At 41.0% G+C, this 56783-nt stretch overlaps 5 protein-coding genes across 5 annotated transcripts; 2 read left to right on the plus strand and 3 right to left on the minus strand.

The window, feature by feature from the left end:
- Window positions 1-129: 129 nt before the first annotated feature.
- On the minus strand, window positions 130-1707 carry LOC139475114 (uncharacterized). Its single transcript, XM_071258364.1, has one exon. It carries the CDS (start codon window positions 1575-1577, stop codon window positions 1122-1124), a length of 456 nt encoding a protein of 151 aa, XP_071114465.1. The 5' UTR covers window positions 1578-1707; the 3' UTR covers window positions 130-1121.
- Window positions 1708-3333: 1626 nt separating this feature from the next.
- LOC139474155 (PRELI domain-containing protein 2-like) lies at window positions 3334-9620 on the plus strand. Its single transcript, XM_071257041.1, has 6 exons — window positions 3334-3498; window positions 3954-4011; window positions 4636-4709; window positions 5354-5514; window positions 7625-7730; window positions 8795-9620. Exons 1-6 carry the CDS (start codon window positions 3424-3426, stop codon window positions 8873-8875), a joined length of 555 nt encoding a protein of 184 aa, XP_071113142.1. The 5' UTR covers window positions 3334-3423; the 3' UTR covers window positions 8876-9620.
- A 3724-nt stretch (window positions 9621-13344) lies between these two features.
- Window positions 13345-19492, plus strand: LOC139475110 (PRELI domain-containing protein 2-like). Its single transcript, XM_071258361.1, has 6 exons — window positions 13345-13461; window positions 14668-14725; window positions 17418-17491; window positions 18334-18494; window positions 18807-18912; window positions 19250-19492. The coding sequence occupies exons 1-6, from the start codon at window positions 13387-13389 to the stop codon at window positions 19304-19306; spliced, it is 531 nt and encodes a 176-aa protein (XP_071114462.1). The 5' UTR covers window positions 13345-13386; the 3' UTR covers window positions 19307-19492.
- Window positions 19493-24777: 5285 nt separating this feature from the next.
- Window positions 24778-26223, minus strand: LOC139474158 (alpha-1A adrenergic receptor-like). The gene has a single exon (XM_071257045.1). The coding sequence runs from the start codon at window positions 26221-26223 to the stop codon at window positions 24778-24780; it is 1446 nt and encodes a 481-aa protein (XP_071113146.1).
- Window positions 26224-33533: 7310 nt separating this feature from the next.
- LOC139473921 (melatonin receptor type 1A-like) lies at window positions 33534-34484 on the minus strand. Its single transcript, XM_071256731.1, has one exon. It carries the CDS (start codon window positions 34482-34484, stop codon window positions 33534-33536), a length of 951 nt encoding a protein of 316 aa, XP_071112832.1.
- Window positions 34485-56783: the final 22299 nt, after the last annotated feature.

The raw sequence follows: 56783 nt of genomic DNA on the forward strand, positions 1-56783 counted from the left end.
CGTATGTGAAATAATATTAATATACATTTAAACAAAATAGGAAAATGAGAACAGTTCCAATGTGCAATTCACTGAGAAAAAACCCAACTCAAACCCACCTAGATATGTACAAGCATTATGTGTGGCAAACTATCAACAACACGTGTAAATCTGTACACAACAGCGATAGACATCGTCGTAACGTTATGACATCGGGAACATCTCTGGAAAACATTCCGAGAAGTAATACTGAGTTCGGTATTATCAGTTGTATATAACATCATAAGATATTATGGATTTGATTGCAAACAAAACTAAGCTGGCGGACAAAAGAAAGTATACACTTGGAAAATGGATTTAGTTAATAAATTAAAACGTTATCAAAACATTACTCGGCTGAAAACAGCCGCCGAAACACTACGACATAAGGTCCAAACATACATATGATACCCTACATCACCATCGAAAAACTATTTCTTATTTGTTTCATCTTTAGCCACAATCAAACATGGGTGTATACTTTCTTTTGTCCGTCAGTATAGTTAACAAACCGTGAAGATGCTATGTATAGAGAAACACAGCTTGAGCAACGCGTTTCAGAATAATCATTCTCAAAATAATACTTCGTTTTCAAATAGTTCTTATATATAAAACAATATGAAAATCTCATATACACATTTACAAACGCATCATTTAGTTAACATACAGTTGAGGTAAGACTCAACACAATTATCAAATATTATGGTATGGGATTTCATGGCAGAGCCATGCTATTACATGGAGCCGTTATTGTCTCAATAGTATTGTTGTTTGTGTGTATCCGGGAAACCGCCATACAACGTGGGATAAAAACAGTTTATATTAGTAAATCCAAAGTATCTAAAAACATTTATCGATACAAACCAACTGGATAGGTTAGATGACGTAGTTCCAATACTATCTAGCATTGTTTATAGAAACAGGAGCACATTGTTGACCAGACAGACACAGTAGAGAGACAGTATGGTTCGTGGTTTTTCTCGGGGATGTGGTGTATCCTATGAAGATGCGCTGACAACAGACCAGGGATCAATCAGGGATCAGTTTACACTAAATATTTTAGTCCTCAAAACACTGACCATGTCCATCTGCATGACTGACCATTAGTGCATCACGAAAGATCGCCACTGGACCAGATCACTGGGCGGGATACCGATGTCCCTCTTTTTGTTGTCCGTGAATCGACTGAAGAAAAACCCGCACGTTGGTTTGCCAAGGGTGTAGAATGGTGCAAGAGAATTTGGCGTCTTGGCGGTTCCCTTGGCACCAAGTTTGGTTGTCTTCTTGTGTCCGTTGAAGATCGGCTGGGTTGAGGCGCGTAGGGTCTGCTCGAACGTTGGGGTAACTGGTGGCCGAAAGTGACTCTTCGTCACATTGCTTTGGGTGTACGTGTTACAATGCCGAGAAAAGCGGTTAGGAATACCCAAAGATTTTAGTCGAAGCGTTTCCAAGCGTTCCCACGTCAGGGTGTGAAGATTGGGATTAAATCCAACTGTCTGAGTTCCGGCCAATTCCGTGTTGATGGGGGCCTGGTGTCTTACTTCAATCTGTGCCATCATGTTGTGTTTGTAATAAACCTGCGGTTCGTCTTCTCTCACCTTGCTAACCACGGTGTTTCTTGAGAAGGTTCTTGTGTGATCGTTCTTGGCGACCGCGCTCTCCTGTTTGGTACGGATCAATATCAGACTTATCTGCGCGCTCCTCGTCTTACACCCGTGTGCTCACCGACTGCGCTATCGCTATTGTCTACACGTCACGACGCCCCAAACATGGATACCGAACCTGTCGTCGTCATGACATAACGCTAAGTTGTCTTGTGCTCGGTCGGGGTCTTATTCTTATCTGTGACGTAACGTCACTAAGAGTTTGTTTTTTTCTTTTCTCCGTACGAATGTTTGCCCTTTCCGTTTGATTATTGAGTAGATTGTAGTTTATGGCAAGGCGTACATAGAATAAATATATATAGACATGAACAACATATCATTGCTTTTAAAAATACGTGTTGAAGTTGAGAGTGAAATTCTTGTATTCAATTAAATCATGTATTCGTGGTACGTTTATACCACAATGGAATGACAGTCATTCACTAGCAATTGTATTTCGACTTATACACTACAACGCTGATAATACTTGTTCACAAGGATCACATCTGACAGATATAGTATATTTCACCTCACATGTGTGGAGTCAGTCAGATTGTTTCTTTTCTTGATAATGCGTTTGCATGCACGACGATAATTATCTTATTGAAAACGGTCCACTCCCACTGTGACTATCCCCATGCATGATGACCACAAAATAACGAAAGAGTAACATGAACCTACCTATAGAATAATGGACTACCCCAGTCGTCATTTGTCGTCATGCATGAACAAAGTCTAATATCAATGAGAGATGTTATTTTCGATGATATTTGTTCTTATGTTCTTTATTTGCACAACAGTCACAAAGAATTAGGATAATCTCTGTGAGTAAAGAGCTATGGTCTGATTGTTTCACAGCATTAATATACCGGGAATATCCTTACTGAAACTTTTGAAGGTAAACCTATTACTATTTCATACCTTGCTTCACACCTGTGATTTTACTTTTAAACCATTTACGTTCAGTAAAAGAAACCGACCTCGTACAATTTCCTGGTTTATATTGTAATAGCCCCCTCCCCCCTTTTTATTTCGAAAAAAAATCTTTATTTCTGTATAAATTACCACCAAAGACAATAAATAAATCTTAATAAAAAGCTGTATTATAATATTTATTGGTTGTACATTGATTTCGCTCCCAGGAACAGGTGGTCTTAACCCTCACCTGAAGGCCAGGGAAATGTATGTAGATGTAGGAAATAGGGAGTTAGATAAACATACATGCGCAACGTGACTATTGAATATTCTCTAAAGCACGCATACTGTTATGGCGACTATTGTTTATTTCTGTACACTTTCAAAAGAGATAATAAAGCGATGTTTACAAAAGGGCCCACAGAGTCTTAGCTGAACAGCTTTAACGATTTTACAAACGTACACCCTATGCCATGTTGGTATTATCTTAACATTGAAACATGACAATCTTCTGAAACTGATAAGATAGATTGATGTAAGGGAGGCTACTCTCAAACTGTCGATCCAGTAATATGATGTCGACAATTTCACTGTAGCACTTGTTATTAAACATAAACATCGGCCATGTGTCTGGACAATTTTTTAAAAAATAATTACGTTAAGGTTTAGATTTGTATTGTAGTTTTACTTTGAAGCGGCGTATAATATCTAAGAACTCTCTAGTTCCGGTGCACGGAAAATGCGGGGATAATCCGGCGTGTGTGTATCGCTGTATGTGTAAACAAACCCTATGTCAGAATTTTGAGCCGGTGGTATATCGTCTTGGTGAGAAGTATTGGTGACAAACATGGTGGTGTCAGTGACTATACAACATTTATTCAAGTATCCTCTAGAGTTCGTCGCAAAAACTCACTTTCAGAAGGTACTGTATGGAGCTCCAGGACACGCGTAGCACGGGTGTTCCAATTAAACTGACAGTGGGAGTGGCACAAAGTATCTACATATAGATGTATGACGCGTAAACACACCGTGCAGAATTGAAGAAACTCAACCGTTACATGTATGAAGCGACTAGGCCTAATGGATGGAGTGGTCGCTCAGACTCCTGCCTTCCTTCCGTGCCATGTCACCCGAAGGATGTTGCTCCGAACAAAGACGTATCTCTATACGTTTTTGTTTCGAACATTAATCACTCAGATGAAATATTGCTGAGTGAGGGATTTAACGACAATTAAATAATGGCGTTTGTATTTATTAAACATGTTCAACTTTAAGGTCATATTGTTAGTAACTGAAATATTTAAACAATAACGAATAAAACAAATATAAAGTTTAAATGTATTTGGCGACCTTGACCTTGTTTGACTGATGTTTCAGTATCCAAGTAAAGGGGAGAAGTTTGTTGTGAGGGTCGACACCGTGGAACACAGAAGAGGTATGTTGACCTAATAAGTGACACACCAGTATCTCAGTGTCAGACATACCATTTGAATGATGGGTCAATCTAAAAAATCAGATCTTAGTTCTCGCTATCACTAAACAAAGATCTTTGTTTAGCGGCAACCAGAACTTAGATCTGATTTTAATGAGATTGTCTCTGTTTGTATTTCTCACATCAGCAACTTGGCTGTGGAATTTGTTTGGACGGCTATTAGTATATGTTTCGATCAGGACCGAGAACATCCGGGGTAGAATAGGTCTTCAGCAACCCATGCTTGCTGTAAAAGGCGACTATGCTTGTCGTAAGAGGCGACAAACGTTATCGGGTGGGCAGGCTCGCTGACTTGGTTGGTGCATGTCAGTGAATCCCAATTGCGTGGATTGATGCTTATGATATGAATCACTGGATTGTCTGGTCCAGACTCGATTATTTACAGACCGCCGTCATATAGCTGCAATATTGCTGAGTGCGGCATCAAACAACAAACAAACAAATCGATCAGGACTCTGAATAAATCTTTGCTGGTGATTTGGTCAGTGCTATATATCCTAAAAGAATGTAGATATTATTCCTTGGATAATCATGGCAGTCAAGGATGGTGTTAAAACCCTGTTTCAGATGTCGTCCATGGTGTAAACTACTGGAAAAGGATTGCAGTGTGTGCCAATGTCATCCCTGGTATCCTGAGAACTGTAAGTCAATGAATCTCTGCCTGTTATCATGGGATCTTTCACTATTGCAATGGTATTGTGATGGTTAATACAGTATTGCCATATTTACTGCAACATAGTTTCAACAATTGCAGTGTTGGTACAACGATTGCATTGTACATGATGTAGGTTCAACTGTTTCCATAGTAATGGGATTTGTTTTTTATAAGTACCTCTACTGGATTATTTTACACGTTAAAAAAAGGGCCTTGCATGTCGGCCAAGTCCTAATGCTACACATTGCTTAACACATTGTTGGGGATATGAGGGAGGGGCGTCCGGCCTTCTAGAAACTGTCACATCACAATGACGTTTCCAATGACCAAGCTTGCTATGCTTGTTTATATCAACAAGGGGAGGTAAGTTGACTCCCACTTCCTGTTTAAATCTACAACACTCAACATTCAAGCATCTAGTAGAAGATAGATATCTATCAGATGTGCAAATGAAAATGGTAGCAGTGTGCTCAAGTGTTGTACCAATGATTGATTTTGAACATAGAATGTCAACTTATATTTGTGTCACTGTGTTTAATTGTAATGGAGGTATGTACTTTTCTGTAATGAGAGTTTTATTCTGCAAGATTGACAGTCTAACCTTGACCTGGAACATATTTCATCCCTTAGATAAATGTGCTGAACGAGCAGAATTTCCTACTGGAAGAAGAGGCGTGGCTGGATTTTCGCAAGCCTGAGTTTCGACTGCAGAGCTGCAATATCACATGGTCCAAGTACGCCCATATATGGGAGGAATCTACATTCAAGCCAAGTCAAGACAATCCAAAATGGTTTGTATCTCATGGCATGACAACATCCGTAAACCTTGCGTTAGTCTGAGTTAGAGAAGTTCCCAGCAACCCATGCTGGTCGTAGGAGGTAACCAAAGGATCTGGTGGTCAGACAGCATGTCCATGTACCTTGTGTTAGTCTGTGTTAGAATAGTTCCCAGCAACCCATGCTGGTCGTAGGAGGTAACCAAAGGATCTGGTGGTCAGACAGCATGTCCATGTACCTTGTGTTAGTCTGTGTTAGAATAGTTCCCAGCAACCCATGCTGGTCGTAGGAGGTAACCAAAGGATCTGGTGGTCAGACAGCATGTCCATGTACCTTGTGTTAGTCTGTGTTAGAATAGTTCCCAGCAACCCATGCTGGTCGTATGAGGTCGCCAAAAGATCAGGTGGTCAGACAGCGTGTCCTTGTACCACGTGTGGATTGTTGCTCACATTATCAATCATTGGATTGTCTGCTCTACACACGATTATTTGCATGCTGCAGAGAGATAGCTGGAATATTGCTGAGAGTGGCATTAAACAACAAACGAACCAGGGCTTATTTGATGCATACGTTCTTCCTGACAATGATAGTTGTCTGTCAGTACTAGGACTCGGAGTCCAAATTTACTACCTGGGGATCCCCTTCCCTATTATTTAAATACACATATAAACTGATCTGGTCATGCATACACTGAGGTTAACTGAAGTTATATAATTATGCAAACGTATAAAGTCAGAAGGAATGTGTGTTTAGTCAGAAAGAAATGTGAACATTTGTCACTTACAGGGTAACCATAGAGTTCCAGATAATTTTTGCCATTAAACAATATAATCACGTGACTAACCACAGGTCCGGGTAGTCCTGTGGGTACCCGGATTCTACTTAGTACCCACCCGACCTGAGTACCTGGGTTACCTGTCCCAGCTCTAGTCAGTACCCATGCATGTTGGACTGCTAACTTACACGTAAAGCCGTTTGGGTTTTCTCTCTCAAACACTGTTCAAAGTGGCATAAAGCATGACACACTAACACACATTCATAATGGTGTTAATCTGCTTCAGATCGTCACATTGTTGAATGTAGAATGACATTCTCCCCCTGCCATGTGAGGCAGGTTGTACAGCCATCTGTTGTGTTTACGAGATTCCAGTGTAAAACATCGTATCACCGTGGCCAGGGATTGTGTGTTGTGTCAGACAAGGCTTCAGTGACCTTACTTAATTAATGTTATAGTTACACAATGTTTACTCACCATGATGCTAAGGTATACAGTGTTAGAAAATGGCACTTGTCCTGTTGTCCCTGCCAAACTGCCCAATAGTTAATGTATCATAAGGACTTGTGAGTGCACAGGCGACTATGCTTGTCGTAAGAGGCCTCTAATGGGATCGTGTGGTCAGGCTCGCTAACTTGGGTGTTGCATGTCATCGATCCCAATTGCGTGGATCAATGCTCAAGATATCAATCACTGGATTGTCTGGTCCAGCCTCGATTATTTACAGACCGCCGTCATATGGCTGGAATATTGCTGAGTGCGGCGTTAAACAACAAAGAAACAAAATGAAAAAATAGGGAACACCCACACCTACTCACTTCCTTTTGTCATCAATTTGACACAAGAATGGGCAGCACATCTATACAGCACCCAGGGGATGGGATCTACCGTGTCTTCACCAGTACTACAAACCAGAAGGACAAGTCATCCCTCTCTTATTGAGGATCAGGAGTTGGTGAATACAGACACTTTGATTCGGCATACACTTCCAAGATTATCTACATTCCTTCAAGGCCTAGTTTCTGGTCACACTGCCGCACTTCCGCATTGTCTCAACCACTATATTGTTTGATTATTCAACTGGAAAATTATTCATTCAACCTTGTTCTACAAGATTCAGCTTCTCCATGTACGTCTCACTCCCTATTGCCCTACCCTGGGATAAATGCATAGTGTTAGATGGGACAATTTAAAAAAAATTTTTTTTTAGAATTAGTTGAATGATGCTCATGATATTAATCACTGGTTTGTCAGACACACATCTTCCACGAGTAGCTGCCCTAAACAACAAACAAGAAAAAAACCGTTAACCATATCGTATGTTGTTTTCACTTCGATGTTTGTTTCAGGACAGTCCTCGAGCAGCATGGGGTGGTTGAGGTGAAGGCGTTTGGGCCGTTTGGGCGTGTCTTAGAGATGTTCGCTCAGAGATTTTTGCAGTCTGGAGTGAAGAGAGTGAGCTATGCTTAAATCAAGTCAATTTTGAAAACGTTATTATTCCTTCAGCTGACAAAAATATTGAAAACAGAATCAGGTGGACTACTGCTGGTCCTCGTGATTCACGGGTTGAAGTAGGTTACTCAAGTAAAAATACAACACAGTTAGGTTTTATGTGAAATTCACAAAAAAAATATCCATTAGACAAGAAACTCGATATTCGATTCCGGCTTAGAGTTGGTCCCCTGTAGCCTACGCTGGTCGTAAGAGGGACTGAATAGATCAGGAGGTGAGGCTGGGTGACTTGCTTGATTGAACGTCTTCATACCTCGGCAACGTGGATCGTTGTTCATGGTATCCATCACTGGATTGTCGGGTCCAGATTGGATTATTTAGTCAGTCATCATATGGCTTGAGTATTGCTAAGTGAGGCATCTACAGTTAACAAACAGCATGTGAATGATATGAGGGGAAGGTTGTTTTTCAGAGCATTGTCATTTACAGAAGCCAGAGACCTGCTATTAACTGCCCGACGAAGGACGACAGTTGAACTGACGAAGCTTCAGCAAATGATAATGCCCTAAGTTATAACGTTACCCTTATAACAGCTAATAGGAAAAGAATTTGTAGCTATTCCAAATTGAACACAACAAACAGCAGCATCAGTTTATTAAAACCTCAACGGAGGTCATTCATTTACCAATACAGTAAACTATGTCCATAAGAATGCAGTCATACCGAACTGACGGATATAACGAATTGGTTTTGGGTCCCGTCAATTTGCAGTCTATGTGCCTATAACGAACTACGGTTATAGTAGTGGTCTCTTTTAGTTTGTTCTAACTGTAGTTTACTGTACATTGTCATAGAACATAATATAGGATGATGTCACAACAAGAAATATAATGCCAAGGACGTCCCATAACAATAGAATAGATAGTGGCCTGGTGTTAGGGAAATGTGAGCTGCTATCAAGTTACAGTTCTGATAACAAACGGGCATTTTTATGACAATTCTATCCATTTTAGCTACAACACAGTTTGACGTTTACACTAGCACCGCTCTTGGTTCTCCTGTTGCAGGGGTTGAGAATAATGGAGGAACTCTTGCAGGAGAGGGCAAGCAAAGCTTACATCATCCAGGACAACCCAAGTGTGTCGTGACCTGCCTGCCAATGTCACCCAGGTGGACGTCGATGCCGGCGTGTTGCTCCATGACCATGACTTTCGTAATAACATTGCTGCAGACTGACAATCGAGATATTAGTTGTTAAAATGTTGAGTGATGTGTTAATGCTATGTATTTTATGAGTTTGTTAATGATATTTTCTTACCTGTTGATTACAGGTATCTTGATACCAGTTCCAAAATTGATAATGAATACTTTTATTTAACTCACATAATCAGTACTCATAACTTTAGTGAAACGTTTCCAGGAATTAAACCAAATTAAGAGTGAGTGAGTTGGGTTTTACATCATTTTGAACAGTATTCCAGTTGTATCACAGTGTGTCAGCTTGATGTGGGAAGAAAAGTGAAGCAGGTTTGATGAAACTCATGGACATGGTATGGTGCTGACAAAACTACATAACCAGGGAATTCGAACCCACAATCAAAGGTTTGTGGCCTGCCCAAGGGATGCAACTCTGCACAGCGAATTGTGATGCCATAGACGACGTCCGAGACCTGCATCACGCTGTGACATAACTGGAATACTTTTCAAAGCGGCGTTAAACCCAACTCACTCACTATAAAGACACCAAAGCCTTCTCAGAAAACACCCTATGGGTGCATGGGGGGCTCAGTCTAAGGTGCCGCGATTCGCTGTCCAGTCATCTAAGGTGCCGCGATTCGCTGTCCAGTCATCTAAGGTGCCGCGATTCGCTGTCCAGTCATCTAAGGTGCCGCGATTCGCTGTCCAGTCATCTAAGGTGCCGCGATTCGCTGTCCAGTCATCTAAGGTGCCGCGATTCGCTGTCCAGTCATCTAAGGTGCCGTGATTCGCTGTGTGGAGTTGCGTCCCTTGGGCGCGCCAGAAACCTATGATTGTGGATTTGAATCCGGGTTTGCCCCGATTATGTTTCTAGGTTTGTCAGCACCATACTCAAGCTCGTGGGTTTCACCAAAGAGGTAAACGTCTGAGACCTGCATCACTTCAGGCTTTCCTCCAACATTAAACTGACACACCGTGATATAACTGGAATACTGTTAAAAGCGGCGTTAAACCCAATTCACTCACTCACTCTCTAAACGGTAGACAGAATTAGACTTTTTCGCACTAAACCATTCAACCCAATGAATAAAAAAATTAAATATTGAGCTGGTTAAATCTATTTAATGTTATTTTGACTGACCAAGCTACCTGGTTTGATAAATATCTATAAGGTACAACATGAAAAAAGGGTGGCCTGATACACATACATTTACTAACATATCCATGTACTGACACAGACAGGAAGCTGTTTTGGTCCAGCAAGTATGAATGCAGTATGGCAGCTTTAACAGCATTATTTGAATGAAAATATTTGACCTTTTAATCCATTATGATTGTTTTATCATATGATATATACATTTTATTGATCTTACAGATCTATAATCAGGAGATGACATTGCCATTAACATATTAGGTATTGATAGTGCTAAGGGAAACATTATCTCACTTACCGTATTCGGTGTATAAAGCTCCCGGCTCCAAAAATCTACCATGGCCAAGTTCCAGACCAATCTGTATGTAATATTTACAAGCATCCCCTGGTAATTAAGTTGACAGTCTGTATTGTCTTGTGTATATTACAGATTTGTTTCACTGAAAACAGCAGCGTACAATGGGTATTTAGTTGCCTAGCAACCTTATTAAAAAGGTTTTTGTTTTCATTTACGTTTCAACTCGGCTTGAATAGAAAACAAATATAACTCATTGTTATGGTTTTAAAAACTGCCCCATTTGTCCATTCCTAAGTGCCCATAGTGTGATTTTTGTTTATGTACATTTCATTGAATACCAGCGACATATCAGGTCCATGGCTGCTGAAACACTAGTCCTTTACAACTCACAATGTCTTGTGTGCCATACTCAGCTCAAAGAGGAATGCTACTGACTTTTAAACCTTTTTCAAACTACAACTGAAGGACTTTAAGGCTGTAGTGAGGGTGAGGAGGAGATGATGGGTTGTTGTTTTACATGATAGGCATTTATGGGGCTGATACTCTGACATCATCCTTATGTTGCTATGGTGATGCTTACTGCTAGTCAAGAGATGCATGACATGTGTTATGTTGCGTATTTCTTTTAATAAAACTGATTCTTACCTTGTACTTTCTTTATGTTTTGAAATATTTCATTTACTGTGTGTCAGGTATTGCACATGATTTGCCTGTTGAAATGGAAGTATATCTTGGTGCACTGCAGTGGTGGATCCAAAATACATCTTGGTGTACTGCAGAGAGAGGATCGGAAATACATCTTGATGTACTGCAGTGGGAGGATCTGAAATATATCTTAGTGTACTGCAGAGATGGTTCCAAAATACATCTAGGTGTACTGCAGAGAGAGGATCGGAAATATATCTTGGTGTACTGCAGAGATGGTTTCAAAATACATCCATGTGTACTGCAGGGAGAGGATCGGAAATATATCTTGGTGTACTGCAGAGAGAGGATCTGAAATATATCTTCGTGTACTGCAGGGAGAGGATCCGAAATATATCTTGGTGTACTGCAGAGAGAGGATCTGAAATATATCTTGGTGTACTGCAGAGAGAGGATCTGAAATATATCTTGGTGTTCTGCAGAGAGAGGATCTGAAATATATCTTGGTGTACTGCAGGGAGAGGATCCGAAATATATCTTGGTGTACTGCAGAGAGAGGATCTGAAATATATCTTGGTGTACTGCAGGGAGAGGATCCGAAATATATCTTGGTGTACTGCAGAGAGAGGATCCGAAATATATCTTGGTTTACTGCAGAGAGAGGATCTGAAATATATCTTGGTTTACTGCAGAGATAGGATCCGAAATATATCTTGGTGTTCTGCAGAGAGAGGATCCGAAATATATCTTGGTTTACTGCAGAAAGAGGATCCGAAATATATCTTGGTTTACTGCAGAGATAGGATCCGAAATATATCTTGGTGTTCTGCAGAGAGAGGATCTGAAATATATCTTGGTGTACTGCAGAGAGAAGATCTGAAATATATCTTGGTGTACTGCAGAGAGATGATCTGAAATATATCTTGGTGTACTGCAGGGAGAGGATCCAAAATATATCTTGGTGTACTGCAGGGAGAGGATCCGAAATATATCTTGGTGTACTGCAGAGAGAGGATCTGAAATATATCTTGGTTTACTGCAGAGAGAGGATCTGAAATATATCTTGGTGTACTGCAGAGAGAGGATCTGAAATATATCTTGGTGTACTGCAGAGAGAGGATCTGAAATATATCTTGGTGTACTGCAGAGAGAGGATCCAAAATACATCTTGTTGTACTGCAGGGAGAGGATCTGAAATATTTCAATAAAGGGATGGATTGTCAAGGACATATACACAATGTGATGATAAAAAGCTCAAACCATTTTCACTGTGCGTTTACTTGCAAAGCAACACCCAAACCTCGCATTTGTTTGAAATAATAACAGGTTTAGTTATTCACACTAAATACACACACCCAAATAGTTTATATTTTAGACACATTATTCGCAACCAGAACTTTCTTCAACTCCTTTGAAGTTTTCACAAGACTTCTTTAAATAATAAAGTGACTATTCGGGATTAATTGATGAGGCGAAAGGGAGACAACTGTGACGACACTTGTGACCATACCTTATATGTATATTTAAAAACAGGAATTTGGTTCAATTCGCACTCATGAGTACCACTTGATCAAAATGGCCAGGAGAAAACTGTGTAACCTTGGATTATACCCGATAAATTGTATGTCAGATTTGTTTTAATAAGGTGCACGATTCAGCTCATTAGTAATTTGACAATCTATTGAAGCAACATAAAATACCTAAAGTACTCACGGAAATGAAAAAAAATATTTTTTTTCGACCTCAGATCTTAAATAAATGCATTTAATATACAAAATATGTAAATATTCAAACAACTTAATTAGTACTAATTGGGCCGTGGCACAAATACAGTGTATCAAGTGTTCTTATGCCTTTTTACACGTAAAAGTGTGTAAAAATGTGAAAAAAACCAGACTAATGTGAAACACGGCATAACCAGGTATAAGTTGATCAAGGTGACCTATGACACCTTGACGTCAGGTGAGAACAGGTGCATAATACCTATAGTCTGTTTCTGCTATGTCAATTTGGTCTTTGTTTTATTTTTGAATGTTGAAAGTGCCGACAAATTACCTCCTGTAAAGTACATTTTGTATTGTTTACTGAGATCAAACTAGCAAACCCAGACTAGTACTTTTCCAGTTGTTTTGTTATTTCGTATTTACAGCTACGTAACACTTTGTGTCGATTTTTAAATTGAGAAAAACAGTTTTTGCTCATTTCCGTGAGTACTTTAGGAACTCTTGCGTCTCTGAGGGGAATAAAACAAATTGTAACTGGTTCCTTCTTTAGTATGCGCGAGTATACATAATACATGTTCCACTAGACGGGGTGCCAGTCAAATGACTTTTCTCTGATGTTTACAAACGTGCACAGGAGACAACATGGTTATATCTGTGGATATTCAACATATATTTAAACACCCGCTGGAATTCGTTGTCCAAACACATTTTACTAAGGCAAGTATCTTATTTTTTGGTGTGTGAACTTCAGACGATGAAGGATACGGAGAAAGTTGATTCTTACGTAAGCACGAAATGCACGTGCTGACTATGGCTCTATACTGTATGGTATAAGTGATGTATGGCGTATGTATTGGATATCAAAGCCATTGATAACCGACCTTCCCTAAACACATTCACATAGTTATAACTTAGAAATATCATGAAATATGAATTAACAGGTTTTGCAAAAGCATGTGCTAGAATTCGACCTTACGAAAACAGTGGGGTGCAAATAAATGCAAATACGGTGTTCCATCAGTGAGAACTCATGTGGGAAATAGCTATGGTATAAGAGGAATTAACGTTATATCTAGACGTAGATCTAGAGAAATTTTGTCACGGATGGTTATTAAATAAATAAAAAAATAACAAATACATCCATCCATCCATCCATCCATCCATCCATGTTATTATCAAGGTTAAACTGTGTTACTTGACTCAATAGTGTGTTTGTGTCTTAACCACCTAAAACAGCTAAAAAAAATTTGTTAATGAATTTTTGAATTTGCTTTGACAGACATTTTTGTGTCTAAGGTATTTGCATTTATTTAATTAATTCATTGGCCTTCAAAGATGAAAAAGAAATAATAATGATGTCTTTAATGATTGAGTTAAGATCTGAGTTTATGGGTTGGAAGTGGTCTCACTGTATATAAATCCAACTACAGCGGTATCATAGATTTTCATAGGGAGAGTATTTGAAGTAGGTATTTACAGTTGGCTTGTGAATGAACTATGTAATGGGCATGGTTGAAATGTTGGTTGGCTATGATTTTACAGTTCAACTTGTACTGCTGTCTCAAAATATTTTGGAAATTACATCAAAGACTCAAAGTGCGGCAGATATGTTCCAGTTGTAGTTGTGGGGTAGCCTAGTGTTTAAAGCGTTTGTCCGTCACGCCAAAGACATGAGTTTGATTCCCAACATGGGTACAATGTGTGAAGCCCATTGTTCGTGTCCCTTGTCGTGATAGTGCTGGAATATTGCTTAAGATGCGTAAAACCATACTGCATCCATCCCTCCCTCCCTCACCACTCCCTCCTTAGCGTGTCGTCCAGCCTCACTCCTCCACCCACAGCCTGTGTGTTTCTAATGGACACACACCCACATCCTCTATTCCCTCGTTCAAACGTTGCTGACTGTCCAGTCTTGTGTTTCAGTACCCCTGCAAGCAGGAGAAGTATGTGGAGAGAGTGGACACTGTGGAACACAAGATTGGTACGTATAATAATAATGATAATGATAATAATAATAATCAATCATTCTCACTCCCTGGGGAGTATACATTCTCACTCAACAATCATTCTCAGCTCCCTGGGGAGTATACAACCCAAGCTGCCTGTTAGGCGCTAGAAGGTTAGCAGCCACTTTGTCATCTCATCCTACCACGTACCCATTCACTGCTAGGTGAACAGAAGCACATTTCAAATAAAATCACTTGCCCAAGGAGACGCCACATGTGTTACATGTGCTTCAGTGTGGGGCAGGATTTCAAACTAAATCTACGCTAAATGGCTTCCATTTGTCCATTGCTAATCGCCAATCAGCACTAATTAACTTTTGACTTCCCTTGTTAATGTTTCCACCTTATTACTTTTGTTCTCACATGAACAAATATATGCTCTCTGCATCCTAGCAGTCGGTCTCCTGATGAAGGAGCAAGCACATTTTCTGTAATGTTGTGTTCCTCAAAATAAAGAAGTTGACATCAATAAATTCTCTCTCTGAAGAGTAAAGTGGCTCTACCAACCCTAACCAGGTGCATGTTGACATGAAAACCAAGATAGAAAGCATGATAGATGACACATAACACAGGGATTAGTGATGTAGTTCTGGTAAATAAACTATAGAGGTACTGACTAAAGATCCATTTTTTTCAATCACATTAAAATCAGACCTTAGTTCTCGCTATCGCTAAACAATGATCTGAAGACATCCCATTAGGGGTCACGTCAGAACGACCTTTCATCCGACCAATATGAGCGTCGCTTATCAGATTATGAAAGTGACAGTCGGAATGTAATTTCTAATCATGCAATTTCGATAACTTTAACTAGGGGTATTCCGAAAGATAGTTACGGGTTTAACGACTGAATTCATACTATATAGACCATCTCTTAGCCATTCCAGAATGTTCTTTTGTTTAGGTTTCAAATTTGTAATCGAGAATTTGTCAAAATATGTTTCGAAGCGTAGTCGCCAATTTGAAATTAGTGCCGTAAAGCACGAGAAAGCTTCCTTCTGATTGGTCATTCCATTGATCGGTCAAAGTTCGCGCAAGGTTGATCTGACGTGATCCGTAATGGGATGTCCACAAATCTTTGTTTAGCGGTAGCGAGAACTAAGATCTGATTTTAATGAGATTGGATTTTTTTGGACAGGTAGGGGTTACTTAGACATACATTTTAGGTTGAATTTTTCAATAATATTTTTTATGTTGGTAATATGGACCTGCCCCAAGTTGAGGGCACACCAGCATTGTTTGCAGGTGGTATTTGCAGGTGGACTTTGAAAGTCCAAAGTGATGCAGGTGTGATACGTTTACCCCTTAAGTGAAACTCACGAGCACGGGTATGGTGCTGACAAACCTAGAAACATAATCAGGTGTAGTAGGATTCAAACCCACGCTTATAAGTCTCAGGCTTGCCCAAGAGATGTGCCTTCAGATGACTGGACCCCCTGTACACTACTCAGTGACTGAACACCCCCTGGAGCACACCTAAACATATGTACCAAAACCAGCAAGACTTGACGGTAGAGTAGAGTGACATGACTGAGTGATAGTATGCCATGAAATCTGAGTCGATTGTTGCTCATGATATCAATCACAGGTTTCTTAACCACTTCAGTGCATGTCACTGAAAGGAAAAAGACAGAAATATGAAATATATATCTATATGTAACCTTAAAGTCAAAATTATATTTGCCGATTCCATTAGCCAAATAAGGTCCTTTTCATATTTCATCCGTTCTGTCACTCAATCTCATTAAAATCAAATCTTTGTACTCGCTACCGCTAAACAAAGATCTGAGGACATCCCATTAGGGGTCATGTCAGAATGACCTTTCATCCGACCAATCAGAGCGTCGCCTACCAGATCATGAAAGTGACAGTCAGAACGTGTTTTCTAATCATACAACCACGAAATATTTGACAAAGGGTATTTCGAATGACAGTTACGGGTTTTATGATTATATCCATACAATCTTGGCCATCTATAAGCCATTCCAGAGTGTTCTTCTTATCAGTTTTAATTTTTTTTAATCGAGAATACGTCAAAATATGTTTCGAAGCATAGTCGCCAGTTTGAAACTAGTGTCGTAAAGCTCGAGAAAGCCGCCTTCTGATTGGCTAATGTCGATTTCTTGTCAGTCATTTCATTGGTCGGTCAAAATTCGAGAAGGGTCTTTCTGACGTTACCCGTAATGGGATGTCCTCAGATCTTTGTTTAGCGGTAGCGAGTACTAAGATCTGATTTTAATGAGATTGTTCTGTCACTTACCCACTCAGTCACTTACTGTTGAAGAGACTAAGTTATAGGGCTGTCGGGTAGCCTAGTAGACCTGCTATTTCCTCATCCCACTGAAGACCCGTTTGACTCATCACATGCGTACAAGGTGTGAAATCCCTTCTCAGTGTACTCTGCCCTGTTATGGCAAGAAACCCATCTCCCTCACTCACTGACTGTCAGTCACCACCACCTCCATGTGGCCTACTATGGCGTTGGGTAGCCTAGTGGTTAAAGTGTTCACTTGTCACTCCGAAGACCTGGGTTCAATTCCCTAAATGGCTACAATATGTGGAGCCCATTTCTAGTGTCCCCTGCGGTGATATTGCTGGAATATCGCTAAAAGCGGCGTAAAACCATACTTGCTCACTGTTGATTGTGCTGCACTGTGTTGTTTCCAGATGCTGCCAAGGGAACAGACTACAGGAAAAGGATAGCGGTGTGCACGAATGTGATACCCAGCATACTCCGGTCTGTAAGTATTCATATCACACTTTCTTATCTTCAGTTGGATTTGTCTCAAGCTGCCAAAATCACAATTTTTCAGGTAACTAAGTAGTGTGGCGAGGCAGGATAGATTCATTCACTAGGCCATAGAGTTATTCTGAGATGTTTATTTGTTTCTCAGCCTGATGAATAAATGTTAAACCTCATACTTCTTCACTATACTATTGCCATCTTCCCGAGTCAAGGGTGTTAACTGACTATACAAATCCAGTTTCCACCCTTGCTGAACTAGGCTGGAATTTCTAGGCTTGATTGTTGTGCCACTCAATGGTGACGACCAGTCAAGACGATCTGATCGATGATCAAGTTAGGATTGTAATAAAACCTGAGCATCTTGATAAAAACATTTGGAAAATATCAGTCGACGCCCAGTTGATGGCACACATGATTTGCAAAGCCTGCAATCGACCGAAATCTGCATATCATTTTACGAACCTGATGTCAATTAAGTTACGTGATTTTTATTGGACTGTACTTAGACTCGTTAGTCTCGCCAAGAAGTAACTCTGTAATTCCAGCCTAGTTCGTCAAGGGTGGAAACTGGATTTTTTTAGTCAGTTAGCTCCCTTGCCTCGGGAAGATGGAGGCCCACATCGGACTTTTCTACTCATTAAGCTGACACTCCATGATACAACTTGAATACTGTTCAAAGTGGTATAAATCCCCACTCACTCACTCACTCACTCACCATTGTGTGATTAAAACAAAGATGTATGTTATTACAGATCTGTGTATACAACTAAAACCTTCTAATTTCTATATTCAGATCGTATTAACAATTGCAAACTTCAGCTTTGTTTATATATTCAGATCAATGTGCTGAATGAACAAAACATGTTGTTGAAAGAAGAGGCATGGCTAGATATCCGGAAACCTGAGTTTCGACTGCGGAGCTGCAATATCACGTGGTCCAAGTATGCTCACATGTGGGAGGAGTCGACCTTTAAACCCTGTCAGGAGAATCCCAAATGGTTGGTGTCTCACTTAATGGGAATTAATTCTAATTAATCACTACTCAGACTTGCCACGTTCTTACAGACTTCACCATGAACTATTTATCACTGTCTGAAAAAAAAGCTAAACAAATCGCTTTGTTAGTCAATCAGATGCCATGGAAGTATTTGCAATCTATTTATATATCATGAACAGTTTTCTATTACTGTTATTGAGGTAGCATGGTGGTTACAGTGTTGGGTAGAATTTGAGAGCTGGTGTCTGGTATTAGTTTTAGATGATTGGATTTGATTACTTACAATAAATATTTGATCCATCGCTGATTGTAGGACAGTCCTGGAACAGCATGGGGTGATTGATGTGAAGGCGTTTGGACCCTTTGGGAGAGTGCTGGAAATGTTTGCAGAGAGATTTTTACATTCAGGAGTGAAAAGGGTGGGTGATGTTTGCAAAACTTGAAATGACATTCTTTGTGGGCTTATGCAGTTTAATGATTATTTTAATACGTTAGAATAGAAACTATTGTGTTACTGATTGACAAAAAGGAAGAAAATAGGGAAAAGTGTTTGTTAATGACAGATTGTGTACTTCCTGTCCCACATTGACCAATTTTGATTTAATTTATATTGATGTAATTGCAGTAAAACACAGAGAAGAAAATGCTGTTCTGAAAATATATTCCATGTTGTGGTCAGCAAATCCATAAACTTTGTGCTTAGATATACTATGCCTGGTTGATTTCAGTGATACACAATTATATGTCTTTCTACAGGGCCTGAGGATTATGGATGATCTACTACAAGAGCGATCTGGGAACTCTCCAAGATGATGCATGGTTACAGTAGTCAGCAGCTGTAACACCCCCACCCCTCACCCTCGCCCTTCACCTCCACTCCTCACCCTCACCCCCACTCCTCCCCCTCACCTCCCACTCCTCTACCCTCAGCCCCCACTCCTCTACCCTCAGCCCCCACCCCTCACCCCCCACTACTCTACCCTCAGCCCCCACTCCTCACCCCCACTCCCCACTCCTCACCCACACCCCCACTCCTCACCCCTCACCCCCCACCCCCACTCCTCACCCCCCCCACCCCCACTCCTCACCCCCCCCCCCCCCACTCCTCACCCCCCACTCCTCAATGCTAAAATACCTCGGAACTTAATGAAATATGAAAAATTTAATTTTTTGTCATAACGACATATGAGCGAGCACTATGTTGAAGGTCCCAGACCAGTCCCTGATTGTCCTGTGTTGGGTTGAGTCAGCCAGTGAACAGCTGTAGGTAGAAGGCGCCACACAGTCACAAGTGTTTGTTTATAAGTGGACTGACCAGGACTAGTCACATGGTCACGGGATATATTGCATTCTGGGTAGTGTTAGTAACCTTGCCTGTCCTGTATCTATGATTGTCAGGACAGTGTCACAGCTAGTCATGTGGATCTAGTTTCGGCGTATTGATCTGCCGCTGTGTGCAATAGTACTGATGCAATAACTATTAGGACTTAGTCATGTTTGAAGAAGATCACAGTTGAGGACATTGTTTCATTTTATTAAGCAGACTGACATCCAAAGCTTTGAGGAGAGTTGTACGATTCTTGCAAGGTAGTTTTGTACACGTTTTCCTTGCTGCTTCCAAACCCTAGATCTGACCGCTGGTGACCCCTGGCATGTGATCATCACCAAAACTACAAAATAACAACTGTAAGTCACTCAACACACTCACTCATCGGTGGATCGCCGTTGTTTACTTCTCGATACAAGTATCGATCACAATCTCAAAGTAAAAAGTATCGATTCTAACCTTATCTGTATTCTTTAATAAATGTTACACCAAACAGTTATTACTAGTGAAATTGGGTAGTGTAAACGTAAATATTTTCATCCATTGTGCCATACTTGACACTGCCAACTTTAAATCGATAGTGTGCCAGGTATTTGGCCATCCTGTCTATGAAAAACATGGCTTACACACCACAGAAAAAAACACATGCAAGTATCTTGATACATATCGTATCGTGAGTAAGGTAACATGATACGTATCGGGTCGCACAGTTGTTGTGTCGTCCCCGCCCCATTGAGTGTCATGTGACATGTCTCTGTTCAGTTAACATCCTTGATACTTTGAACCGCATCCTCAGACTCCTGGGCCCACTTGCACAAAGCATTCTTAGCGCAAAGATGATCGTAACGCCCATACTTTAACATAGGCTTACAATAGTCTTATCGCTAAGATCGCTTTGTGCAAGTGGGCCCTGGACCCATGAAAAGCTGGGGTAGAATAGCTCTTCAGCAACCCATGCTTGCTGTAAAAGGCAAGTATGTTTGTGGTAAGAGGGGACTAAAGGGACCGGGTGGTCAGGCTTGCTGACTTGGTTGATGCATGACACCGATCTCAATTGCGTGGATCGATGCTCATGATATCAATGACGGGATTGTCTGGTCCACACTCAATTGCTTACAGACCGCTGTCATATAGCTGGAATATTGCTGAGTGCTGCGTTAAACAACAAAACAAAAAACAAAATCCTTTCGTAATGGAGGATTAGGTGTGGAAAAATCTGTTTTAAAGTTGCTGAGGCAGCAAGTTTCTGTAGCTTCTCTACTTCAGTATTGTTGACCACAACTTCAATATTTGTTTACAAGTACTTCCTTTGTTTGTTAGTTTGTTTGTTTGTAGTTTAACGCCGCTCTCAGCAATATTCCAGCTAAATGATGTCTAAATAATTGAGTCAGGACGAGGCAATCTAGTGATTGACATCATGAGCATCGAACCACGCAATTTGTATACAATGACCTGCATCAACCAATTCAGCACTGACCACCTGATCCAGTTAGTCGCATCTTGAGACGAGCACAGTTGTCTTTTATGACAAGCATGGGTTGCTGAAGACCGATTCTACATTTATTCACAGACTTGTCAAGATGGGTCCCTGCAGTCGGAGAAATGAGAATCTCAGTCTCATTGGAATCAGATCTTTTTCATCAGCTCTTAACACATTAACTGTCATCTTTCATACAATATCAGGAGACACGTAATGGCCCTATGTCCCCTTCTGTCCAGCTGTTATTGTTTGCAGGAGACCTTATGAATATTGCAGAGCGGTGTTTAAACTAGATTAGGACAGTTGATGAGGTCAGTGCCAACAGAAAAATAATTTCATGTTACTATTTCTTCAGATTTAAAAAATTGGAGCAGGTGTATCTGATAAAGGGTTAAATGAAGTTAACTTGAACACAATTTTTGTAATGTTTGAGTGAGGTTTTACACCACTTTTAGCAATATTCCAGCAATATCATGGCGAGGGACACCAGAAATGGGCTTCACACATTGTGCCAATTGAGGGAATCGAACCCAGGTCTTCAGCGTGACAAGTGAACGCTTTAACCACTAGACTATCCCACCACCCTTTGCAATGTATGAAAGCTGACAGAACCTGTGTGTGCTGTCTACTGATCGACCCTTATGTGTTGACCATGATATTTTGTACCCCTTGGGAATGAACGTGGGTATTTATGATAACACTTACATCATTATGTCTGTTTCTTATACACTTTCTGATACATTTATGTTGTAACATTTGTAGATTTGCCTTACTGTTAATGTAATACTTGTTTACCTCATATGATGACTGTATTATGTATGCTCTACATACCTGCTGATAGCCACTGTTTTGAATCTCTGGAAGTTCTACAGACCTCATAGTTGTTGCAAAAGGGTATTGTTCTTATAGTCCTTAGATTTGTATTTTCTTTTAAATATTTTCCATATGGAATACACCATCAAAACACAGGCTTTTGCCATTGAGGGACATGGTATGGTGTGTTTTATAGGTACTGGAGGGAAGAATGTTTTTCTGATTGTGAACGGAGCTGTCGTTGATTCACTGTTAGTTATAGGTGGGTATTGTTAGTTAGTGTGTACTGAATAAATAACTACTTGTACAGTCATGGCAGTATTGTTGTACATGTATGGCTTCAGCATTACGTGGTGGCTAATGACCAGAATCTGCCAGTTGTCCTGAGGTTGGTTGGTTGGTTTGTTGTTTAACGCGTCACTCAGCAATATTCCAGCTATATGACGGCAGTCTGTAAAATAATCGAGTCTGGACCAGACAATCCAGTGAGTGACATCATGAGCATGTTGTCCTGAGGACAAGCAAGGTGATGCTGTCCTTTTGGATCCCAAGTGAACCTGATCAAGAAGTGTTACTGGTGAACAATATGGAAATGATACCCCCCCCCCCCCCCCCCCCCCCCCCACACACACACACACCAAATAACTAACTAACTAAACGATTAATAAAATAATAATAAGAAAAAACAGACAAAAAAAGAAAAAGAAAACAACTCAAAACGAAACAGATATTTGCAGGTAAAACCTTGTGGTGTGGCAGCCCATTCTTCCAGAAGCGCTTGGCGTATTTGCTGCAGATTCTGCTGTGACCCTGGTTGACGCTGACTTAAACGTCTGTGTGGTTCTTTCCACAAATGGGTTGAGATCCAGTGATCGTTTTCATTATTCACGTCCTCACCTGATTGACTCGTGACATGACATGCATGTGTCATACTTGTCCTAGAAACCCATGACAAGTCAATTACTTGCACGTGAACACGCTTTTCAGTTTCTCATGAAAACGAATCATGAAATCGTTAAAGGTCATCGCTATGAAACCTATCAAAGGTGTTCGTGACCCCCTTGTCAGTAAAAAAGAACATGAAGATGTTGTTTTCATCTAGTGTTGCAGCATGGTACACAACCATACCCGTGCAATTTGCTTTTGTAAATAATGTTACTACTGGTGTGTTTCTTCTTTTGGAGACTATAATACAGAAAACAGTATTCAATTTCGTGTTGGTTAGACCGACAGATCTATTTTCATTTCCATAAATAATCAAACAGAATCGCAAACATAAGACCGCAGGGCCAGTTGTCTTGGCAAGGGGCACGGGTGGCCCTCTCGTCTAAGGCGCTGCAATTCGCTGTGCAGAGTTGCGTCCCTTGGGCACGCCTGAAACCTATGATCACTTGCATTGCTTCAAACAAAATGGCGGCGCCAAGTCAAGAATCATCTCCTAGATAATATAGATCTTTATTGTAATAAAACGGGTTTAAACAAGCGAAGTGCATCAAATGACTTGAGCACCTTCAACAAAAACATGAAAAGACTGGGAAAAAATCAGTCCACGGCCAGTCGACGGTACACATGTTCTGCAAATCCTGCAATCGAAGGAATTCGCCACGGCAGTTGCCATGTTATTCATGAACTGGATGTCGATCTCGTTACGGGATTTTGATTTGTCTCAATCTCATTAAAATCAGATCGTAGTTTTCGCTACTGCCAAACAAAGATCTGAAGACATCCCATTACGGGTCACGTCAGAACGACCTTTCGCGAACTTTGACCGGCCAATGAAATGACTGGCAAGAAATCGACATTGGCCAATCAGGAGGCAGCTTTCTCGAGCTTTATGATACTAGTTTCAAACTTGCGACTACGCGTCGAAACATATTTAGACGTATTCTCGATTAAATCTTTTAAAACTGATCAAAAGAACATTCTGGAATGGCTTATAGATGGCCTAAATTGTATGGATATAATCATAAAACCCGTAACTGTCGTTCTGAATACCCTGTGTTAAATATTTCGAGGTTGCATGGTTAGAAAACACATTCCGACTGTCACTTTCATGATCTGGTAAGCGAAGAAAGGTTGTTCTGACGTGACCTGTAATGTGATGTCCTCAGATCTTTGTTAAGCGGTAGCGAGAACTAAGATCTGATTTTAATGAGATTGGATTTGACTATGCATAGATGTTAGACGAGCCACAACGTAACTCCATAATTCCAGCCGTGGTCGGCAAGGGTAGTAATTGGTCTTTTCACGCTCGTTAACTCCCTTGCCTCAAGAAGATGGCATCCGTCAACAGAGGTAAGCTACTTTGACAGGCTGGAAATCTTGCTGTTGACAAGCACATGCTGTTGTGTGATACACCTCTGATGTTGTGGGACGCGCACCTGCTGTTCTGTTTGTGACGGGGCCCGGGATGCCCGGTCGTCTGAGACGCCGTACCATTAGACGCGTCAGTTCCAGTCGTCAGATCTTGGGTTCCAGTCGCAGATTCACCCTGATTATGATTCTACATTTCTTAGCACCATACCCGAGCTCGTGGGTTTCTCCAAACTTGTAACCATCTGAGACCTGCATCACTTTGTGTTTCTCTCAAACATCATTGTGATGTCCAGATATATAACTGAAATACTGTCTAAATAGGCGTTAAAACAAACTCACTCACCCATCCTATATATGAGAGTCGGAGTTGACCGTCACGCCCGCTTCTGATGAGATGTCGTGCTTCACATTCGACTTTGGTATACCGGAGGAGCTTGCCTGTCTCTTCCCCTGACATGATCCCTTTGTCGAAAGACGGCCATCGGGAGGGGCGGTGTTTCTTCTGGCAAGGTTATCTCCCCTTGGTTTAGTACACATGCACCACGTCAAACTGGACAACATACTTCCTCTGAGTTCCGAATTTGTAAAGAAGTACAACACGAGACTTCCGAGGGGGCGGATGTCCCTCAGAACAAAGGCAAATAGCATGAGAAGTCCATAAAATGACTCCCCTTCATATACTTGCCCTATTTCGATTAAAATACCAGGAAGAACGTAAAGGAGAGTGACTTCAAGAAATATAAACACAATGAGACGAATTACTTTTCTGTCCTTCTTGATTTTTTCTTTGGGGATCGGAGAACTTTTTATACTTCTGGTTGCCTTGGCTTCCCCTTTGGGAATCAAACAAAGTTCTGCACTTCCGGTAGCCTTGATTTTCTCTTTAGGGATCGAACAACTTTCTGCACTTCCGGTAGCCTTGACTTTCTCTTTTGGGATGGAACAACATTCTGAACTTCCGGTAGCCTTGGCTTTCTCTTTGGGGATCGAACAAAGTTCTGCACTTCCGACAGCCTTGACTTTCTCTTTGGGGATCGAACAAAGTTCTGCACTTCCGACAGCTTTGACGTTCTCTTTCGGGCGGTCTAATTCATTTGTATCTTTGTTAACTTCGTGGCTTGCTGTACTTGTAGAACGGTTATGGTCCCGTTCCAGCGTGACGACGTTTCCCGCTTCAACCTTCCTGCGGGACCCGCGGGTGTGAACGTATATCTTGATGTAGGACATGAATATGGACACACAAACCGGCACATAGATCACCACTAGGAGTACTGTGTTAAGGTGGTCTCCAGTGAACCGACAAGACAGCGCGTACGGGTCAAACTTAACGTTCCCTCCAAACACAGCACATACCACTAACGCTGGCACCCACGCAGACAAGCAGGCACTCGCGACATATCCCGGCTTGCGGACCCTATCGAACATGTTAGGGTAGCAGATCTGAGTCAGGCGATATAACGCCACGAAGGAGAGTGACGTGGCTGAACATGCTACCGTCGTGATGTTGCAGTACAATATGAGGTAGCAGATGGATTCGGTGGCGATACTACCGTCGCTGATGATGATGACAGCGTTCACGGGAATGACTAGACATGACACTATTAGATCAGCGGTGTTGAAGTTGACGAGGATGATGTAGAGAGGGTGACGTGTCTTCTTGGCGTTGATGATGCTGCTGATGGCGGTGATGTTTCCAGCCGTGCCGATGACAGCGATGAGAAGAATGATGACGACAAACAAGGTACTGACGGTACTGCTGTAGATGTCGGAAATCAGACTTGCGTTCAGGGGCATGGCGCGTTTGTTTGTACATATACAATACAGAGTATATACACTAATAAATATACATACACCATTACCTCCAAATATACTTATGGGCAGACATACATTTTACATACAAAAATACATGTTATATATCGAGGAGTCAGTCATGACGATTCGCGACAGGTAGACAAATTATAATCGAATCGTAGGGCAGTTAGATAAGTCCAATGCAGGGCAAAGCAGGCTGTGCGTCTGTCCAACAGTTATTCACGTTAGCGACTCTCTCATCATGCTGTAAATTCTGGTCAAGCTTGCAGGATATTCTGACACCGGTCAACGTCTACTTGTACCAATTATCCACAGCTTCAGACCTAAACGATGGTGTGGTTCACGTGCACACCTTCAGAACAGATTCAAACCGCTTGTGAAGCTCCAGACCTCAACGATGGTGTGGTTCACGTGCATACCTTCTGAACAGATTCAAACCGCTTGTGAAGCTCCACACCTCAACGATGGTGTGGTTCACGTGTAGACCTTTAGAACAGGCTCGACACGCTTGTGTAGCTCTACACCTCAACGATGGTGTGGTACACATGCAGACCTTCAGAACAGATTCAAACCGCTTGTGAAGCTCCAGACCTCAACGATGGTGTGGTACACATGCAGACCTTCAGAACAGATTCAACACGCTTGTGTAGCTCCAGACCTCAAAGATGGTGTGGTTCACGTGCATACCTTCCGAACAGATTCAAACCGCTTGTGAAGCTCCATACCTCAACGATGGTGTGGTACACATGCAGACCTTCCGAACAGATTCAACACACTTGTGTAGCTCTACACCTCAACGATGAAGTGGTTCACGTGCACACCTTCAGAACAGATTCAACACGCTTGTGAAGCTCCACACCTCAACGATGAAGTGGTTCACGTGCACACCTTCAGAACAGATTCAACACGCTTGTGAAGCTCCACACCTCAACGATGTAGTGGTTCACGTGCACACCTTCAGAACAGGCTCGACACGCTGGTGTAGTTTCACACCTGTAGTTCCAGGTGTGTTGTAACCCCAGTAAGCATCACTAAGGGTGAACTGTTCCAGTTCTACAGAAACAAACAGATGTCCAACATCGACACATTCTCCTGTGTGAATAAACGCTAATTAACCCCTAACTGACAGACACCGTGATGACACAATAACACAAGTCCAGTCAAGTAACACGTTCTCCTGACCCCCATCATCAACTAAAGTCACCTTTATTGGGTACAACAGCGCTCGTTATAATCTCACCACAATAAAACCCCACGCCTCATCGTTATATCAGCATTGTTAATGCAGCCATGTATAATTAATTCTTGTGATCAATTATTTTCACTTATATGATCACTAGTGAGTGAGATAATCTGAACTGAGAAGTATTAATCAATGAGAAGATCGATCATATCGATTATCAGAATATTTGTCCAGTCAAACGACTACAACAAAGCGCGTTCCCTGTACCGCGCAGTTTGGACAACATGGCCGGACCCAGATGTGGCCCCAAGATTCAGTTTTAGACTGAACCCCTGTTGGGTAGTGGGCGTGCAGATTGTCATTAGGGAAAGTAGGCGCTGATTGTCTGTGATGGACGTCGTGCACGCTGTGCTTCCGATTATAAAACTCCAACAGTCGTGAAAGTCATCACTGTCCTTTTCATGTTATTTCTCTGGTGTAGCAGCATTCAGTAACTTGTGCTCCAATAGTGACACATGGTCCAGGATCTGTTAAGGTCACGTGTTGTCCCGTGTGTCTGATAACAGTCTTGTAATGGTGCTTGGTGCTACGTTGAAAAGCCTGGCTACAGCTGAATATGATTCTCCTGTTTGCAGTCGGCCGATGGCGTTGTTGCGTTGGGCTTCCATCAACCGTAGCATGTTTTCGCTGTTCACTTGCTATATAAGATTGTGATGGCATACGACATTCGTCACCACTCGGCCCTTTCCGTAACCTGCAGTTGTAACCTGCAAGAAGACTCGTCTCCCTATCGATGAATGTTATGTGCGAAAATACGATAAACCAATCAGAATGATTTCAAGTTCTTCGTCAAAGAATCCTGCAGAGTGAGTGAGTGAGTATGGTCTTACGCCGCTTTTAGCAACATTCCAGCAATATCACGGCGGGGGACACCAGAAATGGGCTTCACACATTGTACCCATGTCAGGAATCGAACCCCGGTCTTCTGCGCGACGAGCGAACGCTTTAACCACTAGGCTACCCGACCGCCCCGAATCCCTCAGAAATAATTGATTTTACAGTTGTCTTGCATCTAAAAATATACACTAGACACAGTTAAATGTGTTCAATCATACTGTATAATTCCGCATGTCCCGATGTGCTTTAAATTGCATCTGAAATATATATAATATATTGGGAAATATCTGTGAACCATTACGCAACGAGTTGTTTTAGGTATACCCGTTTGCGCTAAGACGGAACCCGGTCGCAAAAATGGGCATGAGAGGGGCACGAGTCGCCATTCGGCTTGTCCCGGAATGAAAACGATTGAAAATCCCAATGTTGTTTTTACAGCAAACAAGTGCTGTTAACGTTGCACGTGCATATCATGTTTTGTTGTGTTTTTGCGATTTTGTTCCATATTTCTGCAGTACCTCATTCTTTCCACACAAATCAATCCCAATCCATGCTGAAATTACCAATACATAGTTGATATTAACTTTGTATGGGTGTCGGCAACACTCTGTCAGATATTGACGAGTTTGCTACTTTTGCGTATCTTGTTTTGCAGAATATACATAACAACGGTCTAGAGGGAGCACGGGTGGCCCAGTCATCTAAGGCGCCGCGATTCACTGTGCAGAGTTGTGTCCCTTGGGCACACCAGAAACATATGATTGTGGGTTCGAATCCCGGTTCGCGCCGATTATGTTTCTAGGTTTGTCAGCACCATACCCGTGCTCGTGGGTTTCACCAAAGTGGTAAACGTCCGAGACCCGCATCATTTCGGGCTTTCCTCCCACATTAAGCTGACACGCCGTGATACTGGAATATTTTTAAAAGCGGCGTTTAACCCAACTCACTCAGTCACTAACAACGGTCTAGAGATAGAAAAATCCTGATGATGAAGCTAGAATTTAAAAATGTGTTATTTGAAACAGCCACGGTGTCTGGACATGTGGTTACTGAAATACACTCGGAAGCTCGCATTGTATCATGTTGTATCGCGTTGTATGGCTTTACTTCGACGCGGTGTGGTGGAAAATATGAAAATAGACACATGGACAATGTGACCTTCCGGACTGGGCGGGATGGAGGACGATGCCACGAGTCAGTGATTATTCAGCGCGCATCTAGACAAGGCCTCTGAGGAAGTAAGGTGATAAAGTAAACGAGTAAAGTTTCAAAATAGTGATTAATAGACCTCGGGAATATCCCCAGCTAGACAAACTGAAGAGAGAAAGAAACTATACCTACTATATATTTCATCATATGTTTGATGTTCAAATGATGCTTGCGGTAAAATGCGACTATGCCTTTTGTAAGAGACTCATCTGTAATTCCTTGTCAACGAATGCACAATTTCACATCGTTCATTCCTGGACCTACATAATCTAGATTACACAATGTGTCCAATTCCTTAAAAAAATGTCACTTTAAGGGTCGGTCTTCAGCAACCCATGCTTGCCATAAAAAGCGACTGTGCTTGTCGTAAGAGGCGACTAACGGGATTGGGTGGTCAGGTTCGCTGACTTGGTTGATGTGTGTCATCGTATCCTAATTGCGAGGATGGATGCTCATGGTGTCAATCACTGGATTGTCTGGTCCAGACTCGGTTATTTACAGACCGCCGTCATGTAGATAGAATGTTGCTGAGTGCGGCGTTAAACAGACAAACAAACAAACAAACAAACAAAACAAACAGGTCACAGGTGGTCTGCCAGGTCTTGCCCTGTTCTTGCCCTGTTCTTGCCCTGTTCTATACTGCCAGTCTGTAGGTAACGGCCTGGCAATGACTGCACGTGTACAGTGGAAGTTTCCTCCACGTGTGGTGTACACCCATTTGCCCCATTTTTAGGACCCTCTCTCTTTCTGTTGTGACATGTCGTTTTGCGCTTCTTCATAACCTGTGATGTTTTGGCAACGATCCATTGCAATTAACCATTTCTGCACGTGCATATTGACGGGTACACAAAAAAGGTGTCAAATGACCGTGGAAGGAAGGAACGACGCCTACGACTGGACCAAAATCAGTCGGTTAGGCTAACTCAGTTGGAACAACATCCCCCAGGCTGTTTGAATCGTATGGTGTCTCCATACGCCGCCGCTGCCTTGCCCGTATCAACACAAATGGTGGACAGCCTGATATTGACATTGTTAAATGAGTTGTTGGCATAGAATCCTATGCATGATATTGAGCAAGTTAATATGACAATGAGCCTTTCGCATTTTATTATTTGGAAGATTTGAAGTGTAAAACTTGACGTCCTGTCTGTAGCTGAAATGAACCATCTCGAAATATAAGCAGCACATTTATGAATCAAAGAGAGATCTTACCTGTGAAGATCTGGGGCCTCAAAGGCGACTTCGCTTGTCGCAAGAGGCGACTAACGGGATCGGGTGGTCAGGTTCGCTGACGTGGTTGATGCATGTCATCGTATCCCAATCGCGTGGTTGATGATGAAGATGTCAATTTCTGGATTGTTTGGGCCAGACTCGATTATTTGCAGACTGCAGTCATATAGCTGGAATATTGCCGATTACAGAGTTAAACAAGAAACAAAAAAAACAAACCATATTTCATATACCTTCATGCTCGTTTGTTTAGATTTGCGTTTTATTTCAGAAATTACCTTTAGGACTAGTCCTAAAATTACTAAATAAATCTTTAACCTGTTTTATTTATTTTTGTTGCTTTATTAAACTGTCCAGTGGGTTTGTCGAAATGAAAGTTGTTGTTTCGGAGGCAATTCGACCTTTAACGTGTACCATATGTTTTCGTACTTGTACAGGTGAACAATTGACTTGTCTTTGCATGTGTTTGTGACGGATGCCACCGTCCTCTTTTCGCGGACAGCCTGGTATCATCACTATTTGCTTGTGATTCATAAACACTCGCTTTGTTACGATAAAGTCGGAATCGTGCAGTGGACTGTGCTTTTAGCAGAGATTTCTTATGATTATGGAAAGTGTTTTGTCTCTGTCTTAAAATGTAAGTTAAACCATTTAATGGATACATATCTTTGAAAATGTAGATTTAATCATTTAGATTTTATGGGTGCAAATGTTTGAAAATGTAGAATAGATCAATTAGATTTTATGGTTACACGTCTTTAAAAATGTAGATCAAATCAATCGATTATATGAATCCATAACTTTTAAAATGTAGATTAAATCAATCAGAAACTTTGGATCCATTCTTTGAAAATCTATATTAAATCATTAGATTATATGGATCCATGTCTTTGAAAATGTAGATTAAATCAATAGATGATATGGATCTATTCTTTGAAAATGTAGATTAAATCAATAGATGATATGGATCTATTCTTTGAAAATGTAGATTAAATCAATAGATGATATGGATCTATTCTTTGAAAATGTAGATTAAATCAATAGATGATATGGATCCATGTCTTTGAAAATGTAGATTAAATCAATAGATGATATGGATCTATTCTTTGAAAATGTAGATTAAATCAATAGATGATATGGATCTATTCTTTGAAAATGTAGATAAAAACAATAGATGAAATGGATCTATTCTTTGAAAATGTAGATTAAATCAATAGATTATATGGATCCATATCTTTGAAAATGTAGATTGAATCAATAGATTATATGGATCCATGTCTTTGAAAATGTAGATTTTTAAAATCAGATGCTATGTATCCATTCTTTGAAAATGTAGATTTAATCAACCATGGTCGCATAGTTTCGAAGAAGTTAAACAATTTTAAACGATCAACACAACGCACATTCGTTTCATTATTAAATCGTCAAATTTGGCTTGGGCTATGTTTTTGATTTTAGTATCAGCACATCCTATAATGGTAAAACGTCTAAAAGTGTGAATGTCACAGGACAGTGAGAGAGTTAAGGGGTTTTAGTTTAACGCTGTTTTTGGATGTAACATTAGTGAAGCAAAGAGGCAACCTGGTTTGATTAACTCCAAGAATCAAGCGCTGGGAGAACCTGAGTGATGAACGGCGTCTGTTGCTGTTGTAGCAAATACAGTAAACTACTGTTATAACGAACTCAAAGGGACTACTAATTTTAGTTCGTTATAACCGTAGTTCGTTATAAGCATATATACAGCATAACTACAGCAAATAGTCGGGACCAAAAAAGTAAGTTCGTTATATCCGTCAGTTCGTTATAAGCGTATTCGTTATAACCGTAGTTTACTGTACTGAGATAGTGAGTGAGGGATTTGTTTTTTCCCCTTTTTAACTTGAAGTTATTAGCTCATTGGGGAGGAAAGTCACCAAATGTTTACCAAATTAGTGAATCCCACGAGCACGACGCAGACACACCAAGGATCCTAATCAGAACGAATTTGGGATTCGACCACAGCGGAAACTTCTCGTCCAAAGAAGGCAACTCTGTACAACTCCAGGCGACTTTACCACTCGCGAATCAAATCTAATGGTGATGTAGGAGAACATGATGACGATAATGTTCAAAATGAATAAACAAGTTTATATTGAATGGGTCGTGACACACCCTAGAGCCTGGACAGAGCGAATAGAATCGAGTGATGATAGTAACACAGTTTGGGACGACGGTGCCATGTATGGTGTAAACTGTGGATGTGAAATGAATATAAAGCCACATTCATGACGACAACAGACTTATGTACAGGTGCATTGTCCTTAAGGAACAGTGATGATAGTAACCAAGTTCATCAGGTTGGTTATAAGCCGCGTCCAGCAGTACTTCAGTGATATGTCGGCGTGTCAGCCTACTGTGGGTGGAAAGTCCAAATTGGCGCTGGTCTTAGACGTTTACTACTTTGGTGAAACCCACGATTACACAGTAGGTGCTGACAAACCAAGGGCCATAATCAGTGTAGGTCTGCGATCTTCGGATCCTGGCCCGCCTAAGTGACGCTGCGGGGAATCAGGGGGGAAATCAATGGTGTTTAGTACGACGTCTCTCATAAAATAAAAGAACAGTATAATATTTCAGACAACAAGGATTTATAACAGGTTTTGCACACACATGATTATGCGGTCATCACGATGTCGTAAACATCATACGTTGGCAATGTCAGGAGTAGTCACAAGGAGCATTTACAAATCATAGTTTTCATGTCCCTTGACTGGATTAACAACAGTTGTGATACCTAGCTTTCGTTATTTGGAGAGTGAGTCTGAAGTCTTCTTTCACACTTGAGACAGTCCAGTAACTCGAGCCGCAACTCCATGTTCGTGAGCAAACAGACTGTGAAGTTGACACAGGGTCTGATGCGAAATAAGAGAACCGAAGCCAAGGTTACTCCCGGTCTAGATGCAGGCGGTACAATGTTCAACAAGGACATTAGAACACCTGGGAATACATAGAAGAAGAGGATCTCCGTGAATATCACAAGCATCATCTTGAAGACGACGTCATCTCTTTTTTTGGCTAATATGGACGGGGCCGACATATTGGTTTGAACTTGATTCGAGTGGACTTCCACCCGCTGACGTGACTTCTTTGTGAAGAGGTAGATTTTTACGTAGCAGTAGACAACGGTGAAGATGAGGGGGAGGTATATGCAACACACAAGGATGTACGTCAGGGTGTTGTTCGTGTATGCACAGGAATACTTCAGAGGGTCGTAGTTAACAGAGCCGCCAAATCCTGCGCAGAAGGCGACAGGTGTCACCCATAGACAAATGGACACACATAGTAACCACTTCCATGAAATGACCCGGATGTAGATATGGTTGTAACAGATTTGTAGAAGTCGGTACACTGCCACAGACGTGAGACTACAAGCAGACGTGCTAATGGTCCCGTAGGTGATGTACGTTTTTAAATAGCAGACGACATATCCGAAGGGAGGTCCGTCTGCAAGGAAGGTGGCAATGTTGAGAGGGTGGACGATGCAGACGAACACGAGATCGGCGATGAAGAAGTTGGTCAGAAGGATGTACAACGTCCTCCTCAGTCGCTTCGTGTGCCACACCGTCACCAACAGCATGACGTTGCCTACCGAGGCCACAAGGCACACACAGAGCAAGATGGCGACTGCGAGGGAGACTGACGCAGGAGAGAGGAGGTCACTCACCTTCACGACACTGTTGTTCATTGCCCCACACCTGTTGAAATTGATGAGATTCTGGAAAGAAAGAAAGACATTGTCGTTAACTTCAAACAGTCTGTAACCTGAAAAGCCAACAACTTCAAATGTAAGCTTTGAATTTCGAGAACTTCAATTGTTTTTTAAGATTGAAATGCCAACAACTTCAAATGAAAGCTTTGAATTTCAAGAACTTCAATTATCTTTAAGATTAAAATGCCAATAACTTCAAACGTCAAATTATAACCTGAAAATGTTCAGTAAGTTTGAAACGTCGATGCCTTCAAATGTCTAATATCTAATGTATTTTTCGCTTTAAATACCCACAACCCTTAAGAACTGAGGATTACCATCCATAGCGTTGACACAGAACATTCAAATATTGACCAGAAAGCCTGCTGGACTTCAAACATATATTTAATCACCTATGGTTTCGTTCCGCCTACGTTTCTATTAAAACACTGGTCGGTAACAGTCATGTTGCTTTGTGTAAATTATTTCCATGGCAACAACGTCTAACATCACGTGCTAAAACATCAAACAGATGCAAATACTCACCTAGCTATTTATTTTCCTCTGAATCGATTCATAGATGAATGTTTGAAATGTTTGACAGATGAAATTACTTCGACGACTGAACCATCCGCGTCCTCCAATAACAACTCACTTGGGGTTATCTTTCAGACAATCGTTTTCCGCTGAAAAGAAAAGAAAACCAATAACTATAAAGAGAGTATATAATTAATGTGCAATCTATAACGTAAATAGGCCCATATTCATGTGAAATATGATTGAAAATATGTTAATAAATTTCTATGTGAATTCTTGATTTCTATACATATAGCATAATTAAGGGGATATATATATTTTTTCATGCAAGTTAATGTTTCCGTTTCAAATTTTAGTAACGATAGAGATTGGACCTTTAAGCGTCGGAGAGTTCCGTTTGATGTAAGGGAAATGAATTGTGTCCAGATTATTTGCTTATAGTTGCTTTTCTTTATCCCAACACAAACTTACAAGGTTTTTAAAACAGTTTTAAGATGAATACGGTACAATAATTAATTCATATGAAAATATGCGTTTAAGGAACGGAAACAAAATGCCCTCAAATGTTAACCTAATTTGGGCAGCGCAGTAGCCTGCTGCTCAAAGCGTTCTGTCGTCAGGCCGAGGACCCCGTTTCGATCCTCACAATACAATATAATTGGGTGCAATACATAATATATATTTTTTGTGACGTTGCTGGATTATTGCTGAAAACAGCTTAAATCTACATTCACTCATTCTCCAATCTAAATGTATCACAATAAGGCCACACAACACTAGCAAAATTTACGAACGGTGGATGAAATGTTCTGAGCCTAACTATGATAGACTGCATTGATGGAGTTGGCTGCTACTTTTTTAAAATATAATTCCCACCCCACCAACAGACCCACAGAGCCCACAAACGTCTGCCAACGGTGCTATTTCTTCAAGTTTCGGACGACGGTGCCATATCTAGTGAATACTCTGGATGTGAAATGAGTTCAAAGCCACATTCATGACAACAGACGTATTTACAGGTGCATCGTCCTTAAAGGAACAGTAATGATAGTAACAAAGTTCATCAGGTTGGTTATAAGCCGCTTCCAACAGTGACACCAACGAGTACAGATTAGCTGCTGAAAAACCAAGGGCCTTAATCAGTGTAAGTCTGCGATCTTCGGATCCTGGCCCGCTAAATGACGCTGCATGGAATCAGGGCGAAAGTCAATGGTGTGTAGTACGACGTCTCTTGTAAAATAAATAAACAATATAATTTCAGACGACAAGGAATTTATTACAAAGCCTTCTCTTTGCCAGTTGATGGAACAGATCCTGCCTTTTTCAAAGGAGGAAACTTTAGATGCATGGATGCCTGTTGGGGTTAGCCTTTCCAGGTACTTGATGAGTGAGTGAGTGAGTTGGGTTTAACGCCGTTTTTAACATTATTCAAGTTATATCACGGCGTGTCAGCTTAATGTGTGAGGAATGCCCGAAGTGATGCAGGTCTCAGACATTTACCACTTAGGTGAAACCCACGAACACGGGTATGGTGCTGACAAACCTAGAAACATGATAATTGGGGCGAACCGGGATTCGAACCCACAATCATATGTTTCTGGTGTGTTCAAGGGACACAACTCTGCACAGCGAATCGCGGCGCCTTAGACGACTGGGCCACTCGTGCCCCCAGATACTTGATGACTGCGCGGTAGCTAATTTTGTCCATTTTCATCAACAGAGACCTCATAGTCACTTTTGTGTCTGCAGATAAACGCTGCCTGGTTGTGATGCTGGTTCAAATACAGCCTGTCAGATGGACAGTGTTGTACTTAATACTGTTAAGGGCGTACTACATATGCTTCGTCGTGAGGCTCAGACGTTTTCAACCACCCCTCATGCTGCAGCGCAAATGTAACGTGAAACCATTCTGTGAGAACCAGTAGCATCTACTGACACCAGGGGGCGTGATATCACTGGAGCCCGAGGTACCTGCCTCGTCACGTTTGGCAGTGCGCATCAGTGAAAGAGGAGTTATGCGCATGCTTTATGCCAGTAAACAATAACAGTGTCCGTATTTCCAAGACAGAATAGGTCATAGTAATATGATAACCATAAATAAGTTTAAACATTGCACCTATCTCAATTCCTTTTTTAAAGAACATTTAGTCGGCGAGTCCTTCATTGTCATTTACAAATGTTACACATGACAGTAGAGAAGGATTTTTCACGTGCCCAGGGAGCACCAGGGACGTACATGCTTCCAAGTTCTTTATCGTCAAATATCAAGTCCCTCCACTTGTTTACCTACCAGAACAAGAAATATAAGAGACCAGTGAAATCGCCTTATCTGTTTCATCAGAGACCACAACATGTATGTTCTCTGGTTTCATGTAGATCTGTGCATGAGGCTTCAGAGTGACAAAAAACTCTCCACAAGACTGAATGACTTCGGCTTCATAGTCACAGTGAATATATTGTCCAGCTATATTCCACTAGTTCTAGCCTTTGGTGTCTACATTTCACGACTTTGGAGGTCATACATAAACATTGTTGTATATATGTGGTATTTTCTTTGAGGTGGAGGTCGGGTACGTACAGGTACATCCAACCTGCTGTTTATACGTTCAAACATGATGTAGATTTTGCCTATATGTGTACATATTTATTCACGCAACGAATTACACTATGGATATTCATTAACGTTCAATATCAAGGAAGACTTCAAGGGAGAGTATCTCCTGTTTGCTTCAACATTATGCCCATAAGAAGTCGGGACGATGGGAAGAGGCGTAATGGTTAAAGTGCTCGCTCGTTACGCCAAAAACACGGGATCAATTCCCCACATGGGTACAATGTGTGGAGCCCATTTCTGATGTCCCCCCCCCCCCCCCGCCCCCCCCCCCGCTCCAAAACTTCAAAAGATGAACTGAAGATGTTACTGCCAAATGTACCTATTTCCTTTGAATTCTAATCATTTTTATAATTTGAAATTTCGTGTATACAGGGTAATGAATAGCCATTTTATTTTATTTTATAACTAAGCTGAGTATATTATTTTAAAAAAAATACATAATATCTTAAGTAAATATTTAAGGAATTAATACAAATGCTTTTGGTCGTTTGATTGAAAGAACATTGATGTCTAGATTCACCAGGAGAGCGTTGAACGATTTACTTTACGAAACACTCCTCTCGTTTTGTATAATGCATCACGCTAGTTGAATTGTAGTCACAGGCTTATAAACTGTTTACTTTTTTTGTATAGGAATTTGAAAATATAATAAACAACGTGCCATGTACCATGTTGGTCGAACCTTTTCGATTAATCTTAAAGTCCAGACAAAATAAGCATTATGCATTATTTTTCTTTGTTTTTCATTTATGATAATGTTGAAAAAATGAAAAGAAAAAAACACATTATAATGAGACACATGCCTGTCCACCATTTCAAATATGCTTGTTAGTATAGAAATATCTATGTGAATATTATATGTAAAAAAATGTAAAATTGATGCTTTGCAGGTGCGTGTCTTGTCCAGTTAAGACATTACAATTAACTTATTGCATTGTTTTCTATTCTAGACGAACATTTGGTTTCATCACATTTGCTTTTTCAGAGATTCATTCATTTAATTTATTTTGCCTTTTATGCTCAATGGAATCTGTTTCAGCACATAATGGAGAACGTATATTCTTTGACGTTGACATAGATAGTAATTACAGTCATTTAAGTCATTTACAGTCATTTACAAATTAAGTGTTTTAATAGTAAGAACGAAAATTAGGTGAGATGTACATTTATATCAATAAAAAAACAACATACGTCGTTAAAGATGTAAAACAAACCATGGCGTCAAAAAGGTTTCAAATTTTCCTCAATAAAAAATCTGTCCTACTACACGTACACAGCCATGTGACAGCGTGCATCTAAGGACTAAACTAAGCCACCTATTTCTCTTGTGCTTTATTCTGTATATCGTATGACTTCATTATACATATACCGTATACCTTGTCATGCTACCTGAACGTGTATGGTTTCCGTATGGATATTTGTGTCAGAACAGATTATTCATGAACGAAAAACACGAAATATATTGACTTGATTCAGAGCTCACCCAAGGACATGTGAGCTACAGTGACCGAGTTAGGCCTCTTTTAGGGTGTATATACCTTTTTTGACGTCAAAGTGAAAACTCGATTTTCCTCATTTATAACAAGTTATCTTTTTAATCGAATGTGTAACGTTCCATGGAAGCTTACAACTCCATTTGAGAGAGCGTTGTGTGTCATTCAGACATGATGTCCATGTTTATCTGAGTATGATTAAAAGTGGAAAAAATTACCCAGAAGAGAATTTCGGACAATAATAATTTTCAAACCAGTCTTATATTTGCAATTAAGTTTACACCTTAGATTGGAAATTAAATTGTCTCCATGTCTCCGTAATTTTATAGTTAGTGGTAGACCCAGTACGGTGCGACTGCAAATCTCGTTCACTTTTCCGAACTTTGAGTTAGAACAAATTCGGCATCCGAAGGACGTAATCTACGGGTAACCAAACTCTACACTGAAAACGCAGTTAAAAACTCCATCCTGTTATGGAGTAATGCTCTTTCTGAAGACTGATGAGTGATTTATAAACATATGCAAATATTATTAAACATATACGCCCTACATTCTCTGATGTTCTCGAAAATCAGGAAACCATACAAATACACTGCAAACAATACTCCAACGTTGCTTAAATAATTGTACTTACACACTTTGAATCACACAATCTCATTGCACCTTACTGTCTGCTTCCCATCAGACAATTCAGGTCTCCGACTTAAATATAACTGAAACACACCAATACACAATCATCATTTTCTCACCTACGTTCACGCTGGCTCCCTACTGATCTGCGATAAATCGATACCAGTCGCTGTGTCGACGTCCGTTGTCCTCAAACCAGGGACCGTGGATGTAATGAAAGCAACTGGCGTTGTCAACTCATTTTCAATGTTTCTAATCAACCCGCCCATATTAACATGGATTGCTCGAACATGTCACATGAACGATACCATTACTTAACGGTTGTGTTTGGTATTTATCTCACGCCAGCTTTGGCTTACAGTGCCCTGTACATATGAGACCAGAGGTGACAGACCCGGCTTATGGCCGTTATGATGACAATATCGTGTAGGAGTCTCCATTGACGTCAGTATTGTCTATAACTCTAAAACTCTATGATTTGTCACTATTCAGAACGGCTGGAGAATAATCAGCCTCAAATAACGGCCAAGAAGTGTTTCCATATCCGAAAATACAATGTACCAGGGGATGGGACCATTTCCTTTAAACATCTCATTGGTCAGGGTTCAAGGCCTTAATAAAGCTTTCAAAACATTTTATGACATACACGTGGAAAAGCTTCCAAAACATTTTATGGCATGCACGTGGAAAAACTTTCAAAACATTTTATGGCATACACGTGGAAGAGCTTTCAAAACATTTTATGGCATACACGTGGAAGAGCTTTCAATTTATTTTATGGCATACACGTGGAAGAGCTTTCAAAACATTTTATGGCATACACGTGGAAGAGCTTTCAATTTATTTTATGGCATACACGTGGAAGAGCTTTCAAAACATTTTATGGCATACACGTGGAAGAGCTTTCAAAACATTTTATGGCATACACGTGGAAGAGCTTTCAATTTATTTTATGGCATACACGTGGAAGAGCTTCCAAAACATTTTATGGCATACACGTGGAAGAGCTTTCAAAACATTTTATGGCATACACGTGGAAGAGCTTTCAATTTATTTTATGGCATACACGTGGAAAAGCTTTCAAAACTTTTATGGCATACACGTGGAAGACATTTCCAAACTTGACATATAAGTGGCCAAACAACACCCCCCCCCCCCCCCCCCCCCCCCACCCCCCCCCCACCCCTCCCACCACACACAAACCTCCACCACCATCACCAAAAAAAAGAAGAAGAAAAAAGAAGAAGAGAATATTCCCTATTTTGACTCTTACCTTGCGTTCCTATTATCCGGAACGCTACAGGTGTGTGGCCGTTGTTAATGGGAGGGCAGACAGCTAAGCTTTTCGCGAACACCTGGCATCATTAGTAGTGATTGACAAACACAAGCTTATGATATCGCTGGAATCGTACAACCGACGATGCTTTCAGGAAGAATTCTTAGATTAAGGAAATGGTTTTGTCGCTGGTATGTTAACGATTTAAACTGCTTAAGTTCAGAAATGAGCTAAACGTTAAGAAATCATGAGTGTTTTCAGATGTAAATAAATGAGAATGAGACTTTATTCTATTCAACACCGGCCTGTTTTGCATTAATAATAACACCCAATGCAGAGGTGACGCTGGTGTTGTGTTGTAATGTTTAATGCTGTCAGTTTCAAGGAAGTGCTTTTAAACAATATCTGAACAAGAACACGCTGGATCAAAGTTGATGTTCACAGGCGGTGTAGGTCCAATATGTCCATGGACGCACATCCAGCAACCCTACAGCTGTATAGTCATTCAACGTTATAAAACTTACATATTCAGGAAATAGTATCCCATCTCACACGAGTGTGCACCGGTGACGTCCGGCTTTCTAAGGCGATCCAAACCAGTGCCAGCAACCGATGACTGTGGGTTTGAATCCCGATTCGTCCTGATTATCAGCCTTGGTTTGTCGGCACCATACCGTCTAACATCTGCATCACTATGAGTTCCTCTTTGTTATAATAAATTTATTATATTATGACGTCCCAGCCTATCATTTATGGTGTCAGTTTGCAATATGTGGGTATATTTAAACAATCTAAAAGTTTAAGTTGTAAAGACTATTTGTATCATTCTATTCTTATGAAGCATGTGTCAAAAGTAGAAATAAAAGAAACTTCTGACTTACATTTTAGGATGTTTGTTGTTGGGGCTTCAAGAAACGATCCAATCTGTGGTTTTACAAGTCTGGTCCCCAAGTTTGAACAAGTCCTGGACAACAGATGCTTGTCATTAGAGTCGACAAAACGGATCTAAGCCTCTTTGCACAAAATTCTACCATGACTTGGGAAATTACTCGATTGTGATTGGTCAATCAGAGGCCATTAATTCACAATAACCCCCCTCGGCTGGTTTGACGGCCTCATCATCGCGGAAGCTAATATTCATAGCATGTACTATCTTCAGTCATTGTCGGTAGGCATATTTAAAAAATTATATCTACAACTGCAGGTTACAAAATGTATATTCAAAGGATGTGTGGCAATACATTTCGTGCAGAAAACACGATAGAAATCTACAGAGAGAATGTATTTACGTTTTGGAGACAATCGAGAGCTTGGAATTTGGCGCTTTTCTATATACGACTGAGACGTCATATCTATTGACGTGCGGTGTAGAATGCCAACCTCATAATAGCAAACAAACTGCCGGAGCATATTTTGTTTACAGGCTGTGGTCGGTAATTCCGTAATTCAGATCGACAACCCACTAAAAAACACTGGACTCAACCCATGCCGCTTCACTCAAAATATTTGCTAACACCAAAGAGTTCGCATTTTATTTAGTCATGGTAGAATGGACATAAACATACTGTGTTTTCAATGTAGAGCTAGGTTGCCTGTAGATTTAACCGCTCTAAATTTAACATTTGTAACCTCACGCTGAGCGTGCAGTTCCAAATTCAATTTAGCGGGGTTAAATCTACAGGTGACTTAGCTCTACATTGAACACACAGTGTGTAGCTCTACATTGAACACACAGTGTGTTTATCCCCTGAGTAACATCAGATTAACTTTGTAATAAGGCCAGCATAACTCTCGTACTTTAACAAAGACTTATGATAGTCGCAGCACAAAGATCGTTTTGTGCAACGGGGCCCGGGCGGTAAGTCAGCGCTGACGTAGTTAACACCAGATAGTCAGGCGTTAATCCTTGTTGATTGTTGGCTATTGTTTGTCCGCACTAACATGTCGAGAATTTAGACGCTTATTGTGTTTCTTAAGAGTAGGAGAATGGCCAGTAGTGGTAAATATGTGTAGATGATGCGGTATTGAAAAATGTAAAAGACTTCCTGTAGACCTGTGTTATGTAATACACAGGTAGTAAAAGATGAATTTCACGTTTCTGTAATATTGACACAACAAATCATACCACAATATTATCCCAAACCCCAAATGTCCATAATACAACTCGCTGTTATCATTCCATCAACAAAACGTTATCATTAACTGCTGTAGACATATAATAGAGGCTTCAGCTACAAGGAATGCATTGTTACCATAAGATATTATACCATCTTCTACATGTTATCCGTCACATGCTGTCGCATTCACACTCTATTTAAATGACATATTATTACGTGGGTCAATAGCCTTTCAACTGAAATAAACTTTCTACCAAAGACCGTCGCGCCAGCACGGGATGCAAGACATATCTGGACACAGCTTTAGATTAAACTTTTTATACTTTTCCTGGAGTAACAAACCCATAAAGATTGATTGTAAGTGAACACCGAAAACACATTTACCCTACCTGAATGCCTTCTTGTTCGAGTGGACGACTGGTTCTTTCAAGTCCCCCTGGATAGTGTACGGCAAGTCAACATCCACCTGAGCCGTTACTAGCTAATGACCAAGTCTCCGAGATCAATAACTTAACTCGAACGAATGGTTCGATTAATTTTATTGATAGGAAGCACGAGGTCAGTTTGGGCGTGCACTCAGGTACACTAGTTCTTATCGAGGGTGAGGTGAGGTGAGGTGAGGTGAGGTGAGGTGAGGTGAGGTGAGGTGAGGTGAGGTGAGGTGAGGTGAAATGGGTTAAACGTCGCGTCCAAGAGTATTGCACTTATATAGCGACGTGCATGCACGTGTGTGTGTCTGCTTGTACTTGTCCCGACTGATGCCGATTTATAGTACTAGCTCACTGAGATACCATGCCGCAGTTTAACATGAATATCCCACTCAGATATTATACTGAGTCCGAGCCGACCAGTCCTTGTTTTAGCCCCTTAATGCCGAGCGCCAGACAGGGTAACAACAAGTACCATCTTTTAACGTTTTTTGGTATGACGCGGCCGGGGATCGAACCCCGGACCTTCCGCTTATCGAGGGCAATGAATCAGTTTTACAACATTGTGTGCTGATATATTCAATAGCGTCACACACAACAAGGAGACATTTTGCTTTTAGCAGTGATTTCTTATGAACTTACGTAACTCGATCTTCCTCCTCTTTACAAAATTATTATTTTACAGTAACATTTTACGCTTTAACTCGACGCTCCATATATTTACAAACATGTTTTACAGTACTCGACGCTTTCATATCTCTCAATTGGAATTTAAAATTTAAACATGTTTAATAAAGTGCTTATCATCAGGCTATAAGTCAAATATGGATAAAATGTATAATGTTTATTGAAATTAGATGTGCCAATCAAAGTCAAAGGCACTTGCACAACACATACACCACCAGGACTTACAACAAACTTGATAAAATATTAACATATCCGTGGAGATCCGGGTGAGAATAGGTCTTCAGCAACCCATGCTTGCCGTAAAAGGCGACTGACGGGATCGGGTGGTCATGCTCGCTGACTTGGGTGATGCGTGTCATCGTATCCCAATTGCTTGGATCGATGCTCATGATATCAATCACTGGATTGTCTGGTCCAGACTCGATTATTTATAGACCGCCTTCATATAGATAAAATATTGCTGAGTGGGGCATTAAACAACAAATATTGACAGTAGCGGGTGACCTCGCCTAGGTGAACACAACCAAGCTGACTGTCGTTTATGTCCTGATGAACGTCAGTATGTCACGTGACAACGTTTTCAATCGAACGGAGATATACAGACCTACTTCAGGGGAATTCCTCAGTGTCTAAAAATAACATTACGCTATGAATGATGCTGGCTTTGAAGTCAGACAGATCATGTATATGTCGCGTCACCGAAATGAAGCGTTCATTCGAAGCTATAACAGAGAATTCTCGACTTAACAAAATAAATCACTGACTGCCACACTGTCGTGTATTGCTTCGGGAAATCCAACTGCGCCACCTCAAGCGGTAATTCCCGTCTTCAGCAGCCATAGCATGACTCACACACACACACACACACACACACAGATCGATGATCATGATGTCAATCACTGGATTGTCTGGTCCAGACTCGATTATTTACAGACCGCCGTCATATAGCTGGGGGCACTCGTGAAGAGCAACCTCCTCGTGGTGAGTGCTGGGTAACGCTAATTACTCTTCCCCCGTGTGGAACCGGGGCAGAACGTGTCCACAGCTCCCCATTTCTATCGTAAAAGGCGACCAAATTGGGCAGCCTGTTTGCCATGGGTTGCGCCCCTGTGTCGGTGGAGGAAGGGATTCTGGTGGTTGAGGGCACTGGAGCCAGGAACCAGTGTTCCTTTTGCCCATCACACCACTTTGACCCTGACTTCACAGAGACGGGTGGTAGAATTGGCCCGGTCTTACCAATCGGCTGGTCATGCCAAGCCCTGTGCATAATATTGCGCACACACGTGATTTATATAAATGTATTGTTTTGTCTTGGCCAATATATAACATATTTGAACTCACAAATTATTTATGTAACAAATTGCCTAGAGTCTTATGCCAGAAGGCGTTGTCTAATGGGCCAATCTGGTAATGTTGACCGCTGTATTCTATATGTCTCTAGTTTATTGTTATGGGCAGAACCAGCTTGGCAATCAACTTTGTAGACACATGTAGCTATGCATGTCATATGTGCTGGAGTATAACATCCCTGTATCCCTGGTGTTTGCATGCTGGAGATCCGATGCAATGTAAACACTGCCCTTGTTGGTGCTCGATGATGGGCGGGGAGCAGGGGTGCTGAAATATTTTCCTTTCACCATGTCCCTTCAATTGTCTGGTTCCAATCGTCCAAAAAGAAGACACTTAGAAGTAAATACAGAAACTGATGATGTATCTCAAAATATTGATACCTGGGCTCGATTCCTGGTAATAGAGACCCTTGATAAACAGCCTATCAAACTCAATCCGTTTGCTGTATCGAAAGCCATTTCAGGAATTTGTGGAGAGGTGAAGAACGTGACTCGTCAACGTAATGGTTCCCTTCTGGTTGAATGTCCAAAGAGACAGCAATCTCTCAATCTACTATCTGTCAACTTGTTTGCCAATATTGAGGTTCCAAAACCCTGAACTCTTGCTGTGGCATTGTGCATGACTGGACCCGTTGTCCGTCTGACATGTCAGAGCAGGAGATTGTTGCGGAATTAGGAAAGCAAGGTGTAACTGCCGTTAAAAGGTTTACCAGGAAGCAAGATGGAGATGTTGTTCAAACAAACACCTATCTGGTTACCTTTTCCAGAACTACACTTTCTACAACAATCAAAGCTGGCTACATGAATATTGGAGTGGAGGTGTATGTCCCCTTCCCCCTCCCCCCCCCCCCCCCCCCCCCCCCCCCCCATGGCATCCATGAGTCACAATAAAAGTACATCTACATCATCGTCTGACACTGATATTCAGCCTACGAGCGAGCCTGCAAAGCAACCTGCCCGTCAACCTGCTAGTCAGTCTGCACGTCATGCTACAAGTCAGTCTACACGCCAGCCTGAACAAAGTACCGAACATGCAACTGTTCCAAAAAAGGAAAGGAAAATACAAAACAAAAAACAAAATCGAAGAAGCACCTCTCCTCCTAAGGTACCTCTTACTTACTCGTTTGGACCTCTGGATGTGAAGGTGACCCTGTCTTCAGAAGACAGAGGTAGAAATCCTTCCTCCTCACGATCACGTGAGAGGTCACCTATTGAGCCACCGTGACTCAATCAAATAACCTAATCCAATGGAATTGCAGAGGACTTAGAAATAATTTTAATGACATTCAATTATTGATACAGGATGTTAAACCGTCTGCTTTATGTCTAAAGGAGACATACCTTAAAATTACAGATAAATTTTATATTAGGCAGTATAACTGGCATCATTTATATTCTCCCCAAGCGACAAAGCAATTGGAGGGTCGTCTATTTTGGTGAGACAGGGCGTGATTCACAGCCCTGTTTCTATCAATTCAAATCTTCAAGCTTTTGCTGTTCGTTTAACTTTGAACATTGTCTTTACTCTGTGTTCCTTGTATATTCCTCCATCCACTATGCTTCGACAAACAGATCTCCAAAATCTGTATGATCAGCTACCCAAGCCATGCATCATTGTGGGTGATCTGAATGGACACAACCCTCAATGGGGAAGTACTTGAGGAATTCCTTTCTGATAATAATTTATGTATCTGTAATGATGATTCGAACACCTATTTACATCCTGCCACTGGAACGTACTCAGCACTTGATCTGTCTCTCACAGATTCAAATCTATTTAACGAACTCGAATGGTCGGTCCATGATGACCTCAGCAGAAGCGATCATTTTCCCACCATTCTCAAAACTATGAACCCGAATCCTGATTCCTCCTCAACCAGATGGAATTTTACAAAGGTCAGTTGGTCATAATATGAAATATTGTGTACTGCAAAATTAACCCCTTACAATTTTCAAATATTGAAGATCCGATTCTATTGTTTTCAGATCAGCTCAATGAAATAGCCGATCAAACAATTCCTAAGTCCTCTCCAAATCCTCATATTCGCATACAGTGGTTTACCAGCGAATGCAAACAGGCACGGAAGTGTAGGAAGAAAGTGGAAAAGTACTTCCTATAGTTCATAATTTAGATAAAGTAAAAATTACAAATGCAAAAGCCAGACGGGCTTATAAACAAAATAAGTGTCAATCTTGGAAGAACTATGTCTCCAAAATAAATTCCCGTACTCAAAGGTATGGAAAATGATGCAAAAAATTAAAGGCAAAGGATCAAAGTCTTCTGTTCACCATCTTTTTAAGGAAGGTGATCAGTTATTAACTAATAAATCAGACATTGCCAATAAACTTGGTGAAACATTGGCAAAACATTCGTCATCGTCTAATTATGTCCCTGAATTCATAAAATATCAGAAACAACAGGAAAAGAAAAATGTTAATTTTAACTCTGATAACGGGGACGACTATAATGAATTGTTTTCCTTCCACGAGCTACATACTGCCCAAGGGCATGCTCATGATACAGCGGCTGGTGCCGATAATATTCACTATCAGGCCCTGAAACATTTGCCTATATCATGTCTAGATATATTTGACCAAATATGGACGTCGGGGAATTTTCCTCCTTCGTGGCACAATGCCATTGTAGTCCCTATCCCAAAGCCTGGTTGGGATCATACAGATCCATCAAATTACCGTCCTATATCTTTAACCAGTTGTGTCTGAAAAACCATCGAGCGAATGGTAAATAATAGATTAGTTTGGTTCTTAGAAACCAATAATCTACTGACAAATATTCAATGTGGTTCTCGCAAAAATCGAAGTACTATTGATCAATTAGTATGATTGGAATCGTTTGTGAAAAATGCTATTGTTAACAAACAACATGCAGTGTCAATAATTTTCGATCTTGAGAAAACTTACGACACTACCTGGAAGCATGGCATTTTAAAAGATTTACACGAGAGGCCGCTTACCACATTTTATATCACAGTTTTTAGCCGACAGGCAATTTCAAGTCCGAGTGGGTTCAACCCTGTTTGACCATTATAATCAGGAGCAGGGTGTCCCACAAGGAAGTATTTTGTCTGTTACTTTATTTAGTATTAGAATCAATAGTCACTTTTCGTAGATGATTTTAATATATCTTGTCGTGGTAAAAATATGCACACTATTGAGAGACAGTTACAATTATGCCTCAATAAAATTCAGAAATGGTGACTAGAGAATGGGTTTAAGTTCTCTAAAGTCAAAACAAACTGTATCCATTTTTGCCTCAAATATAAACCGCATAAGGACCCTGAACCTTTATTGGCTGGTTTTCCTATTGAAGTTGTTAAGGAAGCCACGTTCCTGGGTATTATTTTTGATAATCATTTAACATTTTTACCTCATATAAAATATCTGAAGTCTAAATGTCTGAAGGCAATTGACCTGTTGAAAGTCGTTTCTCATTCAAGATGGGGAGGGGATCAGACAACCCTCCTACATTGAAATCGTTCTCTCATCCGTTCCAAACTCGATTATGGCTCCATCATTTATGGTGGGGCCTGTAAAAGCAACTTACAATTATTAGATTCAGTACATCATCAAGTCCTGAGTCTTGAAGCCTTTTGAACATCACCAGTCTATAGCTTATATGTAGAGCCCTATGAGCAATCTCTAAAACAACGTCGAATCAGACTTTCGTTACAATATGTGACTAAATTGTACTCAAATCCTTCGAATCCAGCATATGAGTGTGTGTTTAATTCCATGTATGCCAAATTATTTCAATCAAAACCAAAACTTGTTCCACCTTTAGGGTTCCGAATTAAGCCACACATTATCCAAGCTAATATTGATCTCTCTACTATCTCACCGTACCGGTGATTATCTACACCTCCCTGGCAACTAGTTAAACCAGAGGTAGACCTAACACTAACTACCCTAAAAATATCTGACACAAACCCATTGGTATATCAACAAGAATATGCCCAATTAAGGTCCACATATGATTCTCATCGTCCTATTTTACCGATGGTTCCAAGGATGGTGGCAAAGTTTCAAGTGCCACTATCATTGGATCTAAACTGGTGTCTTCGAGAATCCCAGTTAATAGTTCTATTTTCACAGCTGAGGCCAATGCTATTCTTATAGCATTGGACTGTGTTCAAAACCAATCATCTCAACATCTTCATCATCTTTTCTGTTTCCTTGTCATGTGATACTGCTGCAAAGGCAGCACTCAACAAATCTGTAACGTAATTTCTTTTACCATACAGTGATTACAAGCCAATAGTTAGATGCTACATCAAAGATCTAATGTAAAAGAAGTGGAACACTCAAGTAGGTATAAACAAACTTTGTGCTATAAAACCAACAATAGGGTATACCTACTTGGGTTGCCATTCGAGCCATGACGAAATTGTTTTGCAACGATGTCGTATTTGACACGGCCGATATACCCACGTGTATCTTTTAAAAGGTGAGGATCCCCCGTTCTGTGTACCTTGTTTTGCTTGTCTGTGTTGATGTTTCCCTCCTGTGTTGATGTTTCCCTCCTGTGTTGATGTTTCCCTCCTGTGTTGATGTTTCCCTCCTGTGTTGATGTTTCCCTCCTGTGTTGATGTTTCCCTCCTGTGTTGATGTTTCCCTCCTGTGTTGATGTTTCCCCTCCTGTGTTGATGTTTCCCTCCTGTGTTGATGTTTCCCTCCTGTGTTGATGTTTCCCTCCTGTGTTGATGTTTCCCTCCTGTGTTGATGTTTCCCTCCTGTGTTGATGTTTCCCTCCTGTGTTGATGTTTCCCTCCTGTGTTGATGTTTCCCTCATAAGGGACAACTATTATCATTCAACATCAGTAAAGGATCTTTTTAAAATATCAGTGCTCATTTGATTCTCAGTTTTTTAAAAGAAATACAGTTATTTGATAAATTTTGAATTGTCTTAGAATAGTGGGATATTCTTGTCAACTGAGATGTATGAAGGCGATGCCACTCAGGGGGTTAAAGTAGTGTAGAATTATTGTCCCCCTGACAGTGGCACGTGAGTCCATCTATATTGAAGAAATTGATAACAACTAATGTTTTAATTCCTTGATTGTGTTTTGATTTTTTAATTTTAGTAAATATTTCGTTCAACCACTCGTGACCAAAGTGATGGCATAAATCCTGCTGGGAATCATGCAGGAAGCAAAAGCACTGTAAGTCCCCATGATCCCCAGTTAGGTGGCCTAGCTTTGGTTGCCAGTGGTCTCTAGCCTGGTTTTATTTTCTAATAACTAATATACCGAAAACGTCTTTGTTTTAATATTGCTCAGGTAAGTTTTATGTCTACTCTGTGATAATTACCTTACTTTTTTACTGTCCTTTGTCGACAGGATTTTTATTATAATAAACTTGTTCTCATCGAGATATGGCTGCAATATTGCCGATGCGATGTAAAATCATAACTCACTCACTCATATAGCTGGAATATTGCTGAGTGCAGCGTTAAACAACAAACAATACTTAACACTTGATTCCCCATTTACTTGAACCGCTACATACCACCTCGCCTTTTCTTGACAAATACATGACACCTCCGGTGAACCCTTCTAAACTCCTCCCCTTGAACCGCTTCATACCACCTCGCCTTTTCTTGACAAATACATGACACCTTCTTGTGAACCCTTCTAAACTCCTCCCCTTGAACCGCTACATACCACCTCGCCTTTTCTTGACAAATACATGACACCTCCTGTGAACCCTTCTAAACTCCTCCCCTTGAATCGCTGCTCGACACGCTCCTTTCAGCCTCTATATTAAACCTTCTTCTTTAAACGAAAGACTACTCGGCGCCCCCTAATAAACTGTGACATAAAACGTCCCCTAGGATAGCTACAGCACACCTTCCCTAGTATTTTTACATATACTTCGCCTTGGACTCCAATTTAATACTTTCTCTTGAAACTCTACTTAACATGCTCCCTTGAAACCCCACTTAACTCCTCCCATTTATCCTCACATAACACAACAACTTGAACCGCCCGGAAACTTTCCCTTGAACCGCTATAACACGTCCCTTTGTACCGCCCCGACACTTCACCATGAACCGCTATAACACTCCCTTTGAACCTCTTCATAACACCTCCCCTTGAACCTCTAAACCACTTCCCCTGAAAAGCTACATAACACTTACCCTTGAACCGATACATAACACTTGCCCTTGAACCGCTAAAGCACTTCCCTTGAACCGCTACATAACACCTCCCCTTGACCCTCTACATAACACCTCCCCTTGAACCTTTACATAACACCTCCCCTTGACCCTCTACATAACACCTCCACTTGAACCTCTAAACCACTTCCCTTGAACCGCTACATAACATTCCCCTTGAACCTGTAAACCCCTTCCCTTGAACTGCTACATAACACCTCCCCTTGAACCTGTAAACCCCTTCCCTTGAACTGCTACATAACACCTCCTTGAACCTGTAAACCCCTTCCCTTGAACCGCTACATAACACCTCCCCTTGAACCTGTAAACCACTTCCCTTGAACATCTACATAACATTTCCCTTGGACCTGTAAACCACTTCCCTTGAACCTCTACATAACACTCCCCTCGAGCCTCCACGAATACATCCCCTCGAAACTATACTTAGTCTTCCCCGACCAAACTGCTAGCGACACAAGGCGGGTGCACCAATATGGATTCATTCTCACGCTTGCATAACTGTTTCTACATATTTCAGCCACGCGACAGCGTATTGACGCAAATGATCACCGTGCCGTGCAATCGATGGCATATATCCGTCCCCAGTGACTGATGAAGTCAATCACAGCTTCGTGACAACGCGTAAGGTAACACAATCACACTAATTACCGGGGATGTATGGACTGAGTATTTGTCATATGAACACCTAGTGTCACCACAATTGGTGAGTCATTCAGAAACACACTAATGAGAAAGTCGGATTCGTACAAAGAACTATGCTTTTTGTGGAGATTTCTGAACATACCGGGGGCACGGCTGGCCCAGTCGTCTAAGGCGCCGCGATTTGCTGTGTAGAGTTGCAACCCTTGGGCACGCCAGAAACCTATGATTGTGGGTTCGAATCCCGGTTCGCCCCGTTTTTGTTTGTCAGCACCATACCCGTGCTCGTGAGTTTCACCGAAGTGGTAAACGTCTGAGACCTGCATCACTTCGGGCTTTCCTCCCACATTAAGCTGACACGCCGCGATATGATTGGAATATTGTTAAAATTTGCGTTTAACCCAACTCACTCACTCACTCTGAATATACCGTTTTTATTAGTTTCAACAAAATCAGTACTCTCGTTTCACTGGATTTTCTGTTTGATCGATCACTTAATTGTCTGGTTTGTGTACGGGCTGGCGTCGCATGGCAGAAATACTTCTGTGCTGCGTCAGACAATAAAAAGTCACTTTTTTCGCAAATTGTATAAATGGCAGGCGTGATCACCCTTTTCGCGAACACCTGGTGTCATCACTGATTTTCAATGGTCCATCATACCTATTTTGCCTTTTACGCCAAATGGAATTTGTTTCGGCAGAAAATCTAGGCTGGTTATTGTCTTGCAATGACAATTTATATTTATGATTATGGACATAGTTTTTGTCGCTTTATGTTTATGCCTAAGTTCATATTAACATACATATACACGTACATCGTTTTTTCGCTCGACTTTCGCATGGCATTCCTGGCGTGTCAGCAACTACATGACAACGCTATAAACAACTGATACCAAACACCTCCTTAAGAATTCTTCTCTCTCAGAAATCGCTTCAGCTCTCCACCTCCATATTTCGGAAAACTTCTATCTTGGAACCAACTCACTCTACTACAAGTAAAGATGTTTGATCCGGAAACTTGCACAGTCGCACGCTTGTTTTCGGATTTCCGGTTTATTTGTGGTTCTTCTATACTTTATCGATACGAATCGACTGCCCATTCTCTGTGGTGTAGTCATAGCAACTCGAAGAGGCTTGGTAATGATTCAAAGTGACCTTAATTTACTAGAAGCTAGAATAAACTAGCACATTCGAGACTGTGACAAGAATGTTATAAGGTTTGGTGTGTTTTGTGGTAATATCAGAGTTTCAACTGATCGGAATCGACATGATTCTGGTTGACATACCGTTTGTTGCTGGGATCTGGTGCAGTTGGGTAGCGGGAGTTTGATTCCCCACCTGGGTACAATGCGTGAAGTCCTTTTTTGACTTTGAACGAAAAATGTAAAAACGACGACGTAAAACAGTACTCACTCACCCACTGATGTAAGTCTAAGTACACCCGAGCCAGCAAGAGAAGATCTCACGCCCATTCGACTCGTATTTTGTAGCAGATTTGTATTTACTAGCGGAATATAGCCGAGTTGACCTGACTGCTTACCAAGACCAGACCTATTGACAACAGGGCGCATGTTCCTAAAGTACTGTCGGAAATGCTAGAAAACTGCTTTTTGCCTGTTTAAAAAGGGAGATAATTGTTCACAGATTGTTGTTATTGAAATATCGAGTTTACAGGAGACAAATTCGAACGAAAACAGGAAGTTTACATTTATTATAAGTCCAATGATGGCAGTCTGAAACAGACTATAGAAATATGCGCAAGTGACTCCGTTTTAATGATAATAATGTAGTCTTCATAAAACATTTAATCCACACACAAAAATCCTTTTGAGAAAATTGCATCTTCTAAAATGACATAATGACGCTGCGTTTGTTTTGTTAACATTGCTCCCGTGATGCATGTTACATGACACTTGCATAGCCATAACCATGGTACACGATATGGAGTCTGTGTTGGGAAATGTATACAAGTTCTTTACACTTTAGAGAGATAGAGGGAAGCATTTATTAATTTAGATAGTGTGAATTACCGAACTGCCCAAGCTATCGGGTTTCAATTCATACCATCAAGTCTACGGTATGATAAATAAAACAAAACAGGTATAGGGGTGGTCTCAAAAACAAAACTGGGACGTAAAAGGATATTAGACAGTTTTGATACAGGGTGATTAGGCGTATAGTGTACAAGCTTTATGAGCAGAAGGTAACCCTGACTTGTAGTAGAATTTGGGAGGAATTACAGATACAATTAATGTTAACTGCACTAACTATTGTCTTCTAAGAGATGGGATTTCGATACACTGCTCGTGGCGATGACCTAGCACTTTTCAGGGAAAATATTCCATCCTGTCTATGAGGTCACATTATCTCCGGACCATTCATAACTATCACAGTCAGGGCGTCCAGATAATTTACCTTGATGAATCATTCCACTGACTACATGTGGCTATCGGCAGATGGACAAAAAGCACCCATAGACCACCAGGTAAAGGTAATCGTGTCATTGTTTTGCACGCTGATGATATGGGGTTTATTGATGGATGTCTGCTAGTTTTCGAGGCGAAAAAGAAAACTGGTGATTTCCATAAGGACATTATAGGAGGTGATGTGTTCATAGGCTGGGTGGAACTTCAGCTATTGCCCAACGTTTTAAACAACGTCAGTGTCATTGTCATAGATAAGTCCAGTTAATATAACGTCCGGGAATCAGAGTGAGTGAGTGAGTGAGTATGGTTTTACGCCGTTTTTAGCAATATTCCAGCAATATCACGGCGGGGGTCACCAGAAATGGGCTTCACACATTGTACCCATGTCGGGAATCGAACCCGGGTCTTCGGCGTGACGAGCGAACGCTTTAACCACTAGGCTACCCGACCGCCCCTCCGGGAATCAGATACTGTCGCCCAAACCATGAGTCGTCTGAAGACGACCATACAGGAATATATGACATTGTCGACTTCAGACCATTTGAAACGAGCGTTCAACTCATGGAGAAAATTTGGCTGAATCAGAAAGCAGTAAAGTACAAGAGATATGTGCTGGCGGCACGTACGTACAGTTGTCTTACGTACGGCAGTTAGACATTGTGAGCTCAACCCTGTTGTGCCCATCTTGGCTAAGTGTAAAGGTTTCGTAGCAAGACATAACACAACATTCAAAAGTACAGATTCATATAGGCCATCAGAGGAGATAAATGCTACCTCAAGAAATCATCTGTAGAACAACAAATACTTTTGGATTTCAAAACCGCAACCTTCTAATACTTATCCCGTTTCATAGCTCTTACCTATTCTATCATGTTTCCAAGCAAATATAAGGGGCGGTCGGGTAGCCTAGTGGTTAAAGCGTTGGCTCGTCACGCCGAAGACCCGGGTTCGATTCCTGACATGGGTACAATGTGTGAAGCCCATTTCTGGTGTTCCCTGCCGTGATATTGCTGGAATATTGCTAAAAGCGGCGTAAAACCATACTCACTCACTCACTCCAAGCAAATATAATGCAGTTCATATCCTTAATTTCTACCCCATCAACGCACATGTCAATTAAGTACAATAACAGCAATAATTTGAGACCAGCCCCAACTCGGTGAAATTTGCACCTGTGAGAATGCATGGGACGATGTTTGGTCATCGCCTCGGGACAGGTGTTAGATAATTACTTCAGGTTATAGGCCAGTTCATACATGTATGACAACAAACGAATATTTTCTAAGTTGATCATCATTTTACCTGTAAAGTACATTTTAAGGGTAATCACAGTGCCAGTTAGGACAGGCTAGATTAGGGCACTTTGCGTTATTTTGATATATGCTCTTTTTATAGTCCTATGACTCGTATTTATTAAATGAAGCCAGAAAAGCATTTTTCTAGCATTTCCGACGATACTTTAGATTCAAATGCCTCTATAATGAAACAAGCATTATAGTTATATTTTCGCGCAGATAAAATAACAAAAAATATCAATCGTTTCGCAGTTTGATTCCTTTCTCTTAGTTACAGTTGTCAAACATACTTCTGACGACACATTAAAACATGTTTTGGTAACTTCTTGTTACGGTACTATGGTGACCATGGCCAGGGTAAATATCGTCTTGTCTGATTGATCAAATCAATATGTTTAGAAAACTTAATGCACTGGATGGCCCTGAAGTACTAGGCCTTGCCTTGAAGTATCAGGAATTGCCCTGAAGTACCATGCCTTGCCATGAAGTATCAGGAATTGCCCTGAAGTACCAGGCCGTGCCCTGAAGTATTAGGAATTGCCCTGAAGTACCAGGAATTGCCCTGAAGTATCAGGAATTGCCCTGAAGTACCAGGTCTTGTCCTGAAGTA

This window comes from Haliotis cracherodii, unplaced genomic scaffold, assembly GCF_022045235.1.
Source record: "Haliotis cracherodii isolate W230 unplaced genomic scaffold, xgHalCrac1.p SCAF_3, whole genome shotgun sequence".
NCBI classification, from domain to species: Eukaryota; Metazoa; Mollusca; class Gastropoda; order Lepetellida; family Haliotidae; genus Haliotis; species Haliotis cracherodii.

What these genes read in the sequence shown, in the direction of transcription:
- LOC139474155 (XM_071257041.1), top strand. Translation starts at nt 3,424, where the DNA reads ATGGTGGTGTCAGTGACTATACAACATTTATTCAAGTATCCTCTAGAG. An exon ending in AGTCAAGACAATCCAAAATG is followed by an intron (nt 5,515 to 7,624) that starts GTTTGTATCTCA and finishes TGTTTGTTTCAG; the next exon opens with GACAGTCCTCGAGCAGCATG. An exon ending in TGCAGTCTGGAGTGAAGAGA is followed by an intron (nt 7,731 to 8,794) that starts GTGAGCTATGCT and finishes CTCCTGTTGCAG; the next exon opens with GGGTTGAGAATAATGGAGGA.
- LOC139474158 (XM_071257045.1), bottom strand. Translation starts at nt 26,223, where the DNA reads ATGCCCCTGAACGCAAGTCTGATTTCCGACATCTACAGCAGTACCGTC.
- LOC139475114 (XM_071258364.1), bottom strand. Translation starts at nt 1,577, where the DNA reads ATGATGGCACAGATTGAAGTAAGACACCAGGCCCCCATCAACACGGAA.
- LOC139475110 (XM_071258361.1), top strand. Translation starts at nt 13,387, where the DNA reads ATGGTTATATCTGTGGATATTCAACATATATTTAAACACCCGCTGGAA. An exon ending in TACCCAGCATACTCCGGTCT is followed by an intron (nt 17,492 to 18,333) that starts GTAAGTATTCAT and finishes TTATATATTCAG; the next exon opens with ATCAATGTGCTGAATGAACA. An exon ending in TGTCAGGAGAATCCCAAATG is followed by an intron (nt 18,495 to 18,806) that starts GTTGGTGTCTCA and finishes CGCTGATTGTAG; the next exon opens with GACAGTCCTGGAACAGCATG.
- LOC139473921 (XM_071256731.1), bottom strand. Translation starts at nt 34,484, where the DNA reads ATGAACAACAGTGTCGTGAAGGTGAGTGACCTCCTCTCTCCTGCGTCA.